This window comes from Pyrus communis, chromosome 8 (genome assembly GCF_963583255.1).
Source record: "Pyrus communis chromosome 8, drPyrComm1.1, whole genome shotgun sequence".
NCBI lineage: Eukaryota > Viridiplantae > Streptophyta > Magnoliopsida > Rosales > Rosaceae > Pyrus > Pyrus communis.
The window spans coordinates 18,258,200-18,321,059 of record NC_084810.1 but is presented as its reverse complement, the minus strand read 5'-3'; the positions used below and the strand labels follow the sequence as shown (position 1 = coordinate 18,321,059).

Below are 62,860 nucleotides of genomic sequence, written 5' to 3'. Positions count from 1 at the left end.
CACGGGCAAGGTTTTCCCAAGCCCAGCATTGTACTGGATCGGGCCTTTATGGACATGGACTTATTGCTCCCTAGTTCAAGCCCTTATGTAGTCTATTGCTCCCTAGTTCAAGCCCTTATGTGATCATTGTTGAGAAACAAGTAACTTTTAAGTTATAACCACACACCGCTTTTGTCCTCCTATAGCTTCTCCTTAATTATATTTGTTATTTTTGTTTCAGAGTAATGTGTGAGAGGTGAAAAAGGGTATGTGAAAATCAACTCCTATTAGAGCATGTCCACCAGTTGGTGGATGACAAGGACAATTTGTCGAGGGTAAGTTTTGGGCCAACACCAGCCTGTCTAAAAGGTCAAGCAAGATAAGCGTGACCTTGCCCCAGTAGGCAGCCGATGTCCGAAGTCAACCATTATTTTAATTTTTTTTTTTTTATCAGGCGCGTTTAGTACACACTCAATTTTGGCAATTGGGAGACAAAAACTACAACAGTGGGGCCTGCTGCAGCAAATTAACATAGCCCAACGACTCGTTGACGTGGCTTCCTTACAACTGTTGGATTTCTAAGTACCAAAGTATCTGGACTATGCGGATTTCAATAGTAAAAAAATTGAAAATTTTATCTTGTGACACGTGGCGCATTCTGGTGCGTTTGATTTCAAATTAGTTTGAAAATCAACAGCTAAGGTTAATCCAATGGTAAAAATAAATAAAAAATAGGAATTTTTTTTATATTGTTATTCTATAAAAGTCCAACCATCTTCTTCATTTTCCCTTCACAACTCAATATTCATTTTTACTAGAATCTTCCATATTTGTTTTTCACTTTTTAAATATTTTTTACCAAATTTTTTTTTTTATATCAGTTTTGTAGTATGTTTGTTCGTCTATTCGATGTACTCTGACTTTCAACTTCATTGTCAAATATAACGTTTAGCATGTGAGAAGCAAAAGAATGAATTCAACTCAGCTACTCTTCAAGTCTTTGGTATTTGCATCCCCGCAAGACATTGGTTCTTAACTACGAACAAATTGAACATAAGGACTTAAGGTGTTAAAGTCGCCCACGAGGCTTTTAAAGCCACCGTTTGAACCACGTCCTTAATGTCTTAAAATGTAGGAACCAAAATACCAAAATGCACCAAAATTGAGGCCATATGAATGCTTATAAAACATGCATGGTTATTCTCAGTCATTTATTGCTATTGAAACCATATTGTCCTTGCACCACCAGCTAATTTTTCCATGTTTTTAACATATGAGGATGTGAATATAAAAAAGTCTCACGTCGGTGAAAGAAGAAACATTGCAATGACTTATAAGAGGTTGGGCTGCTAATTAGTTTTATGGTGGAACTTCAACTTTCTTCATGGTATTAGAGTAGGTTGGCCTATGTGTGAAGCCTAACAGCCACACGTACTTTACATCACCTAATTCGTGTTTGGCTTGAAAATTCGCCATATGTAAGGGAGCGTGTAAGGATGTGAAGATAAAAAAGTTCTATATCAGTGAAAAGAGAAACATTGCAAGGGCTTATAAAATATTGGACTACTCTTCATATTGTCTATTAATTTTATAGTGGAACATCAATTTTCTTCGTAAAACATATCCATTGAATCCCATGGATCATAAATTTATGTAGAAATCCATTCAATTCAAACCGGAAATGTACAAAATCAAACCCACTTCTTTGTTCGCATCAGAATCTGCAAGTCATATTTATCACTTTGCTTGGTTATAAAAGTGCACCAATTGGTTTTGGACAAACTTCTCAGATCACTTTCATCTGAAATGAATAGGTCTCTACGAATTGTCACGAGTTGTATATAATTATGAGTTTATATATCTCATATGTATACGCGCATGATAAAAAAATAAACACGTAATTATTTATAATGAGTTGTAGAAAGTTTTCTTATCTAGGAAAGATAATACGCTATTAGGTTTATTGAGATTCCTTAAGAGTCAAAATAACATTAACTAAATAGATTTGGTTTCAAATCTTGTAGGTACCATTCATCTAATGCATGCTTGGGTATCTCCCTCTTCCTTAGTTCATCTACCTCAAACTTCATCGGCTCGTTAACGTTAAAATGCTTTAAGTTTGACTCACATAAACATGCTACATACATATTTATTGAGTTAAATTTTATTTAAAATAACATATCTTGAAACCGTGAGTGCATTATAAATTTTAAAAAATAATGTATCGTGCTTCGATGAAATAAGAAAAGAAAAGAAGAACATGGTCGTAAGGGGAACTTGAGGGAACTATGTTTTAAATTGGACCCCTTTAAAGTGAGGATTTAGATCTATGCGTTTTATAAAAGGAAAGGTTGTTAAAAATCAATCAAAGTGCCTAGTTTATGGTTTTTTTTTTTTTTTGTTTAGTAATTAAAGGTTGTTAAAGTCAGGTAGTTATAAAATGGATTACTTTCCTTTTTGCTAAAGTCGATTGCTAGATCCAATGCTCCTAAAAAGGACTTTGTCATATAGTGCTTATTCACAAGGTGAAACAATAGTGGGCTACCCCTCTTCTAGAACTGTTTTCCATGTAAAAATAATATAGACAAAAAAATAGTGTGCGTAAATCATTTTTAGTAAGAATTATCACATGATTAATACCTAAGGGGCGATATGGACTGGTTCTAAGAATTTGAGGGCTGTAGCGAGCCTTCAAAGTGGAGCCCTAAAGTCTTCTAGCTCCCGATCCTTTGTACATTGATGTGTATAAACAACACTGCCGGATTCCAAACTGCCAACACCAAGAAAGATTACACACTCTATTTCCACCACGCCAGCAACTCATTTGCTGAATTTGGGTTACTTTTATTAATTTATAATATCTATACCATTTTAAAAAACATTCCTCCCACCAAGATTGGGGCCCTAGTTGTCGCCTTATTCGGCTACTCTCAGGGCTGGTCTTGAAGGTGATTCATAAAGAAGTAGATATCATGATATATATTAGTTTTACAATAATTAATTACCTTACCAATCGTTATGAGACGATTAAATAAAAAAGAAGTACTTATTATGTATAGATGAGTTTTCTTTTCTAACAATAAATGATCACATAAGTAACATACGAGAGGCAAATAAGAGAAAAATTAACTGTGCATGTATGTTGTGTGGTATAATTTTTCATTCTCCAACAAAGTAACTTATAATCTTTGCTTGAGTAACACACCTAACCAATATCTAACCATGTGTGGCGTTCATCCATTTGTGGTTAAAACTTTATGGTGAAAGTAACAGAGCATGGAGGAATGGAATGATGTAAACTAAAGGGTACTACGACATTCATGTGTACCAAACAAGCAAAGGTTCAAAGGAGAGAGAGAGATAGAGAGAGAGAGAGAGAGGTGTCACTTCAAACTGTGAGTATGGATGAGGAACCTCACTCCTGATCATTTTTATAGAGATCTAAAAGATCTTCACATTTTAATCGTTAATCGTCGTGCGGTCAGTGTTCATTAGGTACTATTTTGTATTTAATTTTAAATAATTTTATTACCGCATGATATACGATGAATGATTAAAATGTAAGAATTTCTAACCATTTGGATCCGGATGGGATCCAAATCCTGTGAGTAGGACAAAGTGGCTTGTTTGGGGTGGGGCCAAGTCTCCACTTCAACGACACCAACCCCCTCAAAGCAAAGGCCACGTCGGCATTCTGTTTATTTACGCAACAACGTCTTTATTTAATGAATAGTGAGAAAATGTAATGGGCCGGAGCAGACAGAATGGGCCCACATGATTGGACTTGAGATGGGGCCCAAAAGGGCTTTTTTAAGAAGCACTGGCAATATTCCTTTCCTATGAGAAAAGCAATGGCTCAAGGAAAAGGAGAAAGATGGGAACCCTCCACCCATTCCGAAGAAGAACATCAAAGATCAAACAAATAAAGCATAAAGTGTTGCCACTTAGTACAAGTGTTCCTATTTAGCACTACTGTCTGGTAATATATTTTTATTTTTAAATAAGAAGTATAAATTGAGCTCTCGTTAATATCGATCTCAAATCAAATTATTATAATTAATAAACTATGTAACTTAACCTAAATCCTCACCTCTTGATGTCGTGGTATCAAAAAAGTGTGAAGGAAATAAAAAGAAGATTGGGGGAGGGGGGGGGGGGACAAAGTGGAAGGATGTTAATCCCATCAGCTAAAGTTAAAAAAGAAGAAAAAAAAAAATATCCCCAATTCGACTTTGTTATTGGCCATGATACTAATACTATATATGGAAACAGGTATTATATATGCGTGCATAGGCAATAGCCCACCTAGGATATCATGTGGTGTATAGCTCCCCTTTTGCAACCATGAATCTTAATATGTACTTTGGAATTGAATAGGTACAATCTACTTTCTTATTAACCCTACATACGTCAAGGAGTACAAGAATTTCATTATCGTTAGTGGTGATGATAAAGTTTTGTATGGCATAAACGTTTTATAACGATATATACTTTAAACGTATGGTCTTGATTGACAATCTAGCACTATAAGTCATTGTTCTAAGACGGTTGGCTATCATTCCGATTAATCCGTAAACATTTGAAAATTAAGAAAATGCGCCTATAACTACTTAGATGCCCATCTAGCCCGCCCAGCTCGCTGCCCGACTAGTGCCCAGCAGTTTTTAGAATCTAGCTATAAGTATATAAATATAAATATTATTATATGGTTTATTATCTAAAAGATACAGTTCTGATTTTACAGTTTAATACTATAAAAATATAAAAACAATACTATTACTAACAGGGCGACCGTCCGAGGCTCAAAATAATTGGGGGCACTAAAATTATTAGGGTAGTAAATTTATATATGTTTTCATAAGAGTATAAATTTATAAAATTTGGTTCAATGACAAAGAAATTTAACTAGAATTGGTGGTTTTGCTGTTTGAAATTAATGATGAGATATTGGGTTCAAAACACCATGTGTGCTTATTTGCCTTTCAATTTTTACAAATTTCTTTTCATAAGAGTATAAATATATAAAATTTGGCTAAATAATCAAGAAGTTTAATTAGAATCAATGGTTTTTGTTGTTTAAAATTAACGAGATGTCCTAAGTTCGAAATGCTAAGTGCATGTTTATTCTTTTCAATTTTTACGAATTTTTGTTTGGTTATTAATTTATTTTTAATTATTAGCTAGTAGCTATGTGAATTGTTATTTTTAAACATTTGTTCCAATTCAAGTCTAATCTTCAACAAAGAGTAATGCGTTGACCAAATTTTTAGACCAAATTTGCAAATCAGATTACGTGTCCTCAAAAAGTTTAATTTAGTATTACTTATACATATCAATTAAAGACTCAAAAACATCATTATTTTTTTAATCCCGTACTGACAAGGTTGGTAAATAAGAAAAAAACACCTCACAATTTATACAAAAACACTTTAAAAGTTCAGACGGAAAACAAAACTCATATCTATCTACTTGTAAACCTGAAGTTTTTTTGTTTCCTTCTCACGATACAAAATAAATTAGTTTTTTCATGTTTCTAAATTATTAAGTTTGTAAGATTTTATAAGTATAATTTTATCGATGTCTTACATGTGAAACAAATAATTTTCTTATATAAAATGAGAATACATTTTTTGGCATTACCTCGTGCTTTAAAAATCTTTAGACCGATCCTGAATTTTAATGGACAGTCTATCTCGGTAGTGAATATATGGTTCTCATTCTTTTGTAATTACTAATTATTGTCTCGATCACGGTGAAGTTGATGTTGCAAATAGTGAAGCATGTTTCGACCATGAGGGGGTTTAGCTATAGAGTTCGTTGGTAGGACACACCTTTCTTTCGGTCACCAAGAAGTGTGTGTCTCTGCAGGTCTGCAGGTCGATCATGGTTCTAGGGGAAAATTTATTGCTAAGGAGCTTCGTCAAAGGGCCATCTTGCTTGCTTTTGAGGCAAATGCAGTGTTCTTCATCCAGTTTATGCGTGGATTATCTCATATAATCAAGGTTTTAAAAGACGTTATGTAATACTCAAATTCAACATAGAAGGATGACATTCACGTGGAGAAAACTTTACATCACTTTCTAATGAACTTGTAAAAGACGTCATGCTATAAAGCATAATGTGGTTGGACATAGTCTGTTGCACGGCAGATAGACAATAAAATCAAAACAAAAAACAGCATAATACAAAACAAACTCCTTTGAAGTATGATTGCTCATCCACAAGAGACCCACATCTAACCAACATGAAAAATAAACTTACAAATCCTAAAGCCAACAAGCTGGACACACCGTCAAACACACAAGTAAAAATCGCACCATTACCTGAAAGATCTTGAAACAACAAACGACAAGAAGGCATAGCTATGAATCCTTCAAAATCATTGCAACGACACTATGAGAGAAAGACCGCACCTCCATTGATGATCTTAGCACTTGCTGGAAGAAAACTCTTCTATGAGTCATTTCCCACAAACGTCGAGTTTTCTCTTCATAGTTCTTATCAAGCATACAAATCACAAAAGCAACACATCAAATTTGAATGAATGTTGTCGCTCTAAACCCGAGTTGAGAAGTTAGTCATAATTGCTATAAGGCTCTCTTTCTTAGAAAAAAAAGAATAACCATAATCACAAAATGACCTCTCGACAAAATTATAAAGCGACTACTCCTAAGATACGGTTTATTCTCTAGATGTGTGGTTCTGATATATATAGTAACACAGTATTAGGTATCAACTAGGCACATCATGCTCCGAAAATCTTGCCAATACATGGAGAATATATACTTGATTTTCCCCTTCCCCTCCATGTGCATGGAAGAGGGACTTAAATCGGAGCTGATCAATCACAATCATGACAGCAACAACATATGTTACATATCCATATATGGGAAGCATGAAAAAGCTTTTCCAATGCAGAAAGTCAAATTCTTTTGCTTTTTTTATTTTTCTTCCATATTCTTTACTTGTATGATATTCTCATTTGGCATGCTTGGAAGGGTAGAGAACGCAATTGCAAAGTCATACTGGGCAGACAGACCGCAGTCTGGACTGGAATATCGAGCTTTCTTTTGTTGAATTAAGCTTCAACCACGATTCGATTCACGATCCGAAAACAGGAGCTGGAGCGGCGGAATTCGACATGATTTTATTAATTAATAGGAATTTTATAAATTAACTAAAAAGAATTTTATTAATTTACATGCCAAAGCAATGCTCGTAGCTTTTTCCAATAGGTCTTTTTCATAGATATGTAGAGAGGATCACGTAGGATCTCTTGATATGACATGTTCTAAATTTTCACAGACGTCCGGGATTTGTTCGTTTATGAACTTGTGCTGTTTTTGGAGTACAAAATTCTTCTTTTGCAGTGCTTTCATCAGCGATCCATTAGGTTTAGCAATACCCAGGCTGACAGGGTTATATATATATATATATATATATATATATATATATATATATATTGTATCTGTTTTTTTTTATTCTTTTGGCTAACAGTGTATTTGCATCCATATCGTTGCATTTTTTTTTATCATAATCTTTTATTTGATAAATCAACAACTTTTTCATCATTTGCTCATTATTTTAGTACAAATTATTGTTCCACGATCTTTATCCAAAAACAAGTGGAATTTAAAAAATGAGGATGGATGGACAGATCGTAAAGTGGGCATGATCTAGTGATCTAGTGACATTTACATTTGTTAATGGCCATTAGTTCGAAGGGGTTTTTCATTTGAAAGATCAAACCGAGAACCTCATGCAAGTTCATGGGGTGGAATTTAGATATGCCTAGTAGTTCAAATTAAGGAGTGTTAAATTCGTAATTGCCCATGTCACTTCAGTAATGGGCCAATGGCATTAATTAAATTCATCTTAGATATGTTTTTCCTTTTTTTTTTTTTTAGCAGTTGTAAGTGTGCGTCGCTTGTGAATGTGATGTACATAAAGCTTCGGACAAATTATTACTTATTGTCGAAGAATAGTTTGTGTTTATTTCAACTCTAAAATCATATGCTTGTCTTGAGTTAATCTATGAATCGAATTGTGCACCTCCAAAGAACTCATACTATACCAAAATAGGCAATACATCCAATGTCAGATGTTAAAGTCTAAGAGATTCAGTTCACTTGATTAAAACATCAATTGTTAATTCATCAATAAACTCGAGAATAGCCAGGGCTCCTTAATTCATTTAACAAAGCAATGAGCATTTTACCACAATAGTATAAAGGTGTTGAGCCTTTACATGATAACATAAGTTTAAACCTCATCAATTGCTAATCTAACATTTAGTATAACAAAATCTATCGTTTGATAAAAAATAAAAAAAAATTCATTTAACAAAGAAAAAAAGTTGTGCTGAATTTGATTTAAATTTGTTCATATTACGTACAAAGCAAAGGCAAGCCTCTAGGGCAACGTAATAAAGCAAGAGAATCCCATGAGCCGTATTTGAAGGCAGAGTTTGAAAGTAATGTTGCATTTCGTTCATTTTATGTCTGAATGAAGCTAAAACACTTGTCAAAAAGTTGCTTCACCAACACGAAAAACATAATGGAATGGAATATGATAAAAGAAACCCAAGGGTAAATGTCTTTGGTTCGCGCGTGGAGCCTACAACAAACTTCATACCCAAGTTTAATGAACTGGATTTCGTTTTTTTTTTTTTTTTTTTTTTTTTTTTTTTTGAAGTTAGTAAATGAAATTTAATTAGTCTTGGTATTGAATCCCTCTTTCAATGACAACATGATATCATTTCGTCGTACAAACGTCATTAACATAATTATTTATTCTCTTTATCACTGTAAATATCATTTTATAGAAAAATTCATTCAATTTGATGAATCTTTGGTAATTCATGTGTCCAACAAAATCGATGATTATGATAACAAGTATCATAAATCTGATGTCTGTTGTACAGTGAATAAACGATCTTAAAATCAATAAATTTTTCTAAAAACAATATTTAAATATTGATTTAACAAAAATAAACAAATATAATTATAATGTTTACATGATAAAATAACATCATGTCATTATTAAAAAAATTATTTGTTTTTCAGTGACAACTTTATAATTATATATAAGGAGCCAAACAACGTGGAGAGAGCATACAGATGCACATTGATTCAATCAATTGCAAATGCGAATTCTTCTTGAGGTCAGAACTCTTTACCTTGAATACGATCATCCCAATTGTTTAAATATTATACTTTAACAGAAAATAAACTATCATTGCACCAAAAAGATTAATTTCAACCCGATGTGCCAAATAATAGTATTTTAATTTTATACCACCTTCTTGTTGTTTCTGATGCAGTATATTATATACTTTGGCAATTGGGTGCTGCCTTCTTTGTTCACAAAAAAATGGAACAAAACCAATAATTAAGTCAATTTCAATATGATTTCTTATGACGATACATTTTTATATAATAACAAAATGACATGGTTTTGCGGATGGTAATGGGAATATGGGAAGCACGTGAGACTACTTTTTGCGCATGCCAAAAGCCATAACCAAAATCCTTTTTTTTTTTATTTAATAAAATTAAAAAAAAAGCATCAAATATGATTAAAGAATTTTTAAACAAATGTTTTTTTTTTTTTGTTATTAGCGTACTTGAGATGTATTCAATTGAAAATTTGAAAGACTTTAATGAATTTATAAATTCAATAATTTTTATGGAGTCTAATTGATTTGTAAAGATTTCATATAAAATTTTAATTTAATTCACTTGAAATTTTATGGGGAGATGTGAGATTTGTGGATGCTTAAAATACATTACGAAATCTCTCCAATTCCTTCTAATTATTCAATTTTCTCAAATTCTTTAAAATGAATTTCTAATTAAATACATTTGGAATGTTATAAATTTCTTTAAAATTCTAATTGATTACACCTGGATTTCTAAGGATTTTAATAAACTATCTTAAAATTCTAATTGAATACCCTTAGAATCATTAAAAGAATTAATGTGACATCCCACATCGCCCAGGGGAGTGATCCTTATATGTATATTCTTATCCCTACCTAGCACGAGGCCTTTTGGGAGCTCATTGGCTTCGGGTTCCGCAGGAACTCCGAAGTTAAGCGAGAAGAGGGCTAGAGCAATCCCATGATGGGTGACCCACTGGGGAAGTTGCTTGTGAGTTCCCAAAAACAAAACCGTGAGGGAATGGTAAGCCCAAAGCGGACAATATCGTGCTACGGTGGTGGAGCAGGCCCGGGAAGTGATCTGTCCCAGGTCGGGATGTGACAATTTGGTATCAGAGCCTAACCCTGGCCGCGAGTGTGCCGACGAAGACGTCGGGCCCCTAAGGGGGGTGGATTGTGACATCCCACATCGCCCAGGGGAGTGATCCTTATATGTATATTCTCATCCCTACCTAGCACGAGGCCTTTTGGGAGCTCACTGGCTTCGGGTTCAGTAGGAACTCCGAAATTAAGCAAGAAGAGGGCTAGAGCAATCCCATGATGAGTGACCCACTGGGGAAGTTGCTCGTGAGTTCCCAAAAACAAAACCGTGAGGGAATGGTAAGCTCAAAGCGGACAATATCGTGCTACGGTGGTGGAGCGGGCCCGGGAAGTGATCCGTCCCAGGCCGGGATGTGACAATTAAATTCCCAATTGAATACAATTGGGGGGGGTGTATTCAATTGGAATTTTAAGAGATTTTAATTCTTTTAATGAATTTAGGGGTATTCAATTTGGATTTTCAGTGATTCTCTGAAATTCAACCCGTATTCAATCAAAATTTTAAGACAGAGTATTAAAATCCTTAGGAATTCAAATGTATTTCAATTAGAATTTTAAAGAAGTTTATAACATTCTAGTGTATTCAATTAGAAATTGATTTTAAAGAATTTGAAAAAGTTGAGGAATTAAAGAGAATTAGAGAAATTTTGTAATGTATTTTAAGCATCCACAAATCTCACTTCTCCCCATGAGATTTTGAAGGAATTAAATCAAAATTTTATATGGAATCACTACAAATCAATTAAACTCTATAAAAATCTATGGATTTATAAATCCATTAAAATTTCTCAATTTCCTAATTGAATACACCCAATGTTAAGCTAATGCTTGAGAGATCAACTATTTATCTTAAATTTTATATATCATATAACGTAGTTGTTGATAATTAAATTATTACTTCAATATTAACTAATATATTTATTTTTTATTGATTTAGTTTATCTTACGGTACTCTAAGGTTAAATAGAACCGCCCAAAAAGGCTTATGCGTGCGCCGTCCGCCGCTTCGAAGCAGCAACATTTCTACAAATTTTCGTAATAAACAAAAATCCACTTTAGCATGCATTTTGGGTTTTATTAATTTAATTTTCTCTTACTTTTGATGATGTTTGGTCTGGATTAAACGAAACTTGCCTTGGAACTCATATTCAAAGCCGCTGGTCGTCCTTGTTCCTCTTTTTATGGTTTCAAAACAGTCTTTCGGCCCTGCTTATGGAGGATTTAATCATAATGGACTAGCCTTCATACACGTACTCAAGCGCGTGCAAAAGATATTTTTTTAAATCACGATGTGTTACACGCGATTTACACGTTTTAAATGTATTTATATGCGTGAATTGCTTCAATAATTTTTTTAATGACAAAAGGAAAGTCAAATATTTGAAGTAAATGAATAATATTAGACCATGCTTGAAGAAACTTCTCATAAGTCAATCAAAGAAGTTGAATTCAAATAATAAAATCGGTCATTCAATTTTTATCTACATTCTATTGAATTTGTAGAGCCAAAAGTAATCATAGTGCTACACATGAATTTTTGGATAGATGAGGACAAAAATACCCTTGAGGCATACTGGGATTCCTACGCGCGAGCAGCGGACAATCATTCCTCAACTAAGTCAAAAGTTTCCAAAGAAGGTAACAAATTCAAAATTATTTCATCCTTCCTCATGCCATAGTCTCTACAAAGCAATCATTCCATAACCTTCAAAATATTCCATAAAAATTAGGTTAATTGGTTAATTAATGGATTTATTTCCTAATTAAACCATTAGTCACCAATTAAATCACCCATTACACACCAAAAATACCCCAAAGGGTCGGCCACCTTTTCTCCAAAGGGGATCAGCCATGCTCTACATATTGAACCCCATTTTTCTCTAAAAAGCTATGTCTTCACTCTGGCTGAAATTCTCTAAAACTCTCAAACATTTTTCTCTCTAAATTTTAACTTTGGCATCAGAGGTTCTTCAGCCAAAGCCCCCTCCGTTCATCGTGGGCGCGTGAGGCTTTTGGCCTTCACCTAAGGTGTTATTTGTTTTGTAGGTGCAATTTTGTCTAATATCAAGAAGGAAGAAATTTGCATCCACAAATTAGTGTTTTCATTGAGAGTTGAAATTCACACTCGTAGAAGACTCTCGCATAAAAAGGTTTTTTCTCTATTTTCTAGTCCACTTGTATTTTTCGTACGTTCTTATATTAGAATTTTTTATTTACAAAGATTCTTTGATAAAATGAAAAAGAGAAATACAATGGCTAGAAATTTAGAAAACTCTATGAGTGAAAATTCCAATATTCAAGAAATGAGACTGCGGCGATCCACGAGACTAAATGTGATCCTAGGGGGAACGGCACCATCACCACAAGGTTCCACCATGGGAACCATCGCGATGGCCACCCGCGGCGAGGTCCATGGCACCACTACCACGGCCCGAGCCGTGCCACCAAAGCAAGCTCAAGCCGTGCCATCTAAGGCTCATGGCACCAAGGCTATGACCCAAGTCATGTCACTCCAAGCCCAACACGTTGCTAAGCCGAGCTCTAGCCTCGCATCCACGTGTGCCACACGCTGAGTAGCCCACTCCTGTGGCCCAACCTGCTCCCACCGAGCAGCCTACTCTCGTGGCCTAGCCTGCTCCCACTTAGCAGTCTGTTCTCGTGGCCCAGCCTGCTCCCGTGGTCCAACCTACTCCCACCGAGCAACCAGCTCCCGTGGCCCAGCTTGCTCCCGCACCCCAGTCTGCTCCTGTGGCTTTCCAAGCAGCCCAAATCGGTCCAGGACTAGTTCAACCGTCTCGACTCCAAATTTCTAGACCGATGATCAAACCAATATCATTTTCACCATATTTTTTTGCGGATTTGACATTTCCTAGCTCAAATCTCGCTCCCGGAGTCTACCACACTTCCACTGCTCAAGGAGAAACATTCATTCCAAGCTCTTCCAATCCAAATGGTGAACAAAACTTGTCTTGACAAGTCATAGAGTTGACGAGCGCCCTAGCACAGCAGACGACCTTGGTGAACCAGCTCTTGCAGTACACGAAGATGCAATGTGTTCCAAACGAGGTGTCCTGAAGAAGGACAAGGGCAGACGAAGAACCTCTCCAGCAGCGTCCCGACAAGCAGCCACTCAACCTGCCATGAACCGAGCGTTTGGGCAGAGTACACTCCCAATTGGGCCCCCGAGATAGTGTATATTCCCGTCTTAGCGCGTGGAGGAGCGTGCACTACATCAATTTATGTATCTGTCCTTGAGTTAGGTTGTATGTTTTTCAGGTAGATTTATGTTAGTAGATTATCTTCTGTTTGAAAAGATTGGGTAGAATCAAAATACATCAATTTTCAAATATTCAAAGCTCAAAAATACAAACAAAAAGATGTCTGAAATTAGAATATTTTAAATCATCTCCAATACTTAGAAAAATGTAAAATTAGTACAAACTTTCCATTTCCGCAGTTTATTTCTTTTGATCATTTCAAAAGTGGAGAAAATGTAATACTAGAATTAACCTAATTGCCATGTTAATTTTTCGGATATCCAGAAAGGGTTTATGAATAAAAAATACCTTTAAATTTTTTGGACATCCAAAAGCATTTATGAGTAAAAAAAAGTAGTCATTCGCCTTTGTCTTGCATGTGGCAATTGATTGCCACTTTTTTTTCAGTTTATTTTGTAATTTATTTAAAATGCTGATTTTATAATTATTCTACAAATTAGAGAAATAAACAATAAAAACTGCCCACTAAGTAAGAACTACAGTGGTGAAAATGTATTAAGTTCTTAAATGACGACGTGGGTTCAAATCTTATCGGTTGCTAAAATTTTTCGTATGACAAAAAAAAAAAGTACGAATCTTTTAATTTTCTGAATATTTAATTAATTATTTTTATTTTAACATTCTAAATAGAGAAGACATGCTTAATACATTGAAAACTTTATTATTTTCGGTGCTGACTTTATATATAGATATATAGATAAAAACACTAGAGAGTGCTTACCGAAAAAAATATATTCCAAGTGTATTTCAGAAAGTATTTATGAGTCAGAGACAATTTTAATTTTTTCTACCAAAGACAACTATGAACGATTGTAATATAATTAGAAACGTTTTTAGTCATTTTTGAAGTATCCCTAGACAGAAGAATCCCGAGCCCAAGCCCGGGATCCAATTCCGTTTATAAATTTGTTTTTACTGCCAAGATAAGATTTGGTTTACTTGACCGAGACATATGAGATATGACAGAAGAGACTCAGCCCCTATAGGCTATAGATACGTGCGCTTTGGTCTAGGACGTCATTTCAAAGATACACTAGGGACAACGACGTAAATGCGCCGAAATCATATAGAGTGCTTTGACTGCTGATATGTGATTTGTCCTCCTTTAATTTTATTTCTCCACCCCTTTTTATTGTTTAATTTTAATACTAAATTTAATCTTACGTAAAATAAATAAAAGAAAAAAATTGAATATAAAAAGAAAAAACTTAAAATTTAAAATAAGAAACGAATCAAGTTGCAACGCTTTGTCCCTTCATTCCTCACCCTGTATTGTTTTTTTCTAAAGATTTGATCATTCTTTATAGTTATTTTATATAGAACTTAAAACTGATTGGGATATTTTAAAAATATAAGTGGGTCGGAAGATAATTATTTTTAAACTTTCTATGGTGTATAAAAATAGAGTAGTTCTATCGACACATCTATTTTAACTTTTCAAGTACAGTTTTTAATTTTTTAACGTTAACTATAATAAATTAAAAAATATCTATAACGAAAATTGATAAAGTTATGTTGAACGTAAAAAATTGTATGAAAATAATTATGCTGATAATATAACGTGAGTTAAAAAAAGAAGAGTACGGCACGGAGCGTAATAGCATTCATCGTATAAATAATCCTCAATATTAAACTACTTAAAAATTAAAATTTGGGAGCTTCCCCGCTGCTGAATTTGTCGATACGTGTGCCACATAAACGCTCTCCCTCTCTCTCCTCTCCTTTATTCTCCACTGTTTCTGCTCAGCTCCGATCACTGTATTTTTAGCTCCTCTCTCTCCGTGATAAAATAATCAAATAATGAAGCCAACCCCATAGCATCCTCTCACATATTCTCTCTGGAAAGTGGCAAAACCAGCTTCTCTCTCTAGGATGATTATGATTAGGGTTTCTCTCTCTCTTTATCCATCTCTCTGTTCCTTCTGGAGATTAACCTTCTTCTAACACTATGATTTTGAGCTTTGTGTTTCTGTTCAAGCCGAAGGTTGCATTGTGTAACAAGCTTTTGTTCGTTGTATGAAAAAAAAAAAAAAAAAAAAAAAAAAGATCTTTGTGTTAAAAAAGACAGAGATTGAGGTGGTGGTTTTTGGAAACTCAAAAAAAATTAGTGGGCTTCCTGTGTTTGTGTCATATTTTTGGACTTTTTTGGAAAGAGAAGGAGTGGGTTTCTTTCAGGTCAAAACAGCTTGAAATTTTGTCTTGTATTCAAAGTTTCAGTTACAGCAACCAATAACAGAGATTTCTTTGAACAAATTAAAAAAAAAACAAAAAAAAAACCCGGACTCGATATTATAAACCAAAAACCCCATTTGGGTCTTCACCAAGAAGCAAGCAGCTGTTGATCTTCTGTTCACACAAACCCAAGAATCTTCTGGCTCAAAAATCCAGTCCTGCTCAACCGGTTACACTTAATCTCTTTTTCTCTCTCTCTCTAGACGGACTTTACAAAGTAGGGATCCTTAAGCTCCTTCTGAAATCTAAAGAAAAACCAAAACCAACTAGTTGTCTCTAGAGCTCTCTCTCTCTTCCTCCTTTCTCTCTTCTCCCCACCTTTTGTTGTCTATATTAGCTTTTGAGCTTTTGTTGGTTTTTGGGGTTCGGGAAAATGGCCATGGCGGTGGCTCACCACAGAGAGAGCAGCAGTGGGAGCAGTATAAACAAGCACCTCGATGCCGGAAAATATGTACGGTACACATCCGAGCAAGTTGAAGCTCTTGAGAGAGTCTACGCCGAGTGCCCGAAGCCGAGCTCTCTGCGCAGGCAACAGTTGATCCGGGAGTGCCCCATTTTATCAAACATTGAGCCCAGACAGATCAAGGTCTGGTTCCAGAACCGCAGGTACATATGGACAGGACCGATGGGCAACTGGTTTTTTTTTCCTCATTGTTTTTGCCCTTTGGGGTGCATCAAGTTTAAATTTTGGGTACTTTAAAAACCGGGTTTTGCTCAACTTCCTAGTTTTGATCAAAGTTCAAGGCCATATATTTTTTTTGTTAAAATTTATCTTTTACAAACGGGTTCTTTTTGCTCAATCTTTTCTATATTTGGGGTGATTTGAAAATTGGGTTTTATTCAATTTCCAGTTAGTGAAGATTTTTAGTGTTTGATTTGGCCTTGAGATTATGCATTTTGGGATAAAAAGAAGGGGATTTGGTGTTTTGGGTATGCAGGTGTAGGGAGAAGCAGAGAAAAGAGTCCTCAAGACTGCAGACTGTAAACAGAAAATTATCGGCAATGAACAAACTGCTGATGGAGGAAAATGATCGATTGCAGAAACAGGTCTCTCAGCTTGTTTGTGAAAATGGATATATGCGCCAACAATTGCATACTGTAAGTATATTTATCTAAAGATTTTAGGAAAATAATTTTCTTTGTTTTAGTCCAGGCTTGGAAGTCAATTTTGTCCTTTTGCAGTTATTTATTATAAATTTTATTATGTTTTAGCCAAGTCGTGAGATTTCAGACACATTAATGGCATCTGCAAGTTTTGCTTTTATTCCAATTTAATGGATTTTATTATGGCCAACTGAATTGCCGTAGAATTTAGTGGTTGCTAGAACTTAACCTCTAAGTGGTTTTCTTGTAGGCATCAGCTGCAACTACTGATGCAAGCTGCGACTCTGTGGTGACAACTCCTCAGCATTCTCTCAGAGATGCTAATAACCCTGCAGGGTAAGTTTTATTACCATGAAATTTCACCTTTCCCAATTCCTTACGTAAATATTTACTGGCAGGGTGATTGTTTTGTGTTTACATAATCTAATCTTTATTTTACTATATTTGGCAGACTCCTATCCGTAGCGGAGGAGACTTTGGCAGAGTTCCTATCCAAGGCTACAGGAACTGCTGTTGATTGGGTCCAGATGCCTGGGATGAAGGTTGCTTCTTGTTTTTATTATTTGGGAAATACTAGTTTGTTTTTCTTCTCCCTTGTTAAATAATCGTGTAATCAAATTGTATAAATTGTTGTACATCTTATGCGTGCTGAATTATCTTATTCAATTGTTTGCCAGCCTGGTCCGGATTCGGTTGGGATCTTTGCCATTTCACAAAGTTGCAGTGGAGTAGCAGCAAGAGCCTGCGGCCTCGTAAGTTTAGAGCCTACGAAGGTAAGAATGTACATCATTTGATAATGGTAGAAATTTTGCCACATCTTTTGTAGGCGGCTTATTTTCATGTGATAAGGTTCATGAACCATTTGGATTTGAAGTTAATTATTCATAAACAGATTGCAGAGATCCTTAAAGATCGTCCATCTTGGTTCCGGGACTGTCGGAGCCTTGAAGTTTTTACAATGTTTACAGCTGGAAATGGAGGAACTATAGAACTTATATATACACAGGTGAATGAACTGTTGAAACTTAATTTTTTTCCGCGGTTGGATGATGGTTAGTCACCTTTTTTTATATCCAAGGAATAACTGACATTTAATTGCTTCAGACATATGCTCCAACTACATTGGCTCCTGCAAGGGATTTGTGGACCCTAAGATACACTACAACTTTAGACAACGGCAGTTTTGTGGTAAGCATTCTGGTGTATATTATGTTGCCAGTTTTGTGGTAAGCATTCTGGTGTATGTTATGTTGCCATACTTTGTGGAGACCAGTTTATGAAAAATACAAATTGGCTTTCCGTCTCTGTTTTTTCGTACTCCTGTAAGTGGATACCTAATGTGCTGTAAAAATATTTTGTTTTCTATGTTGTAAGGTGTGTGAAAGATCTCTTTCTGGTTCTGGTGCTGGCCCAAATCCTGCTTCTGCTTCACAGTTTGTTAGAGGCGCGATGCTTCCTAGTGGTTATCTGATTCGACCATGTGAGGGTGGAGGATCAATCGTTCATATTGTTGACCACCTGAATCTTGAGGTATCAGTTTTGTATTCTTACTTTCGTAACTCTCTTAATTAGGAAAACTCAATTGTTTCTCATCTTATTTCAGGCATGGAGTGTGCCAGAGGTGCTGAGACCGCTTTATGAATCGTCTAAAGTGGTAGCACAAAGAATGACTATTGCTGTGAGTACTTTGTGATTGATTTGATACGTTCCTCTGTGCAATATATATAACAATGTACTGGATATTCTGATTTTCTGTATAAAAAGTGCACTTTCCGAGTTCCCATCTTCCCTTACATCTTTAGACATAATAAGTTTTATGCCCCTTGATATGAACCAAAGGCACCCTGGAAAGTAGAATTTCTCACCTGTAAGTTTCCGAATGCTGCGGTGTGCCAGTGTTTATAGCACGTTGGCTTTAGAATGGAAATATAAACCAATAAACCCCTTCCCTCCCCACGCTACAAAATTGATTAGCTATATTGTGAATAGAAGTACTAACTAAACTTATTTTGTGAAGGCGTTGCGCTATATCAGACAAATAGCTGAAGAGACAAGTGGTGAGGTGGTATACAGTTTGGGCAGGCAGCCAGCTGTTCTGCGAACTTTTAGCCAAAGATTGATCAGGTGGGGTAATACTCTTCGTTTATTGGTCATCTGCTCATTTGATACATCTGTTTGTATAATTCCTTGGTCACCTTTTTGAGTGTTAATAACCACTCTTTATCTTTATCTATTATATTTGTAAATAAATTTTAATTACCGATCTGTCTTCTTGTAGAGGCTTCAATGATGCTGTCAATGGATTCAATGATGATGGATGGTCATTGGTCAACTGTGATGGTGCTGACGATGTTATAATTGCAGTCAATTCAACTAAGAATTTAACTTCTACCTCGAACCATGCCAATTCCCTTGCATTACTTGGAGGTGTTCTCTGTGCAAAGGCTTCCATGTTACTACAAGTAAGCCTGGAATCTGATGACCATCAATTTTGAAAATGATAGTTTCTGTGCTGATTGAGCAGGCCTTTTCTGTGCTGGGAAAATAGTATAATGTCCATGATTCTTCTTTACCACTTTGTTGTTTCTGAAATTAGGCATTTAGCTTTTCTCTGGAGGGCTGTATTTAGAATCATTGTGTCCCCTCTGCATCTATTAATATTGCTTCGTCTTGGATTTGGGGAAGTCAGTGTTAATCTTGAATGACTGGGTGCTTATATGCGTTGTTCAGCTAAAACCCTAAATTAAGCTAATGAGAACTTGGTGCTTGTTTCTTTTTCAACTCCAGAATGTGCCCCCTGCTGTTCTTGTTCGTTTCTTGAGGGAGCACCGTTCAGAGTGGGCAGATTTCAATGTTGATGCCTACTCTGCCGTATCTATGAAAGCAGGTGCGTATGCTTATCCTGGGATGAGGCCGACAAGGTTTACCGGGGGACAAATTATCATGCCACTTGGCCACACAATTGAACAAGAAGAGGTATGCTGTTTCAATTGGTTCAAATTTTCGTTGTACTTTTTTTTTGGTAACACATGAACCTCTGTTGTGAAACATTACATCAACAGGATAATAATTGCAACCACTTTTTGTCATGTTGAATTGAAAGTATATTCTACGGAGTGCTTTCCATCCCCCTTTACTTTTTTTCTTTCTAACTTCTTAATTTGATTCCAGTTGCTTGAAGTTGTTCGACTTGAAGGCCATTCTCTCACTCAAGAGGATGCTTTTGCATCAAGGGACATTCATCTCTTGCAGGTGCTTTTTCCTGCTTCTTGTTCAGCTACTGCTGCCCTTGCCACTATCTGTTGGGGTACTATCTGCTAGTGTACTGATCATATGAAAAAAATGTCTTGTTTTTATTGACAGATATGTAGTGGAGTTGATGAGAATGCTATCGGAGCCTGCTCTGAGCTTGTTTTCGCTCCAATTGATGAGATGTTTCCAGATGATGCTCCATTGCTTCCCTCTGGTTTCCGTATTATCCCACTGGATTCAAAAACAGTTGAGTTTTTTTCGTGCTTCATGTCAGTTTTACCTGATAATTCAACCAAGTAGACTTATGCATCAATATTGTCGTAGCCATTGGGCCGTACTGGAATTCATATTAATGTGTTTTTGGGCTCCCCAAACATAAATGTCATGGAATTATGAATACAGGGTGATTCAAAGGATACTTTGAATACACATCGAACATTAGATCTGACATCCAGTCTTGAAGTGGGCTCAACAACGAGTAATGCAGCTGGAGAGCTTACTACATTTCACAATACTCGATCAGTATTGACGATTGCCTTCCAGTTTCCGTTCGATAATAGTCTGCAAGAGAATGTCACAAACATGGCACGGCAGTATGTTCGAAGCGTAATTTCATCTGTGCAGAGAGTCGCGATGGCTATATCTCCATCTGGATTGAGTCCGTCCGTAGGACCAAAACTATCTCCCGGCTCACCTGAAGCTCAAACACTGGCTCACTGGATCTGCCAGAGTTACAGGCATGCACTTCAATGCTTTAGACCGCATGCATGATTAATCTGTTGGGAAGAATTCCACCATATTTCTGTATGATTTCTGAATCATTTTCTTTATCTCTTACAGTTATCATGTTGGGGGTGAATTACTGAGACATGATTCCTTGGGCGGTGACTCGATGTTGAAACATTTATGGCATCACCAAGATGCCATTTTGTGTTGTTCATTGAAGGTACAAGTGCAACATCACATGATGGACACACGCTCAATCTTTACATCATTTTTTCCCAGTAGCATAGCAAATTGAGCATGTCATTCTGTTTAATAATCTGTGGAGATCGTAATCTGTGCAATTGTTCGTTCTGCAGTCAATGCCGGTTTTCATCTTTGCAAACCAGGCAGGACTTGACATGCTGGAGACATCGTTAGTTGCCCTTCAGGACATCTCATTGGACAAGATTTTCGATGAGTCCGGACGCAAGACGTTGTGTGCAGACTTTGCTAAGCTAATGAACCAGGTATATGTTACATCAGATTCATCCATCTTTCCACCACCATATTTTCCCGTTGTAGCCTAACTCATCTTTTATTGTTTCTTCCTTGTCAGGGGTTTGCATACTTGCCGGCTGGCATCTGCATGTCGACGATGGGACGCCACGTATCGTACGAGCAAGCGATTGCATGGAAAGTAGTTGCAGCAGAAGAGAACTCTGTCCATTGCCTTGCCTTCTGCTTCATAAACTGGTCTTTTGTGTGAACGTTTTAATTTATTCCATCCCTCTCACCTTTCTTCCGCTTGAACACGCAAAAGAAGATTGAGAAAAAAGAAAAGCTGAAATGTGGGAAAGGAAAAGAAGTTTTGTAATTAATTTAATTTAATTTTTGCTTTGAAGCATCCAAAATCTGTAACTGTGTTGCAATTTGCTATGCTCACATGCATTTAAGTAATCAAAGTAAACATGACCGAGTTTGTTGAAGAAAGATTTCGAATTTGAGAAGAGTGATTTGATTCACCTTGCTTTGAGGAGCTGCGTTTGTCACTGTTCAAACTCGACAAATGTGCCATTTCGTTTCCCATCCCTCCGCGAATTGAAGATAAAATATTGCTCCAAATTGTTAGAGACGCCGAGTCTGCTAGAAAGCCGGTGCATCTTTGGAAATAAAGCATGTGTGAGAGTCGACCATCCGTTTTGGTTCAGAGTCGTGTTCGCAAATTGGAGATTCAAAGCTGTTCGGAACTAACAAGTCTCCAAGTATCTTCTGCCTCTCTTCGTTCGGTAGAAATCAATGGCTGCCGGAGTTGAGGTATTCACCGGATGATTAACCACTCTTTTCCTCGATGGCCAGAAAGAAAGAGGGGCGATTTGGAATACGTGAAAACTCAGTCCAGGTGCGTACTTGAGCTCCCTTTGCCCGTGCATGCATATCACTCCTGCCATACATTAGAGCTTCAGATTGTTGTTGGTTTTTTCATGTATTCTGATCACTTGGTGATCGTCTTATATTTTTTCATGTATGGTGTTTGTAGATGCGGGTACGAGTTTTTCCGTGCTTGTCGAGCGGAATGCAAGCACAATCAACGACCATGTACCTGCCCATTCTTTGATGCATGAATTCGGGATCTGCCGATTCTTTGATCCACGGAATCGGCTGTGAAGACCGGAACGACAAGGCAAGTAACATTACACTCAACGGAAAGACTCAGGCTAATCAAGTAATCAATTACCATCTAGTGCTGAATGGTATTTGAGTATTAACCTAGGATGAAGTAACAAAAATTTGACCCGAACTATGCTGAACCAAGTGGTATTCTGGTCACACACAATGACTGAAATCGAAAAATAATGTAATTTCGAGTCAAAATTCCTTCGTCAAAATGAAAATCAACGTATTCAACTGTCATCCCTTAAATATCAGAGTTACATTAGAGACCAGACGTGCGATAGCAATTTTTATAAACCAAAAATTAAGGCAACGCCGCAAAACAGTCAACCAACGAGCGATGGTGCCTCAGGATGAGAATCATATCTGACATTAAATGTCTAAAATGACAAATGCAGTGCTTTCTCCTTCCCAAATCACTCTAAGTGCAAAAAAAAGAACGGAAAGAAAGGCGCAAGAAAAGCTGAGGCAGAATAGAATCTATTATAACATGAAAACATACATCTCTTCACACTACATGTAAATGTTTAGTTGACAAGATAACTAACCAACCCACATTCACGACCACGAATATTTGATGTCACAGCAACTATACACACAAAAGTACAAGTTTCACTCTAAAGCAGATTGCAGTGGCAAGAAAAATCATGCAAAACACAATAAGCTTCGCTAGCATTCAAACATGGCTTGTGTCATCATTCTCTTCTCGAGTGTTTTTTCATTATACATGCATTCATCGAGATGCCAGTGACCAGAAATTCAAGAGAAAAGATGGTAATGCAGCGAACCAGGATATGAAAGCCATGGCTGTAGCTGTTTCAAATTGTGCACAATGGTTGCGGGCACAGCCATCAAGATCATTGTCAATGAGAACTGTGATGCCCGCAGAAGCACAAGCAGCAGCAAATGTAAGAGTGGAGGTCACCTGCATCAAACAATGGGAATGTTGACAATTTAGACTCTGTAAATTGAGCATAGCGAATAAGTAAATGCCCAAATTGAGACTGTGCAAAAGCAAACAAGGGAAAATGTTGCAAACAAGAGAAAATGTTGATAATAACAACAGAAGGAAATCGAGAGCAAGTTAAGGGAGTACACTCGCATGGGATTTTTCAACTTTTATTATACATGGTATCACTATTTAGTAGTAAACCATGCCGATATTTTTCTATATCAAATCTTCAAGCAATTCAGACATGAATTTGATAGAGGTTTTCATAGAAGTTCACTGACCAACTATGTTGGGCCTTCTACTCGCATCAATTCTTCAACGGTGACTATATAAGCTTATTTCAATTCACACATTAGTTAAGTTTCCAACATAATCATCTATATTTGGTTAGCTACTTAGGAATAGCAAGTTAACATCCATAAGACAATGTAGGACCATGCTACTTTGACAAAGTTCTGACGAAATGGTCATCAATTATGTTGATGCCTAAAACCACCGTTGATTCCCAAAAGAAATGGTCATCAATTCTCAGCCAGTCCATTTAGCCTAAGAATCAGATCCATTATGTTTTGCACTATCAGCACCAATTAGATTCACCAATACTAATTAAAAAGTTATACAGCTGGTAAAGAAGGCAATAACTTTTTCGGCTATTTACAAGTAAAATTCACAAATGGTGGACTGATAAAAACTCGAAAATGCTTCAATTTGAATGTAAAAAGTAAAACCAAACAAAAGCAACAAGAACCACATTTCCAAATTGTTGAAAACACTGAAATCTCCTAAGGAAATACTCGAAATTACGATTGGTCTTACCCCATCGCCGAGGGTGAACAAGCACACAACTCCATGGTTCTGCAAAGAACGCCTTACTAGAAGGGCATAAACGTCAACAATGCCCAACGACAAGCTCCACAAGCACTGCAAACCAGTAGCTGCAACAAGGTAGCTGAAATCCACACACGAAACACAACAAACTCAAAAACCTATCAGATTGAAATTTAAAGCATAATTAAAAGAATAAACAAAAAATAAGCTGAAAAAAAGATATGGGTTCAGTTGTGGCGGCTACCCACCAAAACGCGGTGACGGAGGGGAAGTCGGAGGTGGTGGCCATGACGACAAGCGCGGCGGCGGAGAAGAAAAACTGGGCGAGGCGCAAGACGAGGCCGCCCGGGGTGCCGGGCATGCCCGGAAGATCCTTCATTCGGACCCGGAGCGGGTTCGGGCCGGCCCCATCTGTGGTGGGTACATCTTCAACTGGGTGAACCGACCCATGGCTCACGTTCATCTCCTCCTGGGTCTTAATTGGTCCGAACCATGGTCGTTAATCAGTCAAAGATGGTGGATCGGGGCTGACAGTTGAATCGAACGAGTCCGGCGGTTGCGGGATCTGGGTTCCGCCGGGGGGGGGTGTGGATGATGGAAAACCAGGAGACCAAGTGAGGGTTTGTCTCTGGTGTTAGGAGGAGGCTGCGAGCGACTTTTCGTTGTGTTATGACATGAAATTCTGACATGTTCGCCGCTTTTTTGTTCTCGCCTTCCTACTGTTCACTACCGCGCGTACACGGACGGCTTCGGGGTAATTAATTGTTGATTTAATTTTCAGTTTCCTTGCAAGACCGACACGTAATATTATGGCAATTTTTTATATATAATTAATATTTACTCTTTAATTTTTAAGATATTTTAATGAAAAATTCTTAGTACTTTTCATTTTAACAAAAAAATTATATTTTTACATTAAAAAGTCAATTTTGGTACTATTCATTTTACCTTTTATTTTGTACTTATCGTTAAAACTCAAAGTTTTCAAACCATTTTCATTTTTATTTTAGTGTAAAAATATGATTTTTCGTTAAAGTGAACAGTATCATAGGCTTTTCATTAAAACTTTCTAAATTTTAGCTATATATGATAAATTCTCTAATATTATTCATTTGTACAATGATATTAGGTTTTTTAGTCAAATTACTTTAGTCTAAAGGAAAGGATGAAATCGAATTGTACTCATGGAAAGTGTTTTGGGGTAGATTTTACTTTATTTACAGTCGTGCCATTCATCTAGAGGTGGGGCTTTGTGGGTTTGGGCTTTTGCCGTTGCCTCGATGGGTCCTGCTTTCGATGCCGCCAAATGACCCGTTTTGCCAAACTTTAATTTGGAAAGGAGAGGCTGCGATTGCTTTGGATCAGAGGCTAGGTGGTAGGGATGCTAGAGCGAGGAGGAGAGAGGGAAGAGTGGGGTGCTTTGGAAAGGAGGGGCTGGGGTTGGTTTCGATTTAGGTTCGATGGATGGGGAGGAGCTGACGTCGTTGCACCGACAGAAAGCAAAGACCGCGTGTAGACATGCCAGAGAGGGAAGAGTTGGATGATCGAAAGGGTGGTACCGAAAAGGGTAATTATGGTTTTGTCGGCAAGGGTTACAGAGAGAAGGCGAAGCAGGGAGGGAGAGGGTGGGAGAGGTCATTTTTTGCAGAAATGTTAACCTTAGAATTGATTAGTAATAATGTGATTCAAATTCATTTTTAACAAGAATCGAACCTTAAACATCTCAGTTATAAGTGAAAATGAATACCATAGACCGTAATACTAAGTGATAATTTAATAAGAGTTGAGATTAAATTAATGTTATTATGTTGTTTTGATCTCGTTTGTTAATATCAAATTTTAAGGCTGTGACCATTAATCTTTGATCACTATATGAAATGAATGAGGTTAACATGGGGATAGGTGGCAGATGGATTGTCACAAATAAAAAATTCTTCTACCAAACAACCTCACTCAATGTTGAACAAAACATGGCAAAGTGCCGTTTTACCTTATGAACTATCTCGACATTGTTAATTTTACCTCTGAAATTATTTTTTTCAATAGATTAAGATCCCAAACAATATTAAAATAATCAATGTGAGATTTTTCATCAAATTAATTAAACTTCATCCAATTTGTTGTAAAGTGTCATGCATTAAGCATGTAAAGTGTCATGCATTAAGCATGTAAAGTCACTTTTTAAGTCAAACATCATCGTACACGTATACAGTGGTAAAAGAAATATAATACCCAATTTCACCCTCCTTCAAAGTATGACCTCCCCACCATTCCCATCTATTATGCCACCCCACTCCAGTCACCCTACATTTTTTCCTGGCCATCACCACATTTTTTTGGTGTCGTTCATGACTTTTGTTTTGTTACAACGATATTTTATGTTAATTTTGGTTGTATTTGAACTAAGTCTCATAAGTAGCTAGCAATAATAATGTTGGTATTGAACTTGCTATTCAGAGTAGTCGAATATAAGACATAATGCTGACAAGTAAAAAAGAATATCACTAGAATGAAATATTTAGTGGTTAGTATATTTTATAACCATAATCTAAAGGTAAATTGACAAAGGTCAATCGTTCATGGATTTACTTTCATACGTTACTTTTACTTGGCTCACGATTATTGTGCATCGGCAAAGTTTTGAAAATTTTATTATCCTCATTGAGGTAAAATATCGAGAAAATTAGAGCTTTAGTCCTTTTAGACTTAGGCTTAATCGAAGCTTTAGTTCTAAATAAAAATACGAGTAGTGGTGCTTAAATATGTTCCGAAGCTTTAGTTCTAAATAAAAATACGTGAGTAGTGGTACTTAAATTTGTCACAACATGAAGTGATGATCCTTGCAGGTAACACCACTTATACCGTATAAGTGAAATACCCTAAACATTTATGTCTAAAGATTCTATTAAGGACTAAATGTCACATCCCGGCCCAGGCGGGACCACATCACGGGCCCGCTCCACTACCGTAGCACGATATTGTCCGCTTTGGGCTTACCATTCCCTCACGGTTTTGTTTTTGGGAACTCACGAGCAACTTCCCAGTGGGTCACCCATCATGGGATTGCTCTAGCCCCTTTCTCGCTTAACTTCGGAGTTCCTACGGAACCCGAAGCCAGTGAGCTCCCAAAAGGCCTCGTGTTAGGTAGGGATGTGAATATACATTTAAGGATCACTTCCCTAGGCGATGTGGGATGTTACAATCCACCCCCCTTAGGAGCCTGACGTCTTCGTCGGTACACACGCGACCAAGGTTAGGCTCTGATACCAAATTGTCACATCCCGGCCGGGGCGGGACCACATCCCGGGCCTGCTCCACTACCGTAGCACGATATTGTCCGCTTTGGGCTTACCATTCCCTCACGGTTTTGTTTTTGGGAACTCACGAGCAACTTCCCAGTGGGTCACCCATCATGGGATTGCTCTAGCCCCTTTCTCGCTTAACTTCGGAGTTCCTACGGAACCCGAAGCCAGTGAGCTCCCAAAAGGCCTCGTGTTAGGTAGGGATGTGAATATACATTTAAAGATCACTTCCCTGGGCGATGTGTGATGTTACACTAAAAGCCAAACAAAATTATGCACTAACCAAATTACTTTTAAGACCTAACATTCTACTAATCCAAATATAAATTTATGAAACCGAGCTGTAGCTATGTGATACAAAATTTGTTTCTTATAGGTTTTTAGGAAATACCTAGAAATAGAACAGTTTTTTAATCTTGAGACAGAAATAGAACATTTCAAATATGCACATGCCATGCAAAAAAATCGGACATAAATGAGATTTTCATACACCCTGAAATGACTTAAATGCCTTTAAATATAAATGGGTTATTTGCTCCCATTTTCTGATCTCTCTCTCTCTCTCTCTTTCTCACTCCCTCTCCCTATCTTCTCTCACTTCCTCCCTCACACACTCTCTCCCTTTCTCACTTTGCACACATGGTGCACTGTCATCCCGAAACCACCACCAATTTCATCTCGTCCTCACGAGTCCAAAACACCTAGCCGTGTTGCGAATCTCATCCTTTATCATTGGGATCAAAACTCAAGCATGCTACGAGTTTTCTGGCCATTTTCCAGCAACACGGCAAACAATCAAGGCTCGAGACCATCACCACTGGACTCGCATCGAGGGTGGGAACAAAGCCCAATCATTAAATGTTGGTGTTTTTTTTATGAACTTTTCAGAATTTGCCCACTATATGTAAACAACATGCATATGATATGCTCACAGTTCTAAGCCAACCCAAAAACTCAGATGAATTAATACTTATAAGTTAAATTAGGGTTTGTGTTTCATGTTGGGGCTTATGGGTAGTGGAATAAATTTCAAGTTTTGACGTGCTACAGAACTAGGATGGAACAATTTTTGGTTCAAGGGTTCCAATAGCATAAATTTGTGAAATTTTTTCTATAATGTGCATGCATGTGGTGTGCATATAGTGTGCATGTCAACATCTTAATATGAGAAGCGGGAATGTTCACTAGTTATGATGCACGTATGTTGTGCCCCAAAATTTAGTGAGTATGACTATAACCTAGTTGGCCTCGACAAAAAAAAAAAAAAAAAAAAAAAATTAAGAAAAAGCTTAAAGGATTTTAAGGATCATGCATGTCCATGAAATAACGACAATGAGTATCATGTTTTCCACATGCACGATTAAGTGGGGATTGATATACATAACAAGACTTTTCAAACTGCCACGGTAACCTTACATACGTAACAATTATGTTTTAATTGTATCAATTATACTAATAGGTTGTCGTTAAAGTTTCTTATTAATGAGAAAAGCAGCTCGTTGCTCGACCTCCAGTTCTGTGCATATCATGTGCATGTAATGTAAATATGATGTGCATGTGGTGTGCATATAGTGTGTATGGTGGTGACGTCGCAAGTGATGACGTCATTTTTCTGATTTTGAAAAGGGAGTTGTGAGTTATGGGTTTTTGGAGTTGGAATATTATTATGAAGTTAGCCATGCAAAATTTTGACAAATTTATGCAATTAGACACTTGAACCAGAAATTGTTCCATCCTAGTTTTGTAGCACGTCAAAACTTGAAATTTATTCCACAACCCATAGGCCCCAACATGAAACACAAACCCTAATTTAACTTATAAGTATTAATTCATCTGGTTTTTTGGGTTGGCTCAAATATGTGATCACATCATGTGCATATCGTGTACATACGGTGGACAAATCCTGAAAAATTCATCCTGCAAAACACCAACATTTAATGAATGGGCTTTGTTTCCACCCTCAATACGAGTCCAGTAGTGGTGGTCTCGAGCCTCGATTGTTTGCCATGTTGCAAAAAAATGGCTGAAAAACTCGCGGCATGCTTGAGTTTCAATCCCAACGATCAGGGATGAGATTCATGACAAGGCTAGGTGTTTTAGACTCGTGAAGACGAAATGAAATCATTGGTGGCTTTGATTTGGGCGGTGTTGGTCGGGATGACAATGTACCGTGTGTGCACAGTGTGAGACGGGGAGAGAGAGAGTGCGTGAGGGAGAAAGTGAGAAGAGAGAGAGAGGGAGGGAGAGAGAGTAGAGAGAGATAAAATCATAAAATGGGAGCAAATAACCCATTTATATGTGGGTATTTTAGTAATTTTGGTTTTGCGCATGGTGTGCAAGGCCGATTTGTCATTTTTTTTGTCCCAAAATTAAGAAATTGTCCTATTTTGAGGTATTTCCCTAGTTTTTTTTTTCTTCCCTTTCTTGACTAGTTAGTAATCAAAATATGAGTTTTCTAAACAAATTGTCTTGTCTTTAATTATATTCATTTTAGATGTTTTCTTATTTTTGTATTTACTTCAATAGAAGAAAAACTACATAATGTCAACACATGCCTCACAAGATGATGTCGTACCTAAAGGGTTGCGATTATATTCCTCTTTGTGAATAAATTTATATACAAATCTTAAACTCATAGAAGATGTTACGAGAGATAAAGTACGGTGCATATATACTTTTGGTAGATATTGGTTTAAATTAAAATAAGGGAAATGTTGTTGACACTCCAAAAATCTCATTTTACACTCTTCACAAGTGTATTTTTCTTTCCTAATATAGAAAATTTGGAGTATAGAATGAGATTTTTGGAGTACTAATAACAATTTCCTAAAATAAAACATGTTAGAAATGTGGAGTAGTTGTACTTTTATGCTATATTTATGCCTTTTTGTAAGACAAGAAGAGCCACATAAACCTAGGGGGGTCACTAGCATCAAACTTCACCATCATTGATCCCAAACGAACAATATATGGTGATATTTATGTCTTCTTATAATGATTTTGAACCCTTCCTCATTTTCCAATAATAATAAATTTAGAAAAATAATAATAATTGCATGTTTTATACACATAAATGGTCACACACATCCATCATCATATTTCTTTATTCAAATTCTCATTTTTTTTTTAAATTTTTTTAATGATCAATCAAGTGAGAGTAATTCAAGAACCATCATAACAAACTAGTTTCTTGCCACATGCTTACGCGTGCGACAATTTACTATTTTATTTTATTTTATTATTTTTTTAAAACTAAATTTATATGTTAAAAGAATAAATAAAACTACTATTTGCTCTTTTGCATACACATACAGATACACTCACATACATACTCCTCTACATGAGGTAGTTTTATTTTAAATTTTCCAGTTTTTTTTTCCTTTTTAATTAACTTGTATTCTTTAAAAAGTGAAAAAAGGAGCACTTTAGATATTTTCAAAACTTCATTTCTGCCTTCTCTCTGTATATGTATATATATGCATACTAGCATTTTGCTACGGGCTAAGTTAACGTGTGTGACAATTCGGGATGTGACATTTCATTTTTTAGAATTTTTAACGTACGTTTACTAATTGAGTGTACTCATTTTAAATTCTAATTAGAGAAGGACATTCGTGGTATATTGAAACCTTCACTATTTTAGTTTGTCGGCTTTATATAGACTAACAACATAAAGAAAATACCTACACAAAAACATGAGTAAAAAAATTGGGGTAATTGCATCTAATTAATTATTGAACAGATCAAAACTAAATATTGACAACATAATAATTAAGATGACTACACAATAATTGTACATTGACAACATAAAAAGAATCAGCAATTTTTTTTAGTGGTATTTAACAGTATGCAATACGAACAATGAACAGATAGGTTGTTTATTATTATTATTTTTTGAACAAACGATATTATTTACGCTAAGGAGATGAGGTGGGCTTAGCCTCACAATGAGCTAGCAATAATATGGTTCAAATTCGCATTTGGCGAGAATTGAACTTAAAACCTTTTACTTACAAGTGAAGAGGAATATCACTAAATCATAGTACGAAGTGGCATGAACTGATAAAATTAAGAACAAAAAATTTAGTAACTACATAAATTAGATAATTTAAAAAAAATTAACCGCTAAAATTCCTACCATTGAAGCTGGACTCACAATTTTAGAAATTGAAGTTTGAAAAATCATGGTTTTGAGAGAGACGGACTCAAAATGCTATTATTTCAAAAGTGGGATTCTTTGTAAACTCTTCATCATCTCATATTTTTATCAAAATTTTTATACCAACATTATAAAATATTGTGCCATCGAACCTTACCATTTTTCTCTTCTTACAAAATTTGTTAAATTTTTTTTTTTTGTGTCGAAACAAAATTTGTTAATTTCGCTCGCCTCCATTTGTACTTTTGCCGTTTTGCTTCCCCCCCCTCTCTCCATCGGCAGTCCAAAAAAGCCAACGAGCCGATTAATTTTGCTCACGCAGCTTATTATTGTTTTTGACCCTCATTTTCTGACTCTCGATCTTCACGGCCTTTGCTCCCTCCTCCCTCATCGATCTCTCAAAAAAAAAAAAAAAAAAACTAGGGTTTCGACTTTCGAGCTCCGGACCCACCGACCTCCCCCACCTGCTCCCCAAAACCTCCACCTGCTCCGCGACGGCCTAGATACTTTGCTACTGCTTCTCCCTCTGCTGCTGCTGCCGCCGCCTCGAGGGTTTACAGATCTAAGCCAGCTCTCACTTCCCAGCTCTGCTTTCTCTCTCTTCACCATGTTTTGGAAGCTCACTTCTGCCGCCTCTCCTGTAACTCTCTCTCTTTCCCAATCTCTTTAATTTCGAAACCTAATTTCAGCTGCTTCTTGTCGAAATTGACTGGTGTGGTGTTCTGTTTGATCAATTTGCTAATTCAGAAGTTTAGCTGGTGTGGAGTTTTTAATTGCTATTAATTTGGTTTAATTGGGTTTTATTGCAAACTGGTTTAGACTGATTGGACGTAGCTGTATTAGTTTCCCAAATTGAATGGAACGTAGATTTTTAGTAAGCTGTATTTTCTCGGGTTGGATTTACTTTTTAAGAGCGGTATTTTATTAATGCGATTGAGATTAAAGTTGGGTAGCTCAATTTTTGTAATTCCAGGATATGCGATTACCGCCTGTATTTGCCGGGGTTTGGATAAGTGGGGACTTTGATTATTAAGATTGTGATTGAAGTGGGGGAGCTCAAATTTTGTAATTTTGTGATTATCGTCTGTTTGGTTGCTGAGAAACCTATGGAAGTAGTGGGACAGAACTACTTTTGAAGTTCATGCTTTCTGCTTAATGGGGTTTAAGATTTGGAGGCTGCACTCTTTAGCTGCATCTAGTTCCCGTGCTGCCTTTTCTTTGTCCAGCTATAAACCATGAGTAACAGTGTTTGACTGCTGTAGTTTTAAGTAGGATTCTTTGCTTAGGACCGCAACGCTTCTATTTTTATGACATCTGATTTGTTCGTTTTTCTTGTGTATTTTCTACCGTACAGGTGGAGACAGTGCTAGACAAGGAAAATTTTACATTAGAGGAGCTTCTGGATGAAGAAGAGATTATCCAAGAATGCAAAGCCTTAAACACTCGTCTCATTAATTTGTAATGTCTCATTGATGTTCTCTTTACGGATTGTACTGCTACTGATATTATCAAAGTTCCCTCCTGTATATATATTAAGCTCAATACCAGAATTTGTTGTCTTTCCTTACAGTTTTTGGGATTTTTTGGAGGAATTATACGTCTTCTATAATAGGGAACTTGATTGTGGATGAATAATTGATACCCTTGTGTAAGTTTATGTTTTCAGTTTACGGGATAGAGCCCAGGTGGAGCAATTATTGCGTTATATTGTTGAAGAACCTCCTGAGGATGCTGAAAGCAAACGAGCCTTCAAGTATTATTTCATCTTGACAAAGCATACTTTTGACAATGTTTATATATTTCTCTCCAAAATGTTTGAGATTTTTATCTTTTGAGTTTTGTTTTTGATTATTTGAGTAATTGTTTTTTTCTCATGATCTTTAGGTTCCCCTTCATTGCTTGTGAGGTTTTTACTTGTGAAATTGATGTTATCTTAAAGACTTTGGTGGATGAAGAGGAGGTATTCATGATCAAATCTTAATCTTGAATAAGGAATTTGATATATAAAATCTTGTCTAGTTTTGACATATACTTATTTTGTGATTGCAGCTAATGAACTTACTTTTCTCTTTCTTGGAACCAAATCGTCCTCATAGTGCCCCGTTGGCTGGGTATTTTGGCAAGGTAACTTTTGAGGATATTTACAGTTTGTCCTACTTTATCTGGTCTCAAAACATGTTACTTGACAAATTTTGTGGGAACTTTAGGTTGTTGTATGCCTAATGATACGGAAGACAGCCCCACTTATGAACTATGTTCAAGTAAGTAATTCTGTTAGTTTATCTTTATATTTTCAAACTTCTGCAATTTGGTTTTCTTCATTGCATTAATTTGGGACCAGTACTTTGCACTGTATTGGACCTATTGCCTCTTTGCATTGCCAGCAATAGCATCCATATCACTCATTTGTCTAATTGCAATGCTTGCTCTTCTAAGTCAAGATGCCATGGTTCTGGAAACAAAGTTTTGTGGGAACTGTTTTAGCTGTGAAATATGGGTGGTATCCCGAAATCCATCTTTTGTTTGTCTGTGTATAGTTTTTGATTTACAATCTTTGGTGTCTACAGGCCCATGAGGATGTTTTCCGTCAGCTAGTTGATTTGGTAGGAATTACGTCCATCATGGAGGTATTCAAGACTTAGAATCGAGTTCAAAGTTTTTGGTTTTTTTCATGTAATATCCTCTTTGAAACTCAATATGAGGTGTTCTCATGGCACAGGTTTTGGTTCGACTTGTTGGTGCGGATGACCATGTGTATCCCAATTTTATTGATGTGATGCAATGGTTAGCTGAAAGTAATCTGCTTGAAATGATCGTAGATAAGTTGAGCCCAATTGTAAGTGGAATATTACATTCTTGTTGATCAGTAGAATTTTATCTTTCCTTATCTACTTATTTATGAAACATATCCCTAGTTACTACTTAATTATGGATACAATATGTTTCTTTAGTCATTATGGTAACAATGTCTTCCTCAATTTGTGATGCCTTTAGTAGAGAGTCATATATGTTGACAACATAACCTAATGGATATCTGTTTATGTCCACTTTAGTAGAGTCATATATGTTAACAATGTCTTACTTGAATGCTCATATGTCCTGTGTATGTCCACTTTTGACGTGGATTTCGTCTGTGTACTGTTTTAGTAGTTACATAAAGGTGCTGCTCCTTAGATCCAGGAAACACAAAGAATCAAAAGTGTTGCATACTTTGTCACCTTAACTTTATGCCTTTGGCCATTCTAGTTGGAGTTCTATATGATTTTATTGTTTTTGGTAGGATTTAGTAACAAAAGAGAGACTACTGCAATTGAACTTAAAATTTTAATTGGAGAAAACACTAAATGGTAACATACATTTTTCATGAGCTTAAGAAGTTTGGAATAAATGTTAAATAACTTAGCTTTAGAGCTGCCCTGGTGCATCTTCTATGTCTATCTAACATCGTTCTTTTTTACTTTGGACCAGAATCCTCCTGAAGTTCATGCTAATGCAGCCGAAACACTTTCTGCTATAACTCGAAATGCTCCATCGGCCCTAGCCAACAAACTTTCTAGCCCAAGGTTTGTGATCAGAACACTTTTTTGGTTGGCTTTGAGTATTTATTACGTTTTAGTACATGTTATGTGGATTGGTTTTCAGTTTTCTTAAATACTTTTATGCAGTTTTGTTACAAGGATATTTGGTCACGCATTGGAAGATTCACATTCAAAGTCTGGTCTTGTACACTCGCTTTCTGTCTGCATCTCTTTGTTGGATCCGAAAAGATCAGCAGTTTCTTCTCCCTTGTTCCATTCTTTTCGGGGCCAACATATGTATGAGTCTCCAATCCCTGTTAATCCAGATACCGTCAGTGCAATGCTGCCAAAACTTGGTGAGTGCAAATACTGATGCCTTAATTTTGTCCAAAAATTGCAAAATTGCGTTTTTTTAGCTTCCTTGCACGTGTAATTCTGCTGGTGTTTTTTTTTTTCCGCTGATTAGTATTCTGCTGTTGTTACATCATTGTTTAGTTTTTCAGTTGCAGTTTTCAACAATAAATTTTGAATCTTCACTCTGCTATTAAATTTTTAATATAACTTTGACCTTTTGTTGCTACATGAAAGTAGAAGGGAGTATCTTGGGGTAAAGAATATTGAACCTCACAGTGGCTTTGAAATATGACAAGGCTTTGGGTTATGATAAAGGCTCATATCATAGGGGAAAAAATATTGCCACGTTGGGACTGCCATTAGAATATGCCTCATATTTGTACAGAACCCAAGGGCTATTAGGATTTGTTAATACAGTGATACTTTTACCATGTCATGGGTGCAATTTTTTTTCGTTATAGCTGCCTGAAAGGAAAAGAACTGTTTCTTCATTGTGATTTTAAGATTCAAAGTGGTTGTCCAGGCGACTTGCTTGTGCTTTTGAATGTGTCATGGGATGAGAAAACATTGCCGACAACATATGGAGAGTTGAGGCCTCCACTTGGAAAGCATCGTTTAAAGGTTGGTTTTTCTTATGACATCTACAGGAGTTGAGTAGTATCTGGCTGTTTTGTCTACTAAATTGTTGACTGATTTTTAAATTCAGTACTGTGCTGGCTGAATTATTAATCGATAAGAAATTAAGTGTCAAATGAATTTTCCACCCTAATTTGCAGAAAGAGAATTATTAATAATTATTGGAATAATGTAACTGTCAATTTCCCAATTCTCAACTGTTCTGCAATTTATTTCAGATTGTGGAGTTCATTGCTGTTCTACTGAGATCAGGCAATGAAGAGGCAGAAAAGGAATTGGTTAGCTCAGGAACCATCCAACGGGTCATTGATCTTTTCTTTGAGTAAGCTGTTGCTTCAATTTTTAATTTTGAAATAGTGTATGTCCTGAGTATTGGTTAAAAAGGGACACTTTCTTCTCTTTTGTTGTAGTGAATGATGTACTTGTTACTAGATACCTAATGTGTTTATTTAATTAATGCAGGTACCCTTACAATAATTCCTTGCATCATCATGTAGATAGTATAATATCGTCATGTTTGGAAAGCAAGAGTGATGCCATTGTTGACCATCTTCTTCGAGAGTGTGATTTAATTGGAAAGTTCCTTCAAACGGATAAAAATCCCATTCTATCTGGTGATGCTAATAAGGTAGAGAAGGGGATATCTTGGCTACTCTAATTGTGCACTGTTGTAGAAAAACATTAAATGCTCAACATTCTTGATTTGTTTATAATGCCTCTAGTTCCTTTGTTGGACGAGGTGTATTATAAAAGCGAGAGCATGGTTATACTTGAGTGGAGTTTTAGATTTTTGCAGTGCATGTAACCATATATCAATGACTACCTCTAGTTGTTTGTTGATTTTATTTCAAGCTCTGATAATGAATTTTTCTTAATGTAGCCAACGGTACCTGCTACTGGAAAATCAGCACCACGAGCAGGAAACCTCGGGCACATCACAAGAATTTCTAATAAGCTCATTCAGTTGGGAAACAGCCAAAGCCGTGTTCAGGCATGCCTTCAGGTAGGTTGCAGGTCTGAACCTTGGTTTACTACAAGAAGCATACATATTTGGATTGTGGCATTTTTCTCATTTGTGATTTTGATGGTGATCGAACTTAATTGTAACTTTTATTGTCAAATGACTCTTTCTCTGTGAAGCAATTCAACCATATTTCATGTCATATCTTTGCTCTAAAGTCTTCGTATATATTATCAACTCAAATTTATTGCCCTTTACCTCTCTATATTGGTAAGATTATGATGATGTTATCACATTTTGGGATACGTGATTGGGTGTTAGTGGTTTTGACAGCTAGTTTTATTTTTAGTGTTTTTCCTTATAAAACTTTGCTTGGCTTGTTTTTCTAGGAAAATAGCGACTGGAATGGGTGGCAAACAACAGTTTTGCAGGAGCGCAATGCAGTTGAAAATGTTTATCGATGGGCTTGCGGGTATGCTGTCGTTCCATTTATCTGCTTTGCAATGTATATTCTTCAAATATATTAGGGACCGTACTGTATACATTACCATATTTTCCATACAACTGACACATTTGCTCAAGCATTTGATTTTTAAAATATCCGTTTTTACATTTTTTAGTTTCACGTTATATTTTCTTCTCACTCACTCAGTCGTAAAGAAAAAAAAATACACCATGAATTCATAATGTCAACTTTTACTATTTCTCTGTTAGTTTAGATGGATTCTAATGCTTTTAATTTTTGTATGTGAATTCCATATAAATCAATTTATTTCCACAATTTCTAATAAAAAATCGCTATTTGATATGAATTTCAATATCGTCATCGATATATCCTTATTTATGAACTTAAGTATGGCATTTCATATCTACTATGTAGTCCTTGATTTTATTTTCTGTTATTCTATGATATATTCATGGTACACAGTGCTTATAGTTGTTGAGCTTTATTAAAATGATCAATGAGTTAACCCTGCTGTACATCAGCCTTATATTTTTGGATCTCAACGTCAACTTCACTTACGTTTCTCCTTGTTACGCACAGTCGCCCAACTGCTTTGCAAGATCGGACAAGGGATAGTGACGAGGATGACATGAATGACAGAGATTATGATGTAGCAGCTCTAGCAAATAATCTAAGCCAGGCTTTTAGATACAAAATATATGGGAATGAGGATGCAGGAGAGGTATCTAGCTATGTCCTCCCCTTTATTATTCCTCCATTTTTCTTTTTGTTGGGCTAATGGTTTGGGTTTTCTGCATTTCAGGACCAAGGAGCTCTTGATCGAGATGATGAGGTAATAAATTTTGTTTCTTCCACTGATGTTTTTTAAGTTGATATATAGTACTTGATGGTAACTATTCTTATCTAAGCATGAGTAAGCTCTGTAAAAAGGTCGGAAGTAGAAAAAAGATAACCCATGTAAGCATTTTTAATATCTTATTTTTTGGGGTTTAATCAATGTTTTAAAAGGCTTGCCTCAGGGCGTGCCTAGGTGCTCTGTGAGGCTGGGCTTGAGGGTTGACGCCTCTGTTTTGGGGGAGTGGGCGGAAGGCGTCGCCGGAGCCGCCTAGGTGCACCTCAGGGGATTTTATTTATTTATTTATTTTTTTTTAATACTCCCAAACCCAAATTTTGGGTAGGGTTTTAACTACCTCATACCTCTTCCTTGCACTATCATCTCTCTGACTTGTTTTCAGATTTTTATTTTTTATATAAAGGATGCGTGCCTTCTACGTGCATTGTTATATGTGTGCTCATTGTGCTTTTCATCCTCTATTTTATATATATAATATATGTGTGTGCTCAGGGTGATTATTGATTAATAATCTTCTTTTTTTTTTAATATAATATATGTGTATGCTTAGTGTATATATTAAAAAAATTTGGTCTCGTGAGGCTTCGCCTCACACTTAGGCTGGGCTATCCCTCGGACTCCTCGCCCACGCTTCACGCTTTTAATACATTGGGTTTAATTACATTCTGAATGAGGGGGTTTGATTTATAAATGCAGGATGTCTACTTTGATGATGAATCTGCTGAAGTGGTCATATCATCCTTGCGTCTTGGTGATGACCAAGGAAGGTGAGTTTGTAACCTTTTGTTTATTTACTGCTGTTTGTATGAAGAAAAATTAACTTTGAAATTTGGGTTTAGTGGAGAAATATTGCTTCGGAAGGGGTTGCAAATTTACATCAGATTCGTTTTGGTTTATAAATTTGTCAATTTTTCATATTCTCTTTTGTGTGTTCCTTGTCATTGTTATCTTCTGAACATCATCCATGTTGATAGGTCTTCTAGTTCTACTGTATGTGAAAAGGTGGGCTAGAAAATTAAGTATCCTATAAAGTGTCAATTCAAGACAATATGATTGAAATGAAACAATAATCAACAAGGCTTGATATGCTTGATGGTTCGCATGCAATCCTCCTGTGCAACAAACTAGCAGTTAGAACTGGTCTATAATAAGGTGCAACATTTTCGGAGACACTATATAGCGACTAGAAGCTTGACTTGTAGACCTGAAATACCAAAATATTGCAAGAAAAAAGAAGAGATTTTATTGTATTCTCATATCTTCCATTGTTCCAAGGTGGAGTATCGCATAAGGCATCATATATGTCGTTGCAATGGATTAAATATGTTTAACTAATTGCTTCATGAGGCTGGCAATTGATGTCTAAGAATTCTCTCTAGTTGTAATGTCATATGTATAAAAATTCAAACAATATCTTATACATAACATATATTGTATATGTTCTTGTGATGTACGAACTACGTAACTTATTGCTCCACAAGGTTGAAAATTGTTGGTCATAAATTTTATATCTGGTTGTGGTGCAAAAGTGCTTGATATTGAAGTGCCAAGTGTACGAGGGCTTAAAATTGGCTCAGGTGTTGTGTATTACAAGCTTCACCGTAGAATATGTTTAATGTGGATACTGAATAGTTTTAATCCTCAATGCAGCAGTTTATTCACAAATTCCAACTGGTTTGCATTCCAAGATGATAGAACCGGTGGTGAATCTGTGGGCACATCACTGTCAGAGATGGAAGAAGTAAACTTGAACTGCACTGGTGGTAACAGCAGTAGTGATGATGAGGTTGTGGTAGGGGAGGATGATAAGTTGGCCGGGAGTAAAGAGACTGTCAATGGCACGTCCAGTTCCAACAGAAACCTTATGAATGGATTTAGCAACAGTGGTAACATGAACCCAGATGGCGAGAAGACAAGTGCCTCCAGTGACATGGGGGGTTTCTTCAGATTTGAGACATCTGATAATGATGACATGTTTGGAGACAGGCCTTTGCCTGAATGGGTGGGATGGAGTGAATCATCAGATTTGCAAGTCGGCGGCGCAAGTGTAAATCCATTTGAGGATCATAATGACGCAGTTGTCAATCCTTCAACGGCCGAGGTAGTGGCACCAGATGCTGGTGCTAGTTTGCACTCAAGTGGAGAATCTACACTTCCAAATGGCTCGCCTCCATCCTCCACTGCTTCTACTGCAGGGTCAGTGGGCAGTGGTGTGAGCCAGAGATCAGGTGCTGTCCCGTCACTGTTTGAAGAGGATGTTGAATTCGTGGGTGTGGAATTGGAAGGTACTGAGAAGGCTATGGAGCAGGCTCTTAAAGAGGGCATAGTAGGGGAGGCAGGGCCATTGAAGAAAAATATTATGCCGAAGGTACCAGAAAAAGAGAACCCTGATGACGGTGAGGCTGCAAATAAGGAGTTCAATGACACCAACTATTGGAGGGTTGATCAGGAAGTGACTGTTTTGGAGTGAATGGTGAATGGTGGGTTTATGCTTCGTAAGGCTGTTGAATCTGAAATTGGGTCTGGCAGCCAGGGGCCTCATTTTCGGTTGGCAGCGTGTCAGCGGCTTATGCAGCAGCAGTCATGTACAGTATATTTTTGTTTCGAAGGTAGGTTGTGTTATGGTTATTTTCTGTTTATTTATTGTTAACTCATTGTTTATTATTGAAAGGTTTGTTTCTCCCTGATAACGAGTATGGGAATTTCCCAGATCCAAAATGTTTTCCGTATTTTCGTTTCTGGCTGGAATCATTGGTAATGTGGGATCTATATCATTGTGGCGTCCGGACTGATTTTAAGTATAAATTGGTTAGGTATTGTTGTGATTCTATGCATATCTACTGCAGTTTTGATGGTCACTGCGTTGTCTCGCTCTTGATTGAATTTTTCTTATTAGCATGCAAAGTTATTCAGTGTGTTGATTGCCTTTTCGGTTTGGTTCGCTTCCACCAAACGTAATCGGTTTGGTTGCCATTTTACGCAGTGTTGAAACTCGAAAGATGGTGTGAAATCGCTCTCATTTGATTACTTTAGCGTCCTTTTATTTTTATTGGTACCGGTGAAATAACCGATATTGAACCAAACCAGGATACCGTTATGCGATTAGCGTGAAATAAGGTGGTTAGCAGTGCTACTACTCGAAGGTGGTGAGCGAAAATGCAGCCAGCTCCTTGGAGTTGAGAACTTATTAGGGCAAGTCCACTCCAAAGGGGTAGGCCGGCTCACAGCCTTCAAAATGGCCCGACACCCACAAAAAGGGCTCCAGCCCAAGCCATCCCATAGGCCGGCCCAAAATGTGCTGAGCCAAGGTCTAGGCTATGTGACATCATGCTAAAGTCACAAGCCATTTTAAACCTTTTTTGTGCCAGGGGCGTGCAAAACACGAGTGTTCCGACAAGAAAAAGTTGGTGGGGCCCGCATGTGCAGGCTCGACAGGTGCAAGGGTTCGGATGCCACGTGGCTCATTCTGGATTGTTGGATTTCCAACGGCTAATTTTTTGAGCCGTTGGATTTCCAACAGTAAAAAAATTTGACATTCAAATCCAACGTCTAGCCACGTGGCGTGATATGGGACCCGGGCATCAAAAATCCCAATCCCAATCCCAATCCCAATCCCAACATCTCAAATCAATCCATTAGCCAAAAATGGAGGCCGGGGCCCGGGCATCAAAAAGGCGACACAAGTGTTGGACCGCACGTACCTGATGATGTCACTAACCCAATACTTAATTGTCCTTTGGGACCACTGCACGTGTGCGTTGCTGTGGGCTTGTGCATTTTTCCAGTTTTTTTATTTTTTATTTTTTGTACTTAATTTTGTTGGGATTAACAAAATAAAAAATAAAAAAGTGGTCTTAAAATTGAACCTGTGACTGCTGACTGAATATTGACAAGTGACCAGACCCGACTTACAGGCAGGCAGGCAGGCATGGCATGTTTCTGGGGTTTCAGATCCCAACGCCCCAACCACAGGTTATATCCCAACACAATACATGAATAAATAAATAAAAATTTTAACGAAAATTTTCTGATACTGTTTATTTTAATAAAAAATTATATTTTTATATTAAAAAGTCAATCATGATATTATTTACTTTATCTTTTATTTTGTCATTTTCGTTAAAACTCAAAATTTTCATGTTACTTTCATTAGTTTTCTTTAAATAAAATTGCATTGTTTATTTTTTAATGATGTGCTATCCACACATCCCAAATTACTCCTCACACACCCCTTGTTAATTTATGTCTGTTGATCTTCTTCAATTCATCCGATCCGACGGTCAAAAATTAAGGTGTGTGAGAAGTAAAATGGGATGTGTGGATATCACACCCCATTTTTTATACTTAATTTTCCTTTTAAATTGTGAAATACCCAAAGCTAATCTCCGATTTTTCTTCAATAGTACGTATCACTCTAAGTGATTTGATGAATTAACGGTTAGACTTTTTTTTTTTCCCCCAAAAAAATGATATTATCTACATTTAGTGGTGGAGAAGTAGGCTAAGGCTCACAATGAACTAGCAATAATATGATTTAAATTCGCCTGTGATGAGAATCGAACATATAATCTCTTATGTACGAGTGAAGAGGAATATCACTATATCATAGTACTAAATGGCAAATTAATGGTTTAATTTGTATATAAGAATTTAATAAATTTTTACAACAATTAAATTGTGCATAAAACTCATACATTGACTCACTGAGTGATACGTACTATTGTAGCTAGACTTATTAACGTAATCTATCTTATTTGTGCATAAATTAGAACTTAACATGTGTATAAACTTTTACTTTTGTGATTTGAATGAAATATTTATTTTTGTGTGAGATTGTGATTTACAACGAAGGAGCGCCATTCAGTCGAGGTTACCCTTGTATAATTCCCGCATTCCATTGCCGCGTGATCTACAGTGGCGGTCCTCGAGCTGATGAATGCGTTCGGTTTTTTCTTTCTATATTTTCTTTGTATCTGATTGTTATTCTTGCAAACAAGATATCAAATTCTAATTATTTTTTCAATTAGCTTCTTACTAAGCTCGTGTCAAAGTGATTTTTTATTCAATTTCATTTACGTAACATGTTGCTTACTCATTTCTTTCATTGGGAACGTTGGTCACTCTGGCAACGCATTATCAGGTTCAATTTTTACTATACCGGCCATATTCGATCGATAGTCGTTCGATTCGGTTACCAAACTGACTACACCCTTAATTAGATATACTTCAATATCACATCAAAACATGTTTACAAGAAAAAATACTTCACACAAAATACAGCAACTATAAAACCCACAAACAGAATAATTGGATTTTTTTTTTTTTTTTTTTTTTATTTTTTTTTATTTTATAAACAAAGGGATTTTGCACAAGTACCATCTGAACTTACAAACATGTATGCCAATACCATCTGAACTTTTAATTTTTAATTTTTACCACCTAAACTCTATTAAGTGGTGGAATCTACCATTTACGTTACTTTTCATCCATTTTGTTGTTAAAACATGTCAAGTGCCCCTTGCATAGAGGTGTTTTTTTGTCAATTATTCACTTCCTAGGGCTCGCTAGTATGAATTTGTACAAACACGAAAGGGCTTTTTTTTTTTTTTTTTTTTTTAATGGTGTCGAAGTCAGATCATGAAGAAAAGGGAGAAGTTGATTTTGGCAACGATTATTGAAGAATTGAAGTGAAAATTATGCAAAAATCTTTTCTTTCATTTACAATGAGTTTTCAAGATTTTTTTTTTGTAGGTAAGCAAGTGGGTGTGTGGTTCACCTTAATTTATTCAATTATTAATTTTTCAAACTCTTATGGAGGGAATTGTCGAACTGGGACAATACAAACTCCCAGTTTTGGCACCACATTGAGTCAACTTTGGAGCCAATTTGATTCTAGTTAACCCCATAAAGTTAATTGACAATAATATCCCTACAGATGACATGTTTTAACGGCAAAATGGATGGATGGTAAAGTAGGTAGTAGATTTCAACAGTTAAAAGATTCCAAGTTGTAAAAAATAAAAAAAAAAAAGTTTAGGTAATATTGTCGCACATGCTTACGAGTTCATATCGTACTAGCGCAAAAAAAAAAAAAAAAAATCCTAAAAAATTATTATATGTGAACCACTAGAAGGAAAGAAAGATTATAACTTGTTAATGATTTGTATTATTTTTTGGCTGCATCAAACTTCTTAAAATATTTTAAAGCAGTGGTGGCAAATAGTAAATGCAAATTCATTAAGATTCAAAACTAGGTTCTCTCAAATTAGAATGGTTGGGGTCGGTAGCTAATCGAACATCTATTCCAACAACAGCAAAAGCCAATTCCATAAAGTCATAAACTAAATGCCAAGTGATCAATTCCATTGTAACTTTTGGCACTAAAGTAGCTTCAAGTATGGATGACAATTTCAAATGCAACAAATTTCATCATTCAAATACGCCTTGAAGTCTTGTATATATGTAAATAAATCCAAAGATAACATTTTGGCTTGCTAACTAGTCCCGTCCAGGAATAAAAAAATTTAAAAACTCAGATGATAAGAGAAATAGACACATCAATTTATCCGTTTCCGTTTTAGAAAATGGAACATATTAGTCTTAAATAATTAAAGATAAAGTGTAGTATACAGTCGTCTATCTGTACGAATACCATTCGTTGGAATCTGGTTCACATGTAGTACTTGGATTCAAGCTTAGGAACATGCCCGCATGGGCATCATGGAAGCCAACCAAGCACTTGGCTTTCCTCAAAACGAATCCCAACAAGCAGCTGCAGTTGCCTTCATCATTTGTCTTCAAGAATCCCAACAACCACATCATAAACCTAATGACATTGCAGGCCAGATAACCCCAATTTTTTTTAATAATAAACATATTTAATTGGTATTATATGAAGATAAAATTCTAGTACATACTTTCCTTTCAATTTGTCTTATCCATTAAGTTGAAAGAAGTCTCATGTTCGACTCAAAAAAAACAAAACTCGCTCAAATATGTTGTGGATACGTTATCCCGTATAAAAAGTGTTTAGCTGATTTTGCTAAATGCATAGAGTTGTTAAAGATCTTCACGAGTGAGCACCTTTAGATCAGATCAAGTTAGATGGGCGAGAAAATTTTCACCAAAACATTAGGCATTTTAATAAAATTAAAGAGTTCAACATCCCATTTCTCCTAGTTAAAATTAAGTGAAAAACTTCCAACACACTCAGTATTCTCAAGCATCTGGTCTCAAATGCTATATGCTAGTCTACACTAAGCAAATATGCTCAAAGGACCCGTCTTGTTGGTTGCTCCCAGTCCATTTTCCGCATTTTGCATTCCTCGAATCCACGTCCTGCAACACAGTTTTTCGACTCAGTTTATAGGCGGTACATAAATGATGAAATCTGCTTAGTTAACTCAAAATGGCAAACACAGGAACCTGTTCTTATGTATTGAAAATTGGTTCGAAACGCTTAGCAGTGTTTGAAATAAGGGAATGTATTGGAATGAAGATGAGTAAATATATCAAGCACGAGACTATTTTTTTCCGCTTACCTTCCAATACTTTCGCTGGCCGGATGTGTTATAATAGTCAGTCTTTTTGCAGTTTTCATAAAATCACTGCATTGCAAAAAGGAGAAGGGAAAAAAACCCAATAAATAAAAAGTTAAACTGGAAATGTAAGCTAAGTTTTCATGCATAGTTCAAAGGCATACGGCGATTTCAAGACAAGGAAGATAAAAAGTTATACCTGAATGGCTCAACTCCAGTTTGTTTAACAGCACCTGTTACATCTCGGCAAAGAACATGGCTCATCATCTCTGGTTTTTCTATTCCAAACAAGTTAGCAAGCCTCCTATATAGCTCTTCATAAGAACTAAGGGCCGAGAGGTCAAGAGTCCGTCCCACATCTTCTGACTCCATGAACACCTTGCAGTGACCAGTTTCTAGGTCAAGGTCAGTAGCTTGAAAATCCTTGTGCCATGAGAACCCAACGCTAGATGATTTTTCTAGCGGAAACTGTCGCCCGGGTGCTGATTCTGAACCGTTAAAGAAAACCTTAGTGTTGTCTTGATTTCCATCTTTTGAACAACTCCGAGTAATCTGCTGCTCAGTAAGTATTGGTTGACCGAAGAGTAAAAACTGGTGTTTCTTCACATTATCAGTCTTCTCCGAGTTCTGACTAGAATTCCCCATTGTTAGCATGCAAGATAGATTCTCATTGCTGCTTGTATGGCCTGCCCTGATGCCATTTGAGATTCTAGAACTTTGATTGAGCCGCTGGAAACTGGATGAAAACAGCTCCGACTGCAGTTTGTTGTTAAGGTGGAGATCTGATAAAGATATTCTAAATTGAGCATGCCTGGCTCCCTGTATGCCTGCAGGAGTATTGTTGGGTAAACAACACAAGGGGCTGCTGGGCCCGAAGGGGTTGCCTGAAAATGACGGCAATGTTAACTGCCCGTCAAGAGAAAAATCTGGGTGTTGCGGGAGACGCAACTTCTTTCTTGGTGGTGAAAAGGGTGACATTTGGATCATGGGAAAATTTGATACTAGCTCAATCAACCATGGGCTAACACATTTCACATTCTGTAACAAATCTGGCTCGTCCCACGTCACCTGTAATATTGTGGTTTGTTAATAAATGTATAAGCCAGATGATCAAATGGCAGGATTTCAAGAAGGTTACACGGTTTAAACATTCAGAAACAAACAGAGAGAGCTGCACCAAATCAACAACGGTGGAGAACGTATAAAACAACTGAGTCCAGAACGCACAAATTATTCAGACATCTCAGACACGGGAGTTCATACTGACATAAAAAGTATTCTACTTGAGATAAGAGTTAAAAAGTCTCTTTCCATATAGAGTTCATACTATTCTCCCGAGCTATTTTTGGCCTTTAAGGATGACGATGTCATGTGTGCATGTTTCCATATCGAATCATGCCGGGATGTGACTCCATGAGATGAGAGTCATGCCAGAAACCTGTTCTAACCGCAACAAAGGTTGGTGATTCAGACCACATTCACAGCCAAATCACACAAGGAGGGTGGTCGATGACACATATCGGAAGACAAGAAAGTAGAAGCAGAAACTCACAAAAATAATATAGGGAAATGAAAATCTAAAGCAGATAAGGCGACTAAAATTCTAATCGGGTCGCAATCAAACAACACTGAATTAGACATGCTATGAATCATTTTTATCTGAGTCCTACAAAGGTTCCGAAAATCTAAACAAACACTCCGATTCACTTGGAAACGTTTGAAGAGCTAAAATCTGAAGAATTCTTAAAGTTATCAGACCAAAAAATACAAAATTAACAAACGAAATTTGCACAAGAAATACAAGTTGAGCAACAAAATCACAGAAAAATAAAATACCTGCAGAAGCCTCCAAGGCGAATTAGGCCAGGGAATCGGGTCAGCAACCTGAACAGAAGAAACTGTCCCCATGAACCAGCTGATCCTCGATGAGTCCTCAGTCTCGAAAGCCATCTTAAACCTCATTCCGGAACACCACTGCACCCTCATCGCCGCCCTCACTGCCGAGGCCTTCACGCAAAACTCCGGCGTGCTCGCCCTCGGATAGTAAACCACCTCAAACGGCTGCCCATTGGCCGCCATAGTCGCCGCCTCAACGACACTCTCAGGCCTCACTCTCCCCTTCCCTCTCATATTCCCCTTGGGACCCAAATTCCCACCCCCATTTCTCATCATCTTGTTCTCCTCCTCTCTCAAAAATACAGAGAACCCGCCGTAAGGCAGAACACAACCTCCAGAGCCACCGCCGCTGCTGTGGCTGTTGTTCCATCCAGAAGTCAATTCATTTTCTCCACCGCCATCTAATCCCCTTTTCGCCCTCCGAATCCCAACACAGAGATCGCCATTTTCGGCTCTCAGAAACACAATCGAGTCTCCAGCCACCAATTTCTTCTGGTTCACAAATGTGCTCCACCCTGTAGTTAACAAATGCCGCCGTGGCGTACCTCTGTAAATGTGCCTGAACTTCCACACCTCCCCGTGAACGTCCCTCGCGATCACCGTCTGCACCGGCGGGTCCGCCGAGTAATCCAACCTTGGAAAAATGGTCTCGGCGCAGTACCTGGGGACAGAGAATCCGCCGCCATTGTTGGCGTCGGATTGGGTCAGCGTCTTGGCGAAAGACGCCGGCTTTTCCTGATTTTCCGACCCATCTGCCTCCGTACACCCGTCGTCCGCGGCAAAGGCCTCGTTGTTCTCAATTGGGTTCATCCTAATTTTGGCGAACACCTCGTCGGTTTCCGGGTCCGCCATGAACTTGATGGCGGCCACCCTGCAGAGAACGAGCGATGGGATCCTCGGCGAGGCGGAGAAGAAATCGACGCCACCACCAGCTTGGGCGTGCTCGGCGTGGCCTTGCGGAAAGTAGAAGACTTCTGAGTTCACCGGAGGCACGTGGACCATGCCGCCGGCGCAGGCGTGCCACAGCTGAGGATCCAAGCTTTTCTCCGACTCTTTCATGGTTCTGGTTCGATTTCAAAACTACCCAGATGATCAAAAATTTAAAAACTACGACTGATTTCTGGGTTTTTTTTTTTTTTTTTTTCTGGATTTGGGTTTTCTTTTTTTGTTGTTAGAACGTTGCTGTTGTATCAAGGCAATGATAAATATAAAGGCTTCAACTTCATGACCACAAAAGGATTTGAGGTTTTTAGAGAGAGAGAGAGAGCGGCTTTTGATGATTTCAGTGAGTAAATGCTGTGAGGAAGAAACACAGAGATCCAAAACAAGTTAATGCAAAAAACAAAGTGAATGAAAAGTGGACCTCCAACAAACAAATCACTGCAATGAATTCACACCCTTTATTTACCTTTCTTTGGTACAACCAAATCTTCAGAAGAATACAAATCAAACCAAACAAAATGTATCAAAAACAAGTCACTCTGTTTTCACTTTTCACTCCAATTTTTCACCCCTACTAAAAATCAACAAAAAATCAGAGAAAAAAATCACAGTTCTGAGATCACTAAACCACCCAGCAGTAATCTACCCTCGCTTTTCCCTCTCTTCTTTCTCTCTCCTCACTCTCTCTCTCTCTCTCTCTCTCACCTGAGTACGCAATCAGATCTGAAGACAGTGATGAGCTTCTCTCTCTAGAACCGAAACAAAACAAATCTTTATAAAGGGAATTTTTCTTAAAATTCAGCAAATTCAAAGAACTTGAAAAAACAAGTCAACAATTCACTATTACAATGTAATGTTATTCTTTACGAATTCGGTAACAAATTAAATTGCATACGGTTTGTTTCTTTAGTGTGTACTAAAACAAAAAGTCGTTTGGTCCCTTGGCAAGATCCCGCATCCCGATAAAATAATGGAAAATATCGGGACCGGAACAAACAGTGGTAATTATAGTACTTGGACTGGCTCCGAAATCACAGCAGTGAAGTGACAAACACTTAAACTCAACCCTTGAGTTAAAACTCCACTCTTGTTCCATTTTAACCTTGGTCCGACATTTAACTGGCCCGTCGGATTAGGACCGACCTTTGTGTGTTTTCTTGCACGCCATTTTTCCGGCGCGTGCAAGTTTTAGCTCGTGGTTGATGGATGTTGAGGTACACGAGCGCGCGGTAGCGTGGGGTCGTGTCTGGTGGGGAAGTAGGGGTCCGCGATGTTTTGGTCGGGGCAGCCGAGGCGGGTTTGATAGGGTGAAAGTGTAGGTAAAAAGGTTAAAAATGTGGGATTTTTACTGTGATGCGACGTTTCGCAACACAACTTTACTTTGCATTTAAAATTCACTACTTTACTTTATAAAATTTAAAATTTGTTTGATATTACTTTGTATAACTTTTGATTTCATTTTATACTTTGAAACTGAAAATTTATCTTTACAAAATTAAAATTTGTTTTACGTTGTCTTAAATTTTTTAATTTTTTATGTGAATTTGATTTAAGTGCACCAGTTACATGGAGGTGTTAGGTCAAGCCTTTAAAAGATGAGAATTTTAACGAAAAACTCACGGTACTGTTCACTTTAATGAAAAACCATATTTTTACACTAAAAAGTCAATCCTGTTACTATTCACTTTACCCTTTATTTTGTTCTTATCGTCAAAATTCAAAGTTTTCAAACTTTTTTTCATTAGTTTTCCATTAAAAGATATGGTTTTTTTAGGAGTACAAAGTACGTATCTGACATAAATAAGAACTCGTCGCAATTAGGATTAAGAGTGAGAAAAAGGGTTCAGCCAAGGAGACCGAAGACGATATTTACGGTCGTACGTTTCGAGACTTCCGATTAAGACTTTGAGTTCAGACCTCATTGTTTTAAGGATGTGAAACTAGACGTTTTAATGGTTAAGAATCACAAAGAAAAAGAAGTTCAGTTTTTCGAATTGTTATGAATTTTACAATTTGAATCTGAGTCGATGGTTTCGTTTACAATAGTAATGATTGTGTCATAGTTGTGATCAAAACAATACGAAACAAAAACAGATCGGTATGAGTTTTTGGTGCTTCATTCATGGTTGTTGAGTCTTTCTAGTCCAATTTATGCAACCCCAAAAATAGACTTAACAAACCAGTTGTGTATGTCGTGTTTTTGTAATATTCATTATCTTAACGGGATCTTAACAGTGACCCGATAACAACCCGATTTGTTAACAAGTTAACGGATCATGCAAGAAATTGTCATATATCTAATAACTAGATTTGACAAATGATATCTAATTAGATTTTTAATAGATGGCCCGATAACGACCAAACTTGTTTACAGGTTGACCCGAAACTTGTTATTTTCGTATCATTTCGTATCAACTTAAAGAATCACACAAAAAATTGTTAGGCCTACCTAGAAATGTAATAAGTTTAGATGTGATTAAAACGCAGGCTTAGTTTGTGTGCCCCATGCCCATAGAGTGTGAGCATGGGCGGATCCATAGAGGGACCAAGGTGGTCACAGGACCATCCGAAAGCTGGAAAAATGCCCATGAAGGTCCTTCGGGGACCCTCCAAATGTTTCGACAGGGGGAGAGATCTACTCCTAAGACTATATAGCCTACGCCAAGGTAATGTCAAATAATGTTATAGTCCATTCAAAACCTGGTCCATCCATGGAGGAGGTGAAGGAATTGCAAGGCTGCAACAGCTTTCTCACGAGGAAGATGAAAGAGACGTTGACTCTTTTATTTTTTTTTTCCTTCTACGTTGTCGTTTTGGACGTCTCAATTAACATCTTTATGGGCTATCGAATTTAAGAGTGATAAAAGCCCACTAACTTTAAAGACCTTTAATTTATTTTTATTTTTTTCTTCTGGAAGTTGCCCATTTTTTAGATAATTTAAAAGAAAAAATAACTGAGTTTAGAGAACTATTATCTTCGTTCATGCCAAAGAAAAGACTTTTTATATTTTATTTATTTCGTAAAAGATAGAAAACTATGAATGTGAGAGAACAAGGGAATTAAGGTTGCTTAGTATTATAGTCTAGTGATATTATTTTTCACTTGTAAGTGAAAGGTCTTAGATTCGATTCTCGCCAAAGGTGGATTCAAACCACATTATTACTAACTCATTGTGAGGCTAAGCTCATCCCCTCCTCCCTTGGTGTAGATATCTTTTGTTAAAAAAAATATGTTTAGATTTTGTAACTTCTTGTTTTGTTTTTACCATGATTTATGGATGAAAAGTTAAGGTTTAACTTTTTAATGTTATTTTCCCTTAATTTGTTTTTGGATGTCTTACATTGGGACCACCCTATATTAGAATCCTGAATCCGCCACTGAATGTGAGGTTCCATTATTTTTTCTTTCTTTTCTAAAAAGAGATTAACCGGTGTCTTCGATATGGCGGTCCACCTTTGAGGGAACTAGGAAGACTTACAGACACATTTCGATCTCTCTCTAACTATCATAGTGTAATTCACTAGCCCTCCCCTGACATTCCATTATTTAGGTACCAAACGTCTGTCAGAACAATTGCCGTTGCTCAAATGGTTTAAATATAACCCCTCTCAGATCCTTTTTTGGTACAATTTTGAAATCTTTTTTTACGTACAATTTCTTAAATCCTTTTGGGTACAAGTTCTGAAATATTCCAGGCTGGCCTGATTGTCAAGGGCTACAAGACGAAAACGGCAAATTGAGGAAAAACACCAACTCCGTTTCAAAAACATTTGTCAACATTACCTAAGTATAACTTTAGACGGGGACTAGAGAATCTCCACAATTAAAAACAAAACCATTTAATTAAAATATTAAGTTGTATCATTACCCAAAAATGTTTTGTGCTATGTTCACTTATTTCTCAAATACAATAAGATAGTAAGACTAAATAGATTTAACGTTAAATTAAGGAGTTTAGATTTTCTGTTTGGTATTGTTATCGTGATTGCTTTTAAAACTACATCGTTATAGATATTTATTTATTAGATTCTAAAAATTATTAAACTCTCAAATGGCTTGTACTTCAATTAGTTAAGAATATCCGTATTTGTGATCCTTCTTCCCTCATATCATTTCATATGTAATTACATCCACACTAAATAATCAAACGTTTTCGATTTATTTTCAAGAGAATTCATAAGAATTTTAGTTATGGAGATTCGAATAGGAATAAATCGTTATCACCTTCTTTGCTTATATTACCAAGAGTATAAGTAAATCCCCAACATTTTTTTTCAATGATTTATATGTTGAATACTTTTTATTTTGTGATTTCATATATTTTGGAAGTCAATAGAAATTATGTAAAGCTGGCAAGTCAATATATTCGTTATTTGCATTAAATTTAAAACTCTGAATGTAGATTAAAGTAATTTAAAATATTTACATTAACTGGACTAAAAATATATATACAACAATAATAATAATAAGAGTAATACACTATTTTAACATACTTTTAAGTGACAACATCAGACTCGTAATGGAAAAATCTATTTATTGTGAAAAGTTGAAAGCTTCTGGTGAAGCAACAGGACCAACATCAATCCCGACACATATGATACCTCTTGTAGGATTTCATAATCACATTAATTCAATTGTCACCTATGAAAAAGAAAGAAAGAAAGAGTCCCCTCTTATCTAAAAATGTCTGAAGTTTTGCGTTCATACCATATGTTCTTGCGAATTTTAAACACAAAATCTTTCCATGTCTCAACCACCTTCTGTTTAGAGATCCACTAATACTATATGTAAAGACCTAGCTACCTTCCTTTCACATTATCTCTATGGTCCACGACCTTCTGTTTTGAGACCCACCACTATCTCATGTAATGATCTCACCCTTTCTCACACAACCCCATGGCCCACCACCTTTGAGTTCTTCACATAAGAATCTCTCCTCTTAGCCTCTAAACATGATTTTAGGAGAGATTCTTATGTGAAGAACTTGAAAGTGGTGGGCTATGAGGTGGTGTGAGAAGGGGCGAGACTATTACAAGAGATAGTATTGGCCTTAAAATAGGAGGTGGTGGGTCATGGGGGGTTTTGTGTCTAAGGCCCTCACAAACACTTGATTCGAATGCCGGACCTCAGACTTTCTTTGATTTTAGACACCCATTTTACTTTTTAGCTTAACCTACAAATTCTTAAAGTAAAAATTCAACAACGTACTAATGTATGAAAATAAGTCATAGTACATATAACGATTAAATTTACATGTTTGAATCTTGACAACCTTAATCTAACCATTCAAATTCGGTACTTTAGATACATCAATATATTGTGAAAAGTCAAAGAAGTTAAAATTTAGACAGAGATATATGAATTTGGTCGGTTAAACGTACTCCCAATTGATAGCAAAACACAAGGTCGAGACAACAAGTGTTTATGATGTGACCTTTGCAATTAATCTAAATTAAATTAGATTCTTTTGATGAAAAATTAAACTAGATTTAGCATGACAACATCAAATTAGGTGGTTTTTGTAACAATTAATTATTCTTATGTTTGGTCCAATTAACGTACAAATTGCCGTCCCCATAGCCAGGAGGCTAAACCAACCCCTAATAGTACGAGTGTGGGGTCCTCATCATCCCTCTGGATTTGTTTGCTTTTCTTTAAGCTCGTTACTCTCTGTGGTCCTCCAAATTGACCCCTTTCGTTCTAAATTGAGGAAAAACAAAAACTTTGTTGCCGACGTTAATTGAACCTAAATATGTTCACATGATTAATTATTTGTTAAATGTACGTAGATACAGTTTGTGTTTTCTTACCAAACTGTTTCGGTATCTTATATTGTTGGTCTGTTTAATCGAACTATTTACTTTAATTGTGAATGTAATTAACTAATGATAATATAACACGTAACATGTACAAATTGTATGAAAAATGAACAAACTCTCCAAACAAACCACCTTCAACACATTTAGTTACGAGTCATCTACGTGACACGTTTAATTACTAATCACGTACGTGATGTTGAGAATGAAGCTTATATTAATGAAATGAGAGATCTTACATGAGCTTATAAGTAAGGTGAGCCACTCCTATATTGCCAATTGGTTTTATAGTGGAACTTCAATTTTCTTCATGGTATTAGAGTAAGTTGTTTCATGTATGAAGCCTAAAAGGTCATACGTACTCCACGTCACTCCGTTTGTGCTTATTGTCTACATGTTAAGCTTAACATTTGCCATACGTAATATGAAATTTTCAGAGAGACGAGTAGAATGACAACTTCAAACAACACTGATATTGTTTCAGACTTGGTAATTATCACCATCACAATTTGCCAGATGTGAGGTTTTATGACTAAAGGCCTAGGTATTGATTAGAGCGGAGTTAAGTTATTTAAACTTTTTTTTTTCTTCAGAGAAGTAATCAATATGAGATATTTGAACACGTAAAAGGGCGTACTGGATTGTTGGTAGGGTTTTCCACCATGTGAAGAAGGCCAAGGATATGAACCGTTTATATCAAGTGAGCTGGTAAAGTAGCAAACAATCACACCAATACAAGACAAATATCATGTTTTAAACTCTCTAAAAAAGGAGACCGTTGTCCTCCTTTCGATTTCCAATTTTGTTCTTTTTCCATCCGAACACCAAACGGCAACTTAATTTTTTAAAATAAAATAAAATGCCAAGTAAATTAATTTCTGGTTTTCATTGGTCCAAACCAAATGACCCAACGACAGCTTTGTCTTTGTCTTCGGCCCTTAAAAACGACAACCCAACTGACGCTAATACCGGTTAGACAGTCGTTGTTCAGAACAAAAAATGCAAAATAAAATAATAAAATTTGTGGGGTTATTGCTGTCATTTACCAGTATTTGCTAACATGCGCCGTGGGTGCGCCCTTTGCTCTTTGGACCTCCTTCCGTATATCACAAGGCGGACTGGCGGAGTGAGGAGTTGGACAGCTAGAGACAACCCATGAGGATGAGCTGACAGAGAGAGAGATGTCGTACGAGTTTTGACTTGAGTGATTTATGATGACCTGGCACTGCCACGTCTGCAGAATTTTTAATGGATTCTTATATTGAGTGCAGTTTTGCTCATCATCATTTAGTGTGATGTATGCTCATTACCGTAAAAGAGTTTGAATTTTGAGATTTGTTTATATCCATCACACGAATTTCAAAATTCAAATTCATCTAACAATGATAAATAAAATGATGAGTATACACACATTAAATGGTAATCCACGAATCTCTGTCGTTTAGTTTGAGTTCCGAACAAACACGCTTGAGCGGAGTTGGATTGAAGGCTGGATCTGGCGACACGCGTACGCTGAGGATCGGGAGGTGAATAGAATACCCCACAATTGTCTGAGACACATCGTTTCGGAGTCGTGTCGTGGGCCTGCGGCTCCACTCTGTCCTTGTAAGAATGTCGGACTCACACTCATTGACCCAACCCAACACAAACCCAAAGAGATGTAAACATCTCACCTAATACAAGAGACCAGTACACAGTGGTAGCGACGTCTCAGTTTAATAACTTAATATTATTTATGTATATATAATTATCTTCGGTCCATACCATAATAACATATGCAATATCGATATGTATTATTGAACCAGAACGTTAACGTAAACGTATACCTAAACCATATTAAGTCCTTCTAATTTCAACAATATAATGACACAGACTTCATCATGTGCCGTGTTTGAGACCTCCTTTAATTAAAATAAAGAAGGAAGAAAAACAGACAGTAATGAATAGGTAGATAGTACGTAGGTATCATGTTATCATAACCTCTCACAATACGTGGACGCCTGCGTTTGAGTTTCATGTTCATTGAACGGTTCAAATTATAAAATTTATATAATAAAATATATATTATTCATAAATAATGAAATAAGCGCATTCTCACGACTTTTTACTTAATGAGTAATGCTTGTCTTAGAACTAAAGAATAAGAATTTTTTTGGAAGTGATTTTAAAATGATTAAAAGCGCTTTTAAATAAAATGTTTTTGAGTTCCAAAAACACTTGTTATGTGATTCTTGCAGGAAGCACTTTAAGTGCTTTTCCATGACTCACTTGCATTTTTATTAAGGTTTGTTCCAAAAACATTTCTACCAAAAACGTTTACAGTCATTTTAAAAGCACACTTCCAAATGAGCCTTAAGAGTAACAAATTAATAACCTTAGTTTTCTTTAATAGTTCGGACTGCTTAGTAATATGAAAAATGAACGGTCGAGATTTTTCTTTTTAAGAAATAACAGTCAAGATTGAATTTTGGTCGGGAAAAAAAATTGACAGCTTTAATTCCATGTGGCTCTCAGGCTTATTCTCCGTCTGTGTAATTATTTTTACTTACCTACCAATCTAATTAATATAAAATCGGACTACCCTATAATTCGGACTATTACGGACTTACCCTAATAACCTGTGTACAATTACTAACTAGAGTGTTCTGTAAAAGTAAACGCAGGGCATGGACTCTGGTCCTAAAAAGATCAGGGAAACAGTTGTCCAACTGAGAAAATAATGTTCAATTTCGTGGGGAAAATTTGAAAATCCTTGGACAAAAAGCCTTTTACTGCCGCACAAGTCAAACAGAGAGGTTGCTTGAGGGTTGTGACCATTTTAGCAAGTGGTGATGGACCATGGAGGAGGGGCCAATATTTGTACCAGAGATTGATTGGTATACGCTACAGCATATCAGACAAAGATATTTCGATGTATTCAGAATACAATATAAACTTAAATAAGATCTTTTTTTATAAATATTTTTTCACTGATTTTATAACACATGATGTGCTGCTTTGATTTTCGAATTCACTGAAAATCTCAAGAGTTGATGAGCACACGTGAACAACCTTGCTCCAATACTCCAATTTTATCTATTAATAATTTTTTAAATCCAATTTGTCCTACAATCATTCAATTGAATAATATGTAGCTTCTTATTTGGAGTAAAACATACGTAATAACCGATAATAATTGTATACAGCTTGGCTTTTAAATCAAAATAGTTATTGAGATTGGTATCTCCTTATTTTGGTCTTTAAGATTTAAATCGATGGTTGTGATCCCTGATATTATCCACTGTCAATCATTTTTGTAACATCCCACATCGCCTAGGGAAGTGAATCTTGTAAGCCTTATATGTATATTCTCATCTCTACCTAGCACGAGGCATTTTGGGAGCTCACTAGCTTTGGGTTCCATCAAAACTTCGAAGTTAAGCGATTTCACGCGAGAGCAATCCCAGGATGGGTGACCCACTAGGAAGTTCTCGTGTGAGTTCCCAGAAACAAAATCGTGAGGGCGTGGTCGGGGCTCAAAGCAGATAATATCGTGCTACGGTGGAGTCAAGTCCGGGATGTGGTGGGGGCTTGGGCCGAGATGTGACAATTTTGATCATTTTGAAAAGTCTCATTTAAATTGAGTGTCTTTTTGTCAAAGTAAATCTTCCAATTGAACTAGTGGTTTCTTTATTTTAACAAATTTTTTTTTTTTCATAAAATAATTAAAATGATTAACGATGAATAATCTCAAAGACCATATAAAGAGATCATTTTGTTTTTAGTGATATGCGTGTTACACAAAGAAACACATGCAAGTATGTCAACACACGACCAGCCAAATGGCCGTGTGGCCGCTGCCCACGCTTTGTCTTGTGCATTGGACTTTTTTTTATACACTTCCGTTGAAAGTCGAAACTCTCTCTATTCATAATTCACGCAATTTATTTTTTTAATTTGTTATGCTTTGTGTGTGATTTCAATATATCGTTGTGCTTGATATTCAATGCTCTCCTATTCACTACCTTATCCATTTGTTTGCATCCACTTGGTTCTAACCCTTGGAACTCTCTTGAGTGTTCACATAGAAAAAGCTTATAGTCATTAGCGTTTTTGTTAGAGCTACTTTTATTTATTTAAAGTATATTTTTTTTATGAAAATTTAAGTGCTTTTTTTAAAAGTATTTGGAAGTACACTTCGTCCAAATACTTTTCCAAAGAGCACTGAAAAGTTCTTTTAGAATCTGCACATATTTTCATATTATGCAAAGCATTGTAAAAGTGTTTTTGATTACTTGGAAGTGTTACTAGCCATTTCATACACTTACTAGTTCATGTTGAGTTTACTTGTGAAGATAAATGTATTATTATTATTTTTTGTTGTGGACCCTAAGGGCTGATGAGCCCAATAGAAGTGAAGATGATATGGGCCGTTCACTCTCTTTTTCTTAGGCTTTCTCTAATGCACATTTAAGTTACACATTATAACAAAAGTCGTCGATCTCGTTAAGTCAAATGATCTAATGGCTCTTACTCATATGTATATTTTGTTGTTATGGACCCTGAAGGCTGATGAGCCCAATATAAGCAAAGATGCTATGGATCATTCACTCTATAGCTTTTTCTAATGCACATTAAAAATAAACATTTTATTTACACATTCAAACAATAAGCCATTAGATCTTGTTACGTGAAATAATTTGACGAATCTTGTTCATATTTGTAACTCAAATGTGCAGTTTTAACGTGAACTAGAGAAAATTGACTCCTTTTCATTCTCTCCATCTTTGCTAAAAATGGATACAAAATTAGGAAGTTTGTTCGTAGTCCAAGCTCTTGACGCATGGCCCAACCCATTAAAAGCCTAATGCTCACAAACGGAACCAGAAGTGCCCTATCTAAGTATTACAAAGAGGTACAAAGAATTTGTAAATAACTTCTTCCAAGTAGTCATTTGCAAATCGATCCCAAGAATCATTTGTTATATGTATTCTTTAAAACGCAATTTATGTTATGTTTTCATATTTTTCACGAACACCACATGGACTACTTAGCTATGAGGATGCACAACTACCACCAAACAAAAGTCTCGCCAATTTAGGACTTGTTTGGTATCCTATTTGAATTTTTTTTATCATTTCTCAAAACATTTATTAAGAAAATTTCTAGAAAACAATTTCCCTTAAGACTAAAAAACTTGATTGGTTTGTGATTTAAACATTTTAAATCTTACAACTTAAACTAGACAAAGAGATCTAAAAATATGGGGTTGCAAGAGAGGGAGAAACATGAGAGATGAGGAAAGAAAGTAAGAGATGATTGAAGGAAAGAGAAAGAAGAGAGATGATTGGACAAGATAAAGAGGAAGAAGAGTAAGAGAAAGAACCGAGAGAATGAAGAGAGCAGATTGGAGGAGAGACGAAAAAGGTAAAAAAAAAAGAGGAGAGAGAAAAAAGAAAAGATAGAGAGATAGATTTGGAGTGAGAGGGGAGGAGGGAGAGAAAAGAAATAAGTGAGTTTAAATTTAAAAACTCTAAAAACTCACTTTTTATGTTTTTAGAGAAAAAACTACATTTTTTAGTTAGTCTTGAGTTCAAGTTTCGAAAATAGTCATACCAAAAAAGTTTTTAAGGCTTAAAACTTGAAAATTGTTTTTGAGTTTAAAATGTTGGATTCAAGTAGAGTACCAAACATGCCCTTACTAACCAGACTCTACTTTTCGTGTGGATGTACCACTTCTATCAATCTTTATTAGAAATTTCATCAAAATACATCATGTGTTGCACATTAGCTTGAGCACTTTTCATATGTATTTTAACACTCCAAGACTCCTTGATGACTTGGTGTAAGAATTTCGTAGATTATAACTTGTCTTCAAGAAAGCAGAAGATATGTGAGTGCTTCAGTGGAAAACACTTAATAAATTAAAGGAGGTGGTAGATTAACATTGAAACATGATTTTTTTTTTCTTTTTTGAACAAAACAATATTATCTATTCGGAGGGATGTGGACTAAGCCTCACAATATGCTAACAATAATGTGGTTCAAATTCGTCTTTTGCTAGAATCAAACCTAAGATTTCTCACTTACAAAAAGGACGCTAGGCGCTAGTCGTGGAGTGGGCTGGGGCCTAACACTTAGGCGGGTGCTGAGGTGGACTAGACGGATTTATGTAAATGTATTGTATTTTGTGTAAATAAGTCTCTTTATACTTAAAATATATATAATTACATCATAAAACACAAAATAGAATGACATATATATTATGAAATATTGAAACATAATGAAAACATGGGGAACAAGCATATAATGTCCGTTCATTTAAGTATTCAACAAGTCTTTTACAATTTATTGAAAAAAATAAAATGCAAAATGAAAGTTAATTATTTTCTGTCTAAGTGAGTTGCAACCTAGGTGGGCGCCTCAACAGGTCTAAGTGCCCTTTCTTAATTTTCAAACGCCTAGGCATTAATCGGGGCGGTGGCCAATCGCCAACTGCCTAGACGGGGATTTTTAGAACAATGCTTACAAATGAAGATGATTATCACTAGACTGTACTACTAAGTGGCAACACTGAAACATGAGTTGGAATGGTAAATTGGCAAGAGTCATTATTTGAACAGTATGTGCACACGCCTTTAATCAAAGTAGCGTTTGTGAAATTTTTACTAAATCAATTTGGTAATTTAATCTCTCGCCGTTGATGATAATGTTTCGATTCACATTTCATCACGAATAAATTGAATGTAATTTAGTTTATTGTTGTCAATCTTATTGGCTTTGAATCAAATTGGATTAGAAATTTTGACCACACAGATTGATAAGTGGATCACCTTAACTCAACAATGCGCACATGCAGCTGATAGTTTAAGCAACTCATCTCATCATCATCCATCAACACTCCATATGAAACTTAGTCAATATCTCTAGTATTCTACCCCAAACAATACAATTAGGTGGTAAAACCTCTCACTTACAAGTGAAGAAGATTACTACTAGACTATATTGTTAAGTAGCAACGCTGAAACATGAGCTGGAATGGTAAATTGACAAGAGTCATTATTTGAACAGTATGTGCACACTGCTTTAATCAAAGTAGCGTTTATGAAATTTTTACTAAATCAATTTGGTAATTAAATAAGGAAAAATTAGGTTCCCATTCCTATTTTTCCTACTCCATTAATTAAAACCTTATTCCTTTTCAATTTTTGATCAAGGTCCTTAGATTTTAATAAACGTCATTAATTATTTCAATAATAAAAGGGAATTGTTATTAGCACTCCAAAAATCTCATTCTACACTCCAAACTTTCTATATTAGGAAAGAAAAATACATTTGTGAGGAGTGTAGAATGAGATTTTTGGAATGCCAATAACACTTCCTAATAAAATACTTTTTGTTTCTAAATATATTCATTTAGTGTTAGAAACGTTACATTTGGTATATTTATATTTATGACTGAATTTTTTATAATATTATTTTTATATTTAGTTTGTATTTTTTTTTTTTTTTTTGCAAGCCTTTTCTTTTTGAATTGTACCAATTTTGGGATTTACCTTGTGCGGGTTTGATAAGTAACATGCATCAACATAGCAAATAAGGCAAGCATCATTCCGAGGATAAGGGGTCAGATCCGCTCGGGATGCGTTGGGATTAGCCCAAATCCGTAGTACCTTTCAGGGTAGCTGAAAAACATCTTTAATACCAATTCAGTGGTTGCGTGTAGGCTGTGTTGTATCTTTACCAATAAATCAACAGCAAATGAGGTGTCCTTTCTAATTGCAATGAGCTAAGTACAACAAAGCGCAAAGTTGAACTCAGATATGGAAGTTTGGATTCCATAACCTCTTCAAGGGTCTCATTTCCATATATTGTATGGAAGATCATAGGTATACTCAAAGGTAATACCTTCGGGGTATAGTTCGACTGTTAGACCAAGGTACCGTCAAAACAATGCTTGAACTTCAGGTCAAGGCATAAACGAGTTTTCCCAAGATCCTTCATCTCAAATTCCGTCTTCAGGTTCGAGATAGTTTTCTCAAGCTCTTCCAGAGTCTTAGTGAGATTCATGTTAACGACATAAACTGTAACTCTAGCAATTTGGAATAAGACTTCATAGTTTAACACTCAAGGGCATAATTCATATCCTTGACTGATCAAATAATCACTTCAACGGG

General features: G+C 36.4%; 4 protein-coding genes across 6 annotated transcripts; 2 read left to right on the top strand and 2 right to left on the bottom strand.

The window, feature by feature from the left end:
- Positions 1-15,192: 15,192 nt before the first annotated feature.
- On the top strand, positions 15,193-21,810 carry LOC137742087 (homeobox-leucine zipper protein REVOLUTA-like). The gene is made up of 18 exons (XM_068481833.1): positions 15,193-16,356; positions 16,689-16,848; positions 17,105-17,190; positions 17,306-17,396; positions 17,532-17,627; positions 17,747-17,860; positions 17,959-18,042; positions 18,229-18,384; positions 18,458-18,532; positions 18,872-18,978; positions 19,133-19,316; positions 19,642-19,830; positions 20,026-20,106; positions 20,218-20,352; positions 20,509-20,843; positions 20,947-21,052; positions 21,189-21,338; positions 21,428-21,810. The coding sequence occupies exons 1-18, from the start codon at positions 16,124-16,126 to the stop codon at positions 21,575-21,577; spliced, it is 2,532 nt and encodes an 843-aa protein (XP_068337934.1). The 5' UTR covers positions 15,193-16,123; the 3' UTR covers positions 21,578-21,810.
- Positions 21,811-22,946: 1,136 nt separating this feature from the next.
- LOC137742086 (CASP-like protein 5A2) lies at positions 22,947-24,882 on the bottom strand. The gene is made up of 3 exons (XM_068481831.1): positions 24,511-24,882; positions 24,251-24,383; positions 22,947-23,407 (listed from the first exon to the last, which is right to left on the bottom strand). Exons 1-3 carry the CDS (start codon positions 24,723-24,725, stop codon positions 23,216-23,218), a joined length of 540 nt encoding a protein of 179 aa, XP_068337932.1. The 5' UTR covers positions 24,726-24,882; the 3' UTR covers positions 22,947-23,215.
- Positions 24,883-32,007: 7,125 nt separating this feature from the next.
- On the top strand, positions 32,008-41,195 carry LOC137741883 (uncharacterized). 2 transcript variants are annotated; one of them, XM_068481585.1, is made up of 19 exons: positions 32,008-32,363; positions 33,078-33,181; positions 33,390-33,476; positions 33,608-33,683; positions 33,773-33,847; positions 33,931-33,984; positions 34,291-34,350; positions 34,443-34,559; positions 35,192-35,286; positions 35,389-35,597; positions 36,119-36,216; positions 36,450-36,553; positions 36,694-36,859; positions 37,112-37,234; positions 37,582-37,664; positions 38,238-38,379; positions 38,461-38,490; positions 39,208-39,278; positions 40,165-41,195. In XM_068481585.1, exons 1-19 carry the CDS (start codon positions 32,331-32,333, stop codon positions 40,979-40,981), a joined length of 2,544 nt encoding a protein of 847 aa, XP_068337686.1. In that variant the 5' UTR covers positions 32,008-32,330; the 3' UTR covers positions 40,982-41,195. The 2 variants fall into 2 exon arrangements, with proteins under 2 accessions (XP_068337686.1, XP_068337685.1); XM_068481584.1 differs by having other exon boundaries at positions 40,162-41,195.
- Positions 41,196-45,628: 4,433 nt separating this feature from the next.
- Positions 45,629-49,687, bottom strand: LOC137741840 (auxin response factor 18-like). Of its 2 annotated transcripts, XM_068481546.1 has the most exons (5): positions 49,354-49,687; positions 47,886-49,241; positions 46,249-47,117; positions 46,053-46,118; positions 45,629-45,849 (listed from the first exon to the last, which is right to left on the bottom strand). In XM_068481546.1, exons 2-5 carry the CDS (start codon positions 49,002-49,004, stop codon positions 45,768-45,770), a joined length of 2,136 nt encoding a protein of 711 aa, XP_068337647.1. In that variant the 5' UTR covers positions 49,005-49,241; positions 49,354-49,687; the 3' UTR covers positions 45,629-45,767. The 2 variants fall into 2 exon arrangements, with proteins under 2 accessions (XP_068337647.1, XP_068337646.1); XM_068481545.1 differs by having other exon boundaries at positions 47,886-49,687.
- Positions 49,688-62,860: the final 13,173 nt, after the last annotated feature.

Bases quoted from the DNA above. Each gene is read 5' to 3' on its own strand.
- LOC137741840 (XM_068481545.1), bottom strand. From the start codon at position 49,004: ATGAAAGAGTCGGAGAAAAGCTTGGATCCTCAGCTGTGGCACGCCTGC. The intron at 47,118-47,885 runs GTATTTTATTTT...ACAATATTACAG, and splicing joins CGCCTTGGAGGCTTCTGCAG to GTGACGTGGGACGAGCCAGA. The intron at 46,119-46,248 runs GTATAACTTTTT...TTTGCAATGCAG, and splicing joins ACTGGAGTTGAGCCATTCAG to TGATTTTATGAAAACTGCAA.
- LOC137742086 (XM_068481831.1), bottom strand. From the start codon at position 24,725: ATGAACGTGAGCCATGGGTCGGTTCACCCAGTTGAAGATGTACCCACC. The intron at 24,384-24,510 runs GTGGGTAGCCGC...TGTGGATTTCAG, and splicing joins CCCTCCGTCACCGCGTTTTG to CTACCTTGTTGCAGCTACTG. The intron at 23,408-24,250 runs GTAAGACCAATC...TGTTTGATGCAG, and splicing joins TGTTCACCCTCGGCGATGGG to GTGACCTCCACTCTTACATT.
- LOC137742087 (XM_068481833.1), top strand. From the start codon at position 16,124: ATGGCCATGGCGGTGGCTCACCACAGAGAGAGCAGCAGTGGGAGCAGT. The intron at 17,397-17,531 runs GTTGCTTCTTGT...ATTGTTTGCCAG, and splicing joins TCCAGATGCCTGGGATGAAG to CCTGGTCCGGATTCGGTTGG. The intron at 21,339-21,427 runs GTATATGTTACA...CTTCCTTGTCAG, and splicing joins TTGCTAAGCTAATGAACCAG to GGGTTTGCATACTTGCCGGC.
- LOC137741883 (XM_068481584.1), top strand. From the start codon at position 32,331: ATGTTTTGGAAGCTCACTTCTGCCGCCTCTCCT. The intron at 33,182-33,389 runs GTAATGTCTCAT...TTATGTTTTCAG, and splicing joins AACACTCGTCTCATTAATTT to TTTACGGGATAGAGCCCAGG. The intron at 34,351-34,442 runs GTATTCAAGACT...CTCATGGCACAG, and splicing joins GAATTACGTCCATCATGGAG to GTTTTGGTTCGACTTGTTGG.